General features: G+C 46.7%; 1 protein-coding gene across 1 annotated transcript; it reads left to right on the top strand.

Annotated features, from left to right (window-relative positions):
* Window positions 1–28914: 28914 nt before the first annotated feature.
* Window positions 28915–62915, top strand: LOC144097295 (uncharacterized). The gene is made up of 5 exons (XM_077630041.1): window positions 28915–29034; window positions 51962–52101; window positions 52775–52842; window positions 60747–60833; window positions 62659–62915. Exons 1-5 carry the CDS (start codon window positions 28915–28917, stop codon window positions 62793–62795), a joined length of 552 nt encoding a protein of 183 aa, XP_077486167.1. The 3' UTR covers window positions 62796–62915.
* Window positions 62916–72089: the final 9174 nt, after the last annotated feature.

The following is a 72089-nucleotide window of genomic DNA, read 5'->3' as shown; positions in this document are numbered from 1 at the left end:
GCCAATTATTTCACACTAAAAAGGAACCATGAAGCCTTGCGAATCTTTGAACATACGAAAAAGAAGTGTTCATGCCATGATTAACAGCTGTCGAAGACCACACGCAGATATCTGTACGAGTTTACATATTCCACCGGTTAGCAGTGACAGGGAACATGCTCATGCAAAAATAACAGTTTATCTATATGTGATGTTTCAAAAAGATTTCTGAAACACATGATCTTTGTTTCCTTCGTGTTCACTGAAATTGCGTTCTCAGCAAACCATTTCATCACATTATTTATGACGCGGGTTCGACCCCGGCCGCAGCGGTCGAATTTCGATGGGGGCGAAATTCTAGAGGCCCGTGTACTGTGCGATGTCAGTGCACGTTAAAGAACCCCAGGTGGTGGAAATTTCCGGAGCCCTTCACTGCGGCGTCTCTCATAGCCTGAGTTGCTTTGGGACGTTAAACAATCATAAACCAAACCAAACATTATTTGTTTTCCTGCAACAAATTCACCGCGGTCTCATAATTAATGGGCTTTGTAACAAAACTGTGCCATCCGTGCATTAAAAAATTGCGCACTTGGATACCATCGAACTTAAGGCATTTGTATATCAATTAAAGAGCGATGGAGATAAAATGAACTCCTGGGGTATACCTGCCCTCAGTGACAGCCTCCCGCTGTGTGCTTTTTGACCGTCTAATCCGACAACTTGTGCATGTTCATACAGAAATCTCTTGAGAATTATCTTGAAAGGGGCCTCAGAAGCCCAACAAATGAAATTTCTGCAACAAAATATTATGGTATACAGTATCAAAAGCTTTCTGAACGTCGATAAAGAAGGCACAACTGAACAGGTTTTCATCAAATCCATTGTACAGTTCTTCAACGAATTCCTCCAGAAGTGCTGTAGTGCCCCTCTCTGTAACAAACCCAAACTGACGATTCGAAACGAAACATAATTTTTTCAAAAAAGACTTCAAGCATTCAAAAAGAGATTTTTCCAGTATTTGTGACCAAATTCGCAGCATGGAAATAGGTCGGTAGTTTTCACAAGAATCTCTTTTCCCCCCTTGAAAAGCGGTTCGATGATAGCTGCTTTCAAGCCCTTCGGAATAACCGCGCTCTATAACAACGCGTTCAACAAAAAAAGTAGGACGTTCGAAAAAGCAGAAAAATTCTGTTGTAACAATGAGGCGGATATGCCATCTATTCTTGCAGGCTTGTTTCGTCTAAAGCGGAATACTATCCTCTCAAGATCGTCCTTTGAGAGTCTTGGAAGATATGCTGAAGCTGATAAACGTTTTTTAGTGTGCACTTAACGTCTTGTCGAGCTGATGCTTTTTCCGACGCGAGCGAAAAGTGGTTATTGAAGTTGTTAGCTTTTGATGCAGAATCATTTTTTAAAGCGTCCGAGCAAAGAGATTCCCCTTTTTTTTCACGAAGATGGTTAATCAACGACCACATCTTTGCGGGATCTCAGACAGATCGTTCTAACTGCTCTTGAAAATGCCTGCGCCGTGCAGATCTAACAAGTGCTACCACTCTATCTCTAGCACGCTGTATTCCGAACGAAGGTCTGCATTTCTGGGATTATGCTTACAACGTTTCCACAGCCAGTCTCTGTTCGCGATCGCTCGCGTAATTTAAGAGCTTAGTCCCTTGTGATTCTGCCTGACTTTGCGAGTAACCAATCGCGTAGAATTGTTTTTGAACTCAGCTAGCTTATCGCAGATCTTTACGTAAATTTTTTCCGCTGGTTCGTCCTTTATTAAAGATGCCCAGTTGAACGCTGCTACTAAATTATCAAGTTTCCTTTCATCAAACATTGACACTAATATCCTCTTGGCATCACCGCAACTTCCTAGTGTAGCTCTCTGAACCTTCGATTGAGCAGAAAAACGACAAGCAGCATATTAATGGTCAGCCAGCCGTTGTGTGATAATGCATAAGGTCAAGTTGTGAATCGTTACACGTACAGTAATGTGGTCCAGACAAGACAAGCCCTCATTCACATGAAAACTACTGCTGCTGCTGGCAAACCTCACGTCACCAGTAAGACGCTTCGAAATCTGGATGCCCAATATATAGAGGTCCTAGCCCCGCTCTTTAATTCCTACTGCCTTCGGCGTCTATACTTGACTTTTGGAAACACTCCAGTCATCTTCATCCTCAAACCGGGCAAACCACTCGAGTTCAGTAACCTGTACCCCCTCTTCCTTAACTCCTGCCTAGGTAAAGTCATGGAAAATGTTATTCTCCACAGACTACATGTCTTCAAAGACAAGAAGAGTCTTCGCCCTCCCTCTATGAGAGGCTTCCGCGTAGGCCTCTCGTCCCAGGACATCATGTGGCAAATCCAACATGACATCCTTAATCTGGCCCCAATCGTACCACGCGAGCAATACTCGGTCTTGATGAGTGCAAAACCATTTACAGCGCCCAAGTGGACGCGCTTTCGCCTTTCCTTATTAACATCACCATGCGGGGCCTACCCCCCTCTTTAACAACATCCCATATATCAATCAGTTCATTTATGCTGTTCACACCCTTATATAGACTTCCAGTGTTTCTGATGGAGAAATACAGGAGTTCGTTCAACAAGCAATCCACAATGTCCGTGACTTTGTCGAAGTCAACGGATTCTCCTGCTTCCCTTCTAAATCAGACCTCTTAGTCATTCGCGAAAGTCGTACTCGCAAATCGCACACAAATACCTCGTGTCCTATTCGCCGCCAGATTTACACGCATACCATTGACCCATTCCTTGCCATCCGAGTACCGGTATGTGGTTTAAAATAAAACACACAAACCTGAAACCAGAAAGCGCGTCCGTATCATTGCGACAAACCACTGGTCACATTCGAACGATCTCCACACGACACAGAGGCATGCACGACGCTGACATCTCACCTCACCCAAGCCTTCCTCATTAGCTGCATCATCTCCCCCTACCCCTACTATAACCTTCGAAAGAAGGGCACAGAAGCGGTAGACAGTGTATTACGTGCAACCCGCAAGAGAGCCCTAGGACTGCCCTCCTATGCCGGCACACAACGCCTCCTTCAACTTGGCCTTCACAACTCTCCCACAGAGTTGATCGAGGACCACAAGACAGCTCAAATCCGCCTCCTCTCACGTAGCGCTCGTGGTCGCTGTATTCTCAACAAGCCAATCAACCCTATGGGCAAGTTAAGTCCCCTACACCCCTTCCCAGATGTATCTACCGTCACCTGGTGGTCAAACATCTGCCAAAGAATATGTTTCTTGGATGACATTGAACACGCTGGCACCTTAAGGCGCAAACCATAGACGCCACGTATATGGATGACACCCACGGTGTCTATTCAGACGCCGCCAAATACAATATCAATAACTGTATAGAATGTGCTGCCATTCCTCCTGCTGTCCTACGCAGCGCAGCCACGACGCGGGTTTCGTCTCCCATCGTCTCCCGTCGCTCACTCAGCCACTCTTACAGTTGACGACTCCAAAAACGCCATCCGCAATTACTTCAACATCTCCGTTTGCCCTGCCACAGCATTCATCCTCAGTGACTTCGTCCTTTCGCGATAGGTCAGCCTAGTCTGGGTTCATGATCATGCTGGGAACTCCGCGAACGTTGGAGTCGACCAGTTAGCCAGATGTTTTACGAACCGGGGGGCCGACGCGTACACCTCCCCGGACGCCCTGGCGGAGACTGCCCAGACCTACGCTTCAATTAGCAACCTATACAGAGAAAAACGCCGAATATACTCTATCCATCCACCCTGACCTCGAGAGAGCAAAAGCCACCCTGCTCCGTCGATAACAAACTCATTCCTTCCTTAGTCACTCCCGCTTGGCGCATATCACCAACGATTAATTCGACCCTTCGAAAAGTGTAACAATGGTACTCCCACAAAACACTTACATCTGATGGGGATTTGCAAAACAACCACTCCCATACGCCCTACAACCAGCTCCCACTCAAGAGAGTTGGAATGCATTGCTAAAAACCAAAGAAAAATCGCAGCAATTGGATCTCACTTCGTGGGCCCAGGCAGTCGCCAACACTTTGGGACCACGTCGCCGCACTATGCCTCACTACTTCCCAATATGGATATTAAATTTATGCACTCACTCATTCACTCGAAATCTGTCATAGTTACTGTTCCATTTTCTTTATTCAAGAGCCAATTTTCTTATTGAAATTTGAAGCAATGTTCCTCGAATGTTCGAATAACGCTACGAGTGGTGCCATACGCGCGCGTTTGTATGCGGATGCGGGCCAAGGCACCCATGGACAGTAATGCATTTATTTGCATTGCCGTAGGCACGCAACCTTACCGTAGGCACGCAGTCTCTGCCAATTTTTTTCTATCCTGCACTCCACCCGATCATTACGGAACCAGTGCAGTCCGCGGGTTATCTGCACGTGCCTGTCGTATAGCCGATGCTTGATGGCCACGAAAATAACTAAGTTCTGCATGAGACGGAATGTTTAACATCAAGCGCTGCCATAAACCCTACCTACGGAAAGGCGTACGGAAACCCTTGCCACAAAGAGTTGCTTTTTGGGGAAAGGAAATGCCGCTGAAAAATGTCACTTGTCGGTGGACACCTCAACTGCGCTCTAATGTAAGGGAACAAGCTGGGAGTAAAAAAAGAAAGAAAGGCATAGCGAAGTGCTCTAGAATATTTTCAGCCAACTCGGGATCTGAACTTTACTAACATCCTACACCACACGCCTGCAAACAACTGCCACCCCAGCAGGGTCCGGCACACCACGAGAGGCGAAGGAGAAGATTCAAGCGCCTTTTTTCAACTACGAGGGGCCGGAACCACACCGCTGAGGAACTGCACCATGTTCTAAGAAATATAACACCAGAATTCGGGGGAACCTAGTTTACCTGTTTGTCAACATTCCACAGATATTGTTTTCCATCCCTGCTTACTTCATCGATAAAAACACGCTTTTTCGAATTGCTTAAGTTCGGTTAACAACCATGAAGTAATAGTTTTGCTCCGTATGAACACGAACAATACCTTTTTGTCTAGCGTGCAAAAAGCTTGGGAAGGTCAAGTGGCTCATTTAAGAGGAATCCGCTATTCTTACAGGCACATGGTGTCAGCAGAGGATGGCGATCATTAAACTACTTCAACAAATGGAGAAGTTTCACTGTTTGTAAGCTTACAGAATTGCGAATAAAGAAGTCAACATAGGCTCAAGGCTGCCTTAGTGACATTTACCGCCCAGCTCAGAACACTCATCGAAGTGTGAATGCTCTTATAATCATTCTTACCGTATCTTCAGGAGCCACCAAGAACTGAAACTCAACTTCCGGGCGTGTTTATAATTTGAGCGACGTCAACGCTCCCAAAATGAGGTTTCGTGGGAGGGCGAGTGATGTGGCCCAAATTGGGATTGTTTACACAACCGAATGTAGACAGGAAGGAGGAAAATCTGCGCGGGGACAAAACGGCAGAAAGTTTTTAGGGTCAGCATGTGCAAGACTGCTCTAGGTGAGGAGAGATAATTATTTTCAGCAAAGTGAAAAACACTCTTCGAAAGTAAAGAGCACACTAATAAAGAAAACCTTAAGCTGCAAATAACCTACCAGATCTGGGATAAAAAAGCAGAACAAAGAATTTGAGATGCTAAAAATTTCCATTCCTAACTGGTTTAGCGAGGAAGCTTAATTTGAAGCTATTCATTCCAGAAAAAAATGGGACAATAGAATTCATTTATAAAAATGGTCTACATACTTTTTAGGATATAAAGCCATCCTTTAGACTTTATATTTTGTCTATAGAGTATCGATTGAGAAGTCTATAAAACAATTCATTGCCCATTGTCTGGAGACAATCTATAGACTACCTATAAGTAAATTCCTTTAGACCTTTAACTTCCATCTTACTATAGAGTATCTATAGGCTAATATCTATTACAACCTTAATTTCTTGGCCTATGTATGGTCTATAGACTATCTATAGACTAATGATTGTACTGCCTTTATTTCCTTTTGTCGATAAACAGTGTATCTATGAGCTCTTTGCCTATATATGGTCTATAGACTATCTATAGACTTATGACTTTAATGCCTTTATTTCCTTTTGTCAATAGACAAACTATCTATAAGCTATAGTCTATAACAACCTTCATTTATTTGTCTACCGACAATATGTAGACTATCTATAGGCTATAGTCTATAACAGCCGTAATTTTATTTTGCCTCTAGACAGTTTATTAACTATACATACAGTAAAGCCTTTAAGAGCGTTGATTTCCTTTTGTCCATAGACGGTATATAAACTATATATAGACTGAATTCTATAACAGCCTTTTTTTTTCTTTTCACTATGAACGGTCTATAGGCTATGTGTAACCTAAATTAATAGCATTATTTTTCTTTTGTGTACAGACAGTCTATACACTATCTATAGATCGAAGTCTAACAACTTCATTTTCGCTTTGTCTATTGATGATTTATACACCATCTAAAAGCTAAATCTCTAAGAGCCTTCATTTCTTTTTCTCTATTGATGGCCTGTAGACTGTCTATACATTTAAATCTATAAAAGCCTTAATTTCTTTCTGTCTCTAGACAATCTGCAGCCTGCCTTTCGACGAAGGCAACAATTATTTCTGTTTCCTTTTATATTCGACGTCTATAAACTGTGAATACTGAAGACAACTTGATGAGACCAGGTGGCGGGATCACTTCTGATATCTCATCAAGCTGCCTTAGGTATAATGCGCTAAAGCTGCATAGGGTGATCATAGCACATTCACCTGAGACAAAGGCTTCACATTCCTAGAACAACAACATTCACTGGCATCTATGCAAGTAGGAGGATAAGTGACTTGATCCCTTGTATAATCTGAGCATCTCCATGGCCCATGGTTGAAGACGTAAAAAAACAATTTTTCTATCACATGTAATAAAGAAATCTACCATATGTTAGCATAATTAGCTTATTCGTTCAGCTTGGTTATGCTTATTGACTTGTGTCGGTGCAATTTTTTAACCACGCCCTAAACGTGAGTAGCATCTTTACAACCGTTTACAGGGGTACGACACCGCAGTCTCTCTCCTACTTGTGAACGTGCTCCATTCTTTAATGTTCACTTGTTGAATAAGATGAGCATTCAGCACTGCATGCAAATGAGAACTCTATATCGGGTGACCACTCATATAGCTAGAGTCCTCCAACTCCTTCGCTAATTCGGAAATTGAAACAAATATTGGATGAGGACAATGCAATGCCCGCCGCTATAATGTTTTTTTATTAGCATTGAAAAGCTTTTTTCGTATGGCATTGCATATATCGTAAACACAAATAAACAATATGGACTGCTAACAGGTAAAGCGAACAAAAGCAGCCATTCCTGAAGTAAAGTTGATCTCAAAGGGTACTGCATGAAATAAACCCACCACTTCTAGATAGAATCGCTCGAGTCAATTTAATTCCATCTTTCGACGAATACTGTTCAATCCGCTTAACTCAGCACGCTTTATCAGCGATTGCACTTGTCTCTTAAAACTTCCTGAAAATAAAGCGAAGAAAACGGGGGTGAGAATTCAAAGTTGTGCAGATCTCTTAAAAACACCGTTAGAACAGTCTCAAACAGAATTGCCCTGTGCGTGATTAAAATCTAGCATTTATAGCTCCGCCCTTTACATTCTCGTGTAAAAGTGCTGCGACACAACAGTCACGAAGCCAGTATTTTTTAGTTCCTCCACACTGAACTGCTGCTTCGGGCCCGATGACACAGTGACGTGGATAATACCAGTTTTCTGAACACAAAGAGATAAAAACTTTTATGCTATGCAACGTTTGAATTATTAATTTACCACTGATGTCTTGAGTACCAGGCCAAGCTACACACCGCTATCGCGGGAATAGTGAAAATACGACTGTGAAACGAGTTTTTGTTTCACGTTTTACGGCGAGACGCCGGGAAATTATTCGAGCTTCAGCCAACTGTGTGCGCGCATCTGTCGATGTTGTCGGCGTGTTGTCTAGTGGATTACGTTTCCAACGAAAATCAACTTAACCTTCCATTCACGGTGAGCCGACACGATGATCTTTTATTGATTTGTTCTCCTATACCAATGTAAGGAGAGCTGTGGCTGTATAACAGATTAATTTCGCCGCCACAATGTCCTTACCCTTCGGCGTTGTATGAATCCAGTAGCCGCCGTCCAGGCGTTCGACGTGCTTGGGATGGCGTCGCTGGCAGCGTCGCTGGCTGCGTCGTATAAGCTCCCGGTCCAAGTGCTCGTGGAGGTGATGCCGGTGTTGTTGGCGTTGGGGGCACCACCCGGATGGGTGGCAACAGCGCTAGACACTCCCCTGGCCGTTGAAGGCGGTAGCATCCTCCGTTGACTCCCCGGAGCGGGCTCAGGCACGGCAGGCAGTCCACGATGCGAAGCCGTAAAACAAGAGCTCACCGGAGCAGTAGCCGGCGTCGCTCTCTTCCAGCCGAAGCTTCCCTGACCCGCCGGAGCCTCCGCTTTTCTTTTCCTCCCCCCCCCCCGTGCCTCATTCTCCCTCGCCCTTTTATAGCCTTCGCGTCAGTCCACCACGTAAGCCTTGTCGTCGTCATCTTCTTTTCTTCTCCACTAATCATCTCTCTCCAGCTCACCGAATGCTTCTTCCTCATCTTTATTCTTCGGTTAATCCTCGTCGTCTTCGTCACACCTCTTTCCTTTATAATTTTATTTTAGACTCCTTATTATATGTGACACAATCATAATATTTCAATGCCTGTAGATACGAGTTATTTGCATTCAGTGTGGGTCATTTAACAAAATGTTCTGCGTTGGTCCTCTCCTTCTAGCGTGGTTTTTGAAGATCATACTTCCTTACAGAAGGCGTCAGATGCAAACCAGAACAAGAGTAAGCTGCTGAAGCAAGTTAATACGGCAGCTAGCAGCGGCACATTGTGGTTATTTGCAGAAGTTGGGCAGCAAAAATTTTTAGGAAGGGCAACAAATGGTAACACGAACGCAACGCAACGAATGAACCTTAATGGGGAGCACATGAGCATACCGACGGGATCTGTTCGCTCACAACATGGACATACGAAATCCAATTAGGCTTTATCTGCAGGGTGAAGGAAAATTTTCACCTCGAAAGATGATTTCTCTTCTTTTCTCCATTCTGGCTTTTCAAATATAAGGTTTGCATTGCTGAAAACTCAAAATACCTTTTAAACAGTTTATTTAGGTCTGCCGAAAACGGGATAGAAAACAATTTAACGTCTAGTAATTGAAACGCATTGAAATAATCCTTATATTGCAAAGTTTCCATGCGTTGAGCGCTCCCTGAAAAGACAGCAGCCTAATTACAACGACATATAGCAACTGCCAGCGACACTCAGGAAGCTTGCTCTAAGCATAAAAGCTGCGGATATCTATTAAGCGAAACACTATTAATAATGTATAAAAACGCGCAATCTTCTACTGATTTTCAAGTCACTAACACCATGCGTTGACGTGTAATGTTTATCTGTCCATTTCTATGTAGTAGTAGCGGAAGTCCGGCGTGCAGGAAGAGAACGAAAAGGGTTTCCAAACGGGGTTTTAACGGAGTTTCAACGGGGCAAGCGTGCTCGGCTGTCATCTAAAAGAATGCTCGCCACTCTCGGCCGTACTCGATTTAAAACTGATAGCAAACTTTCTATTTAAAAATGCAATGCCACAACAACATTCTGGAACCACGCAGAATCGGCTCCGCCTGGCTGCGATTGATCGAGACAAACCTGGTCCCGTCTGGCATTGCAAACAAAGCGGTGAAGCAGCGCGCAGCCAGCTTTGTAGAATGAACAAACACTACAAAAAATTCACGAAATGTCTCACCTCTCAAATAAGCATCGACTCGATGCTTTAAAACACCAGAGGACTAGAAACATAACGGATTGTGTAAAATAAACACCGAATGTGAAAACACAGCGTCCTTAACTGTTAGCGAGCATAATAGGGCTTTAGAAGGGACGACATGAACAACATCTTCTGGTCGTACACGGCGTCGCTGGGATGCAGTAATTTTGTCAGGGACGAATTCGTAGTCCAGTTCACATAGCCGACGAAGAACCTTGTACGGGACGAAACAGCGGTGCCAAAGCTTTTCACTCCATCCGGGGCGGCGAATGGGCGCCTAAATACAGACTTGGTCTCCGGGCTTCTATTCCGCGTTGCGTCTTCGCAGGTTGTAGCGTCGGGGGTCGGTCTGCTGCTGGTATTTTATCTGTAATCGGACAAGTCTTAGGGCTGCTTCTGCGCGTTGAAGGTTGTTGTCGACAACGACGTTCTCTTCTTCGGTAACGTTGGGTAGCAGAGCGTCTAGTGCGGTCATGACTTCAATGCTATTGACGAGCGTAAAAGGCGTCATGGGGGGGGGGGGGGAGGGGGGTCTCCTGAACTGCGGTGTTGTAGGCGAAGACGACAAAAGGCAGGCTGACGTCCCAGGTCTTGTGCTCGGCATGGACATGCATGACAAGCATACTGGCAATGATTTTCTTCAGGTGCGCGGTCAGTCCGTTGGGGTGTGGATGGTATGCAGTTGTCCTCCGGTGGCTAGTTTGTCTATAACGCAGGATGGCTTGTTCTACTTCAGCCATGAATGCTGTTCCTCTGTCCGTGATGAGAATATCACGGGCGGCGTGTCGCAGAAGATTGCACTCGACGAAAAACTTGGCGACTTCTGCTGCTGTTTCTTTCGGTAGGACTTTTGCCTCAGCGTAGCGGGTCAGGAACTCGGTCGCTATGATGATCCACTTATTTCTAGGTGTTGACGTTAAAAAGGGCCAAGCAAGTTCATTCCAATCTGCTGAAAGAGCCTTGAGGGAAGTTAAATGGGGTTCAGAAATCCTGCTGGTCGTGTGGGAGGGGTCTTTCGTCGCTGACAATCACCGGAGGGTTTCACATAATGAACGACTCCGGAGCAGTCGGGACCAGTAATACTTGTCTTGCATTCGGCAGAGGTTGCGAGAAAACCCGAGATTGCCAGATGTCGGGTAGTCATGTAAAGCCTGAAAAACTTCTTTGCGTAGAATAATAGGCTTGAGTAGAAGAAGACCCCAAAACAGCACACAGAGAAAGAATAACACGAGACAGGTGCTTTCTCTGGTATTCTTTCTCTGTGTGCTGTCTTTTGTGCGCTTAATCTACTCAAGCTATGCACCAACCTGCCCCAGAACGGGTTCTTCTGGAATTATAGGCACAACAAGAAGGTACGCTGTAGTGTTATCTACGACGTTCTTCGCGAGGACATGAAGACAACCCTCCCTCGCCTGAAGGTATCAGCGCGCGGATGCCCATGGGGGCAAGGCAGGACAAGAGTCCCTAAATGGAGAGATAAGTCAGACCGTAGGTAAGGCGACGACGCCGCACGCTGACGTCCAAGTCGAAGCATGAAAGGAAATCCGAGCCGATGATCAGGTGAACCACGTCTGCGAGGACGAAGACCCATCGAAAAGTGCAGCGAAGACCAAAGTCGAGGGTCAGAGATCGTAGTCCGTACGTGGGTATAGACGAGGCGTTGGCAGCACGGAACGGCTGCCCTGATGACTTGGAACGATCATTCTTAGTCGGTGGAACCATGCTGCATTTCGGGCCCGTGCCTATAAGGATGCGGGTGCCGGAGAATTTGTCAGTTACCATAAACAGGTGACTCGGACGACTGGCGGGACCACACGCCGCCGTTAGTGATCCCGGCGGGCGTTTCCCGGCCACTAAAAGGGCGGTGTACACTTCGTGGCCCCGTGGCGACGACGGCGGTGGTACCAGCAGAGAGACGGAGGGCTGGGACTCCGAGCTTGACGTGCGCGCGAAAGAGCACGATGATCAAGACGAGGCGACCGGGCCTCGTGGGGTGGGCTGCAGAGTGCGGCGACTGAGGCCGCAAGCTCACCGATACGGGCCTCAAGGCGCGAAATAGCTAGGTCTGTAGGCGGCAAAACAGCAGTGATGGACGGGGAGGTTGCCTTAGAAACGTTATCGGCAAGCTCAGCTAGGCGGTCGAGGGTGCCGTCACTGGCCGCCACGAGGACGAGGCGGATGGGCTGGGGAAGGCGTCGGAGGAAAACCTCTCGAAGCAACGCCGACTGCTTGGGGATATCCCGCTCCCCGAGAAGCTGTCGCATCTGGCGCAGAAGCTGGGAATGCCGCCAGTCCCCAAGGTCCTCCTCGGTAAGGAGCTGCTGGAGGCGGGTGCCTTCCGAAGGCATAACTTCCTCCAGTACCTTGTTTTTCACGTGCTGATAAGGTGTAGCACCCATGGGGGCAGAGAGAACGTCGGAGAGCTCATCGGCAACGTAAGGAGGAAAGCTCGAGGCGACATGGTAGTAACGCGTCGTCTACGAGCTGACGCGGGAAAGCCAAAATTGCGCCTCGATCTGGTGGAACCAAACTTGCGGGTTCTGGGGGCAGAAAGGTGGGAGGCGAACCTGCAGTTACGAGACGTCCTGCGGACGTGAGTCCTGTTAAGTGAATGCTGCGAAAACGGTCATTGCTCGTCCTAGGTCACCAATGCAGGGTTAACGCCTCAGGAGCGAAGGAACAATTCCACTGCTGCGAACCGACACCAGACAGAGCTGCTTTGCAACAAAGCTGTAGATGATGGGTCCAAGGAACGTGTCCTCATCGTAGTCTGGCGGTGGTGCACCTGCAGGGGGTCGGGATAGGCAGTCGGCGACAGAGTGCTTGCGCCCGGATTTGTACACGACGGTTACGTCAAGCTCCTGGAGGCGCAGGTTCCATCAAGCGAGGCGGCCGGAAAGGTGCTTGAAAATGGCAAGCCAGCTCAGTGCGTGCTGATCACTGGCCACCTTGAACGGTCGTCCGTACAAGTAGGGGCGCAATTTCGACGTAGGCCAGATGATCGCAAGGCGCTCGTTCTCAGTTGTCAAATAGTTAGCCTCGGCCTTGGACAGGGAACAGCTAGTGTATGTGATTACTCCAGTCCGCCAGTTTTCTGAACGAGGACGGTGCCTGGGCCTACGCTGCTTGCGTCAGTGTGAGTTTCAGCCTTGGCGTTTTCATCAAAGTACGCGAGGATCGGTGGGGACTGTAACCGACGCTTAAATTCTTTGAAGGCTTCCAGTTGCATTAAATGGTACGTCTCCCTTTATGAGGTGTGCCATAGTTTCACAAAAGTGATTTCACAAATTGTCGGCATTACGCGCATAGTACGAGGAACATGCGCACAGCTTTATTATCGGCCAGCGGTGGAAAGTGTGCAATACCAGCTGTTTTCTGCGATTCTGCGAACACTCCCTACTTGCTAACGGTGAGGCCTAGAAACAGCAGCTTTTCATAGGCAAAGTGACACTTCTCTGCTTTGAAGGTTGCTCCGGCTGACGTGATTGCGTCTAGCACTGTTCGAAGCCTTTATAGGTGTTCTTCAAAGCTTCAGGCGAAAAAGACGACGTCATCTAAATATACCAGGCAGATTTGCCACTTCAGGCCTGCCAGCACTATATCCATTATTTGCTGAAACGTAGCTAGTGCAGGACAGAGACCATATGGCATCACCTGGAACTCCAAGTGGCCATCCAGAGTGTTGAATGCGGTCTTTCGCGATGTTTTTCATTGAAATCAATTTTCCAGTACCCACTCTTTAAGTCCGTCGGTGAGAAATACTTGGCATTGCAGACCCGGTCCGGTGTGTCATCGATGCGGGGAAGGGGGTAGGCGCCTTTCTTCGTTGTGCTTTTCAAGCGGCGGTAAAAAATGCAGAATCGAAGGCCGGCGTCATTTTTTATCACTATAACAACTGCTTCCGCCCAAGGGCTTTTGAAGGCTGGATGACGTCGTCGCGAGGCATTTCTTCCACTTGGTCCCGGATGGTTTGTCGTTCTCGTGGCGACACACGGTAGGGGCGTTGACGGAGAGGTCGGGCGGGCTTGTCGGTTATAAAGCGGTGCTTGGAAATTGGCTTTTGTCGGACCTTCGGCGATGACGAAAAATACTCGCTGTAGCTTTGAAGCAGACTGCCGGTCTGGTCTTGTTCGTTCCGGGGCAGGGCTGGGTTGATGTTGAAAGTGGGCGAGTTGTCTTAGGCAAATCTTCAGCGGATGGTTCGGCGAGGGTGTAGGACTCTCGTATGTCGCATTTTTCATTCAAGAACGTAATCGTCGTTCATCTGTTAATCTGCTGGTATTATTCGCTGAAGTTATTCAGTCGTACTTCGGTTTCGCCGTTGCGGAAATGTGCGACGCCGCTTGCGATGTTGATTCCTCGGTCTAGAAGAAATTGCGTGTTCCCCTCGATGAGGGCTTCAAGGATATCGGCTTGCAAGGCGCCTTCAATGACGATGACGTTTGAACGGGGTGGGATGATCACTTCTCATACAGGAAACTCAGGGCAACAGGATTTTCCACAGTTCACATCGAAGGGATAGCCTCGTAATTCAAAACCGTGAACAGCTGGATCGCTGATCGATGATCGCCTGATGCTCATTTAAAAAATTCATGCCCAAGATCACTTCGAGAGAACATTGCCGTAGCACAACGAAGGTCGCAGGATAGGTATTTTCCTTGACAGTGACTCGCGCTGTGCATCAACCTGTGCGAAATTGCGGACCATGCCGAGCGGTCGTGACTTTCCTCAGCTGCGCAGCCGATTTTACATTCATCTCCGAGCAATCGGCTCCTGTGTCGACTGGAGCGGTAACTTTCCGGCCATCGATTACCATTTCTAAGTCGGATGTCCTGGTTCTAGTGTTGCACTTCATCCTGGACTTCATGTCACTGCTTTGTCGAACATGTGATTCGTGGGTAGGGCGTGTCCTCAAATCTCGTTTTGAATGCGGTTCACGTTGTGGTCGAGGTCGTCATGGTATGTGGCGTCGGCGTGTCGGGGGCGCCGTTTTCATGCAGCATGGTCGTTAGAGGATCTTCGGCGTTTCTCTCGTGAACAACCTCACCTCCAGAGCTTGCTGTCTTTAGTTTCCCCTACGGGGGCTGGGAGACCTTCGTTGCACGCGACTGCGGAGCTCCTGCGTGGCGACAGCGTTGGTTTCCCGACGCAGGTATTCGTCGATTTCTTGCGGACGTTGGTCGAAGCCTGGTCGTATTGCGTCAGCATAAATTCACGAAGACCGCTGCGTCGATGCGGGCAGTGATGAAGAATATTGCCACCCTCACCACAACGGCTGCATGGCGACCGGTTGTCGGAAATCCACTAGGTGGAGCATTTCCTGGGGTTTGAGTGTCGCTCCTAGGCTGGGCGGGCGTGGGCAGGGAGGCGGCGTTCTAGAACAAGTGGTCATCTCGAAGAGGACGTAGGGCGTCGATGGGGCTGAGAAGTGCGTACTGCTGCGGCGTAGGCTATGGCCTGAGGTTCAGTGGCCGCCAGGGGTGCCAAGTGCCTGTGGAAGTTTTTCCCGCACCACATTCATGAGATTCGCTTCTTTCGGTTGTAGGGAAGATGAAAAAGAAGCGTGAATTGTTGAACGAGTTGGTACATGTTGACGTGAAAAAAAACCAGCGAGAAAACACGCAAGACCAGAGGAAGACACACACAGACTATCGCCGGACTTTCAACTGCATTTCTTAAGGTTCCACCACATATTTATAGCCACTACTTGCGCAGGGGCATACATCCAGCAAACGTGTTCGTCAGACTTAGAACTCAAGTTTTTAGCTGACGAACACGTTTGCTGGAAGTATGCCTCACGGTCTAAAAAGGCGCTTTTGCCTTATGCTTCCGGTCACTCGAAGTTGGTAAAACGTGGCATTGCCAACCTGTGTTTCTCAAATGCACTGAGAAAGAGTTGCCCGCATGCCATGCAGCAGAGTCTTGCCGAGCAGGTGGTTCGACTAGAGGCCTCTGGGTTTCCTTCCTCTTTGCTGTTGGCGGTCGCTGAAATCTTGGCCAAGAAAATGAAGAAGCCTGCTGCCAATACCGAGCACCCAACAGAGAGGACAAGGAACTTTGAGGTGATTCCCTACTACCATAGAATTTCGCATGGACTGAAAAAGGTTTCCCAGAAATTTTGAGTGAATTTGATGTTTTCGGCCCCCCGAAAGCTTTCCAGCCTTTTCGTCCGTATCTCCGGCTCCTAGCGAGAACCTGCCTGCAAAACTAAGCACCAAACAAAGTTCACGAAGTGTGCTGTGGGGGTAGTATATTCTATGCCTACTTCTTGTGGGAAAATTTACATTGGGCAGACGGGGCAATGTTTGAACGAGCGACTCAGGGAGCATGGCAGAAAGCTGCGCTTAGGTACAGGGAGCAACCTGGCCACACATCTCAAGGAGTGCCAAAATTGCTAGGCTTTGCTGAATAATGCTACCTTTATCGGCCGCGGGTAGTCCAGGCACGAGCGCGAGCTGTTAGAAGCGTTTTTAATAAAAAATAACGAGCGTGTTTGTATCAGCGACTCATCTGTTATTCTCACTGACAAAGAATTGAATTTTTTATCCGGCTAGTAATGACGTCCAGACTTTGTTGAATGTGGCATGTATGTGCGCCTGCGCAAGTAGTGGCTATAAATATGTGGTGGAACCTTAATAAATTCAGTAGGGAAGATGGCACCAGTCGTCGTAGCTTCTAGTGGACAATTTCGAGGTTAACGTTCCTAAAGCTGTCGCTGGCGGTGGTCATCGTGTCCGCAAGAATTGCAGAGACATAAGCAGGACGGTTGTACTACCTAGTTAGAACCTCGTGGGTCTTCTCCATCGTACAGTATTTATGTATGAATTCCTAGACGGTTTTCGCTGCTTGCAGACGAGGCTGGCAAACAGTTGTTCTTTGACGCCGCGGATCAAAATCTGACCTTTCTTTCCCTCAGTCATATCGGGATCAGCGCGGTGAAAGTGGTGCTCATTTCTTCCACCCAACAGCGTAGGGGCTCGTTCAGAAGTGGGATTCTAGGCTCGAGGAGTCGTTCGGCTCTTTCTTTCCTCACGACACTGGTGAATGTCTTCAAATGGGTTCTTGAAGAGCCCCTATGTCGTTAAGGAAGACTCGTAGTTTTCACACCACGTGCGTTCTGAGCCCTCCAGTGAGAAAAAGACGTGCGCTATCTTATTCGCGTAATTTCAACTGTTGAAAGATGCAAAGCCCTCAAATTCGCCCAACCATTCCTCGGGGTCTTCGCCTGGGGAGCCATTCTATGCTGCGGCATCCGCGGCTGCTTCAGGACGATCGGGATCGACGTCTGTGACGAGGGTATGGTTGACGTTCCGGCGTCTGTCGTTGTCGGGTTTGGTACGGCAGGTCCCCAATCTTAGGCGGCTCTCCCTGGAGACGTAGGCTTGTACGGTGAACTGTTGGGTCGTCCTCCTGTGCGAAGCGCATAGGGTTGTCGTCACGACTTGAAGGGGGCGTCCGGTGCATGGGCGTACCCAGCACCTCCACGAGATGTCAGTAGTAGTGACGGCAGTCCGGCGTGCAGGAAGAGAGCAAAAAGGGTTTCGAAACGAAACTCTTTATTCGGCTTATTTGCACACAGAAAGAACTGAACGACTTTGCGGCAGCGTAGCAACAAGCGTAGGCGGCGCTCGTCCAACAAAATATCCGCCACTCTCGGCCGTGCTCAATTCATTGCTGAGCCCGAACTTTATAGATAAAGCGGGCAAAGTTACTACAACATTCTGGAACAACGTAGAATCGGCTCCTTATGGATGCGATCAATCCTGATAAATCTGGCCGCTTCTTGCATCGCGAACAAAGCGATAAAGCGGCGTACCGGCAGCTTCAAAGATCGAGAAAACAAAACAAAGATTCACGGCAAAATTGTTTTACAATACTGCACATGCCTGTGAAAAAATACGGGCCGCTTTGTTGGCGCTATATAATTTATGATTTAGCGACTACGCTATTCCTATTCCATTTCCCGTAGTTTTGGTTGGTTATATTACTATTGATGGCTGCATATACCGCAGAGCCCGTTCACGCGTACTTTGAATTTAATTTTTAGCTTCAATCTTAGCGAGTTTCTTTGACTTTCAGGTTTAAAATTTCGTCTTTTCCCCTCAGTATTTGGCAAATTACTGTCGTCATTTGTCAGGGCTGAGTTTTTTTATATCACCAAGGAATATATATGCACAAGACTGTCCAGAACATCTTTTGGAACCAATCCCAAGGGTAACATCTTCGCTAGCTTCCAAGCTCTACACATATAAATGGTACAAGTCTCTTCTGTAAATAGCCAGTTTTTTTCTCTTGCTACTTTCTGGAATGTACTTGGACACCGGCTACATAACGGCTATTATTATTACCACAATGCCTTCTTTGATGCAGTCCACAAAGTAGAGGGCCATGCCAAAGAAATCCAAAAAGTGCTCGCGTGTCTCACCAAAGAAAAAGGTTAATGAATACGGAGAGTGTCGCACCAGTAAAAACGAGAAACTTAAATATCAACATCACGCTGAAGCGAACGTTTAAAAACCAGGCACATTATGTGGCTACTGCGTGGTTCGTGACGGAGACACTCGAGTTTACTGTTATGCATCAATGTAGACATCTGAAATATGTGGGGAAAATTCTTCACATTGAAGAGAAGTTCTTGTATAAGCTCTGTCGCATATATGTCTCGAGATCATTTTAACGAATCTGCCACGTCTTATAAATGCGCCTTTAACTGCTTTATATTACAGCACGAAAGGTTTGAGCTGAATATATCTTTAATTGGGAGACGGTCGCAGGCCTTCCTACGGTAACTGGTATGGCGTTTGTAAGATTCTGTAGAATATTGTAACACTACAGTAAGCCGATGAATACAGAGGGACAAGAAGGATGGCGATGACATAATCTAATGGCTATCGGCCTGACGCAAGCTCCGTTCCTCCCCACGTTACTCTTCCTCTTTTTATAGTCCGCGACATGGCCCGCGGTCGCCGAGCACTCGACCCGATCCTGACCTAAAAAACGCGTTCGACGATTGGCAGGAAGACACGATGATGGACGTGAAAGCATAGCTACGTGAAGATAAAATGAAGCTGAAGGGCTTTTTGCCACGTTGGATTAGACTACTCTTTCATTTACTAAGTCTTTCATTTACGAACACATTCAAGACATTCCACTCGAATTTGATTGATGGCCCCCGAAAAAAAAGAAATCAATCTGAGAGTTATTGTTTTAGGCGAAGTGCATACTTATGATTTACAACGCTTTGTGTATATATATTGACTGTGGGATATGTACTCATGACTGCGACCACCTTCGTTTTTTAAGTCAAGGCATATAATAATGTTTATCGACACCTCAGCGACATGAATGATCGGTACTCAATAAAAGTAGGGGAGAGGAGGGTGTGCACAAGCCAGTCAAATCTTCCACAGCGTGACAAAACCTCTGGGGCAGGTTGTACACAAGAATTTCACCATGAGCGGGCTTTGGGGGGATTAATAGCGGCATGTTCGGAGCAGATTTTTCTTCAGACCAGCAAAAAATACCTCGAAGACTACCAAACCTGTAGCGAGCTGAAGTCGAAAACGAGTTTTTTGAGCAATATGTTTAATTTTTTATGCGGTTTTTCAACTTTGGCCGTTTTCAATTGTTTAAACAATACTTACCGAGATCTGGGTATAATTGGACCAGAGGTGCTATATCCGGCTGAGTTTTTTTTTTCGTTTCAAAAAGGAGATTTCAGACACCCTGGTGGTATTTATCCATTAAAGATCAAACTTTCGCTATCCCACTCTCTGTTTACTCTGTATACTACGCTGTTATGAGGCCGATTTTAGAGTTTGCATCAGTGGCTTCGAAAAGCATTGATTCTAGCTACAGAAATAAATAAAGCACGTTCAGGAAAAATGTAGGCGCATACATTTTACCGAACTTATTGCTCGCCGCTGTTTTCATGAACACAATTCTATGCTGGAGGGCTGGGTGTGTCTACCGTTACAGGCAAAATGAGAGGCTGTCCACATGCTGGCTAGCTACAGTCTATGCTACTGACAGACTACTCGACAGCGCCGAACAAATTATTTTGAAAATTTTACGCGGTTGCTCGAGGGAACGCTGTACCGGCGTCCAAAAATGCTGAGCACTTCGTTTAACCTTAGCGTTCTATAAACAAAAGACCTCTGCTTTCCTTCGTTGATGGCAATGCAGTCTGCTAGGTTGACTGTACTATGCCATCAATAGACCCTATGCAAAAATATTCAATCTGTGGCTGCTACCGGAACCATAGAGCGCCGGAGCCACGTTGGGGGAAGACCGCAAAGACGCCCGATTCGGTCACCGAAAACATTAACCGCAGTACGCCGTACTAGTCTGCGTAAAACACTGGCACTACTAATTCTGGCGTCATCTAAAGCACTTCCGGATGGTCAGCTCCTGCTGTTTCACAATTCCACCAACACGGCTATCGCGCCGCGATTGGCAGAAAGGTGTGTAAGTACGCATTGTATAAGTCCGTGTTTGCTCTGGCTCGTATACCGCAGTGGATGCAAGTTCTCTGGTACGCACTTCGTCGCGGACCACGAATTAAACTTTGGCTGTTTTTTTTTATCGACTGCACTTTTTTCTTTAGTTGTATGCATTTAGAAAGGTACGCGCAGCTTATCGCATGTAGACGAAATGCTCCGTCTAATGCGCCTGCTTTGCGAAGGCGCCGAAACACGGGCTGACCCGACTACGCAGGAACGCTATTTCTTAAAAAGAAACTTTGTTGTGTCTACTGACAGCCTTCCAGCTTGATAGAGCGTTGCGGTTTTGTGAAAATTGCGCCAACGAAACGCGCCGCTTATTTGTTCGCTCGTGCTTGTGCAGCCGAGTGAACGACGGTGTTGGCGGAGGCGGTTGAATCGAAGCTGCGGGTACACACATACCCGTCTATGTGGTGTCTACTGACAGCCTTCCAGCTTGATAGAGCGTTGCGGTTTTGTGAAAAATGCGCCGACGAAACGCGCCGCTTATTTGTTCACTCGTGCTTGTGCAGCCGAGTGAACGACGGTTTTGGCGTAGGCGGTCGAATCGAAGCTGCGGGTACACACATACCCGTGCACTTTGCATTCATTGGCGGCACGAGTATGCGCTATGGTAGGCTGCGAGCTTTCGTATTGCCTATGATTTAGTGCCCTGGAGCTGCATTAGAGAAACAAGAGATTACCTATCTTTGCGATACATTCTGACCACAGCTTAGAATACCATTTCTCACTAGCCACACACAACCCGCTTATTTGCGCCTTTCTCATTTACAAATTCATTCGCCGCAGCAAGTATAATACAGGCTACCTCGCCATCAGCAGCAGTGTGTTTTGACCATAACACCGCTACGACACACGTGCTCGCGCGAGAGATTTCATTAGGTGTGTTTACACTGGCGCGAGCTATCGATTTCGCTTGCTGTAACCCAGCGAACCATTTTAAAACCAAATCACAAGAGAATATAGCACAGAAAACTATTTTTTAAGGAAGCAAGCACTGACTAAAAAAAAAGAGCACAGGGAGTGAGTTCATGCAAAATTTTATTGGTGGGGTTAATGAACTCAACTTGTAGAGTAGCCATTTTTACATGAAAGATAGTCTACTAGATAGTAGGAAAAAAGCAGTCACATCATGCTCTCAGTGCCGTATACATCTTTTGGTCAAATGTTTAGGGGAATCCCCTAATGTGGAGTAGATTTGTAGTAAAGGAATAATTACTCATTGACATTCACCCGTGCACTGTCATACAGCTACAAATGATAGCTATACAGCTTTCTCAGAAAATTCGTAGTAACAGAAAAATTCGTCCTGGTCCGAAGTTTGAACCCGGAACCACCGCTTCACTAGAGCAGTCGCTCTACCAACGGAGCTAACCGCAGACCACAGCTGACCGCAGGCAGACCGCTGTCGTGGCCTAGTGGTCTGGGCGTCCACTTCGGCTGTGGGAGGTGGATTGTTCGAAACACACCAACGGACACCGAACGGTAAAAATAGGTACAAGCCACCCCCGGCCAGGCGCCCGGATTTTTCAGGGGTGCGTGATTGGAGGAGGCTCCGCAAACCCCGCTGCGCCCCATCGGGGTCAAACCCAGTCTCGAACAACTCAGCCAGCAAACGTGGGTGGTGTTTCACTTCCAAGTGAAGAGTTCGACTGAAGGCTCGCACGCTCTAACCAGCGTCAAGTTCAACACTAAGTTCCTTCGACAGAAGCGACTCAGAGTATCACTGCTGTCCTGGGCAAGTCTGGATTTTCCGGCTCTCCAATCTTGTTGGGCGCCCGTCTCGGCTGCGTGAGGTGGTTGGTTCGAAACCCCACCGCCGGACACTCACCAGTAAAAATGGGTACAAGCTGCCCCGGCCTGGCGCCCGGCTGTCTTTAGGGGTGCTCGCTTGGGAAAGGCTCCGTAAACCGCGCTGCGCCCCTCGCGGGCTAAGCCCAGTTTTGAACGACTTCGAAGCCTGCTAAAGGTGGTACCCCTTCGGCCAACGTGGTTCGAACGCGAGCAAAGCCTTGATGCGCTGTCAATAGGCGTGAGAACGCCCTAGCGCAACGGTCTCTCGTCCTCCGTGAGGACAAAGCAGTCCTTCCGCAGAGAAGGCAAATCCCTTAGCGCCACGATGTCTCCGCGACGACGCCTCCCCTCTCGCGAGACGCACACACCGTCGCCTGCAGTTCTCTCGAAAGAACCTTGATGCGCTGGCATGCATCAGCAGCAACAGTCATAAAAAAGGGCCAAAAATGGGCTTTTACCGCATGAGGCGGATTTAACTTTGTTGACGACAGAACTAATCGCTGATCCGTCAGAGCAACTGTGGTCAAGACCCTTTTCCCAAGCATCTCACCCAGAAGAGTCGAGCACCAGGCGGAGGGAAATCTTGTACACATTAAAAACCGGTGGGTATCCGGCGGCACTTGGGATAGAACCCAGCACCTCCCGAAGGCGAGGCAGATGCTTTACCACAAGGCCACGCTTCGGTCAATAAGTTTTCGGTCTGCCAAAGAAGTCCCCTCTCTCCGCCCCCCCCCCATAAGTTCGATCAAGCTCGACAACTGGTGGAACCCCACACCAGAGGGAGCTCTTGTACCAATTTAGGTTTGGTCATCCTCGGGCTCGAAGGCCCTCCCATCGAGCGCAGCGGGCTGATCCACTACTGCCACATCGTTGCTCGTGTCTGGGTCCAACCCAGGGGCATCGGATAGGCGGGGTCGCTACTCCACGAGGTGCGCTTCAGTGTTGCGCACCCCTGCCAGGCGCCGATGCGCTCTTCACTTCGGGTAATATCTTCGTACCGCGCTCCAAGCGAGAGCCCGATTGTACCAAGTTTTATTAAGCGTCTTGGATTTGACACCGGCCCTGGTGTACTAAGTCAGGACCTACCGCCTACGTACCGGGAAGCGCGAGTGTGGGCTTCATCCCACACCCCTATGATCTCACTGCGGTCCTACTCACAGACTCGCAAAGGACGCCAGCGCCAGTTCTGCTTTCGCTTTGCCCTCGTTCTCTTAGGCTACTGAGACGCCCGTAGGCCTCATCGTTTCCCAGAGATGGCCCTGGTTTCCCGGAGGGGGACCCAGGGCAGACCCATGCAGCGCTCCCGAGCGATGGTAGGGCTCGGGTTGCGCATGGACGACCCTACCCCTGATTACTTTAGTCAGCGGGGATTACCGTGCAGCGTCTCTGCTTGTGACTTAGCCACAGCAGCCTATCCCTAAACTTCCATTGCGTATGAACTCTCTCGCTTCAGCTGAAAAGAAGAGGGTCGCGAAAGCCCTTAACAAGTTCAAAAATGACAGTCGCCCAACAGTTCACTGGGTTACAGGAGCACGCAACTACTCCCGGCGTTACGCCTAGGGCCATCATCACCGAAGCCCGCCACCCGCTAGGTTAAAGGAGGACGCTACCCTCCCAGCGTTACCCGGTCTGGGAGCAAACCTAGTACTCCACAGCCCCGGTCACAGTCTTAGATTGCGACCAGGTAGCCGAACCATTCGGTTCGGCTGCCGAGCACCGACGACTCACTCATTCGAGCCCATCATCAGCGAAACTGCCAATGTTCTGGTTGGGGCCGCGGTCCACCACCACCAAACAACGTCAGCCGCGAGTTGCCGTACCCCCTTTAGGGAGCACAGATTAGTTCTATTTTCAATAGGGTCGCCTCGGGTGAGAGAACACCCATGTTGCTGAGAACCCAACCTCAGCCAGCCTTTGGCTTGCTTTACAGGCTCGCACCCACCGATCTCGGAGGATGAGACAGAGTTCTCCTTCTCAAAGGTGTCTGTGCTTGGCTGCCGAACAGTAGGGTTTAGCTACCTGGTCGCAATCTAAGATTGCGACCGGGGCTGTGGAGTAGTAGGTTTGCTCCCAGGCCGGGTAACGCTGAGAGGGGTAGCGTCCTGCTGCAACCTAGAAGGGGGCGAGCTTCGGCGATGAAGGCCCTAGGCGTAACGCCGAGAGCAATTGCGCGCTCCTGTAACCCAGTGAAGTGGAGGCGACTGTCATTGGTGAACCTCGGAAGGGCTGTGGCGGCCCTCTCCCTATGACTTGAAGCGAGAGAGTTCATACGCCATGGCAGCTTAGGGATACGCTGCTGTGGCTAAGTCTCAAGCAGAGATGCTGCAGGGAAACCTGCAATGACTAAAGTGATCAGGGGTAGGGGCGTCCCTATATAACACGAGCCCTACCATCACTCGGGAGCACTGCTTGGGTCTACCCTCGGTCCCCGTCCAGGAAACCAGGGCCATCTCTGGGAAACGCTGAGGACTACGGGCGTCTCAGTAATGGTGTCGCCAGCTACTCCGTAGCTTGACTACCACATGTAAGCTATACCTAACGGGGAAAAAACTACAGAGGATGTTTACACATTCTATTCGGTACGAAGGCACAGATTTGTGCTACAGTAGAAGGCGACGATGAGCGGGCAATGCTGCGGGATGGAGTGCTCGCTCTAGGAGAGCTGCGGAGACGCAAGAGACTATTTTCTCGGGTCGGAACCACTGGATAGTACTCACCAGTGCGACACCATTCAGAACTATGTACGCCAATTGATAAAGTGCTTATGCATTAATACGACACCTCCCGGAGCGGTCTCCGACAAACAGTTGTCGAACAATTTTGGTACGAATGTAGCCGCTGAAATTTCTGCAAGCTATAATTACCGATTTACCGGTGAACACAGCTTACAAGTGCTAACCAACTTGGAGGCTTGCTTTCGACGTGGATTTAAACCGACGTGTTCATCTTCAATTCCATGCCTTCCCATACCCGCGCCTACGCAGGCGCGATTGAGGTGTCCATCACAATGCGAGACAGTTACTGCCCTGTATCCTTTACTCAAAAACCAACTTTTCGCGTCCACAGTGCGACACAACCATGCGTTCTGCAACGTTCCGCGTGGCGTTATACGTGTTCTCATTTCATATTCTCATTTGGGCTAGCTCGCGACAGGTATTCTAGCCCAGTGTACTAGTGTTTCATTCGGACCTCTTTTAATTCAGCGTTTGTACAATGATAGTTTAGAGGCGCGTCTTGGTTTCATTTTTAAGGCGAAAGCAGTTAATGGCTCATGCTGGCGGCCACGATCGTGTCCGTGCGCCCGTCCGTTACGCTTAGTTTAGAGGGAACTGATAAGAGATAAAGGATGATAGCTGCAGATAGAGGAGGAAAAATGACCCAAGAAGCAAAGTTTGATGACAGTAGAGTAATTAGTTAATTATGCAATGAAAAAATTGACAGTCACGTGTAAATAGCAAGGGCGTCGATATAGCCATGGGAACGATGGGACGTCACATCCACCGGAAGTCGTCACAGCATAGAGAAATAACTCGGGATTTAGAAGAGATTGAAGAAAAATGATTGCATCAGATAGAGAAGGCAAAATCGATCGAAAAAGTCAAGTTCCATGACTGTAAAATAATTAGTTAAATAATTATAGTAAAAAAAATCAAAAATTGTGTCGAAAAACGGTGTGACGTCCCATTCACCAGGAGTCGTCACAGCACGCTGAAACAAAAACAGAATGGACGTAAAAAGCGCCGGGTTTAGTAATTAGTAAATAATAAGTGGTAGTAAATATTAAGTAGTCATTAACCAGTAACGAATAATTATTAATTAATAACTTTTAACACAGGCAGCAGCAGTAGTAGCCAAAGTCGAGCGGAAAGGCTTCGGCCTCACGTAGTTTAGATCGTCAAATTGCCTCCCCTCCAATTTTTCAGTGCGCAACCTGCGTCCAGGTCGAACCCTCACGATTACACGCTAATGCTTTCGCACTCACAGCACGTAAATAGACTTAAGTGAAAAGCGAAAGGAGAGACTAAAAGAAGAAAGATAGAAAGAGGTGTCGTAGTAAAGTAATCTGGAATAATTTCGACCACATGGGGATCTTTAACGTGCACTGACATCGCACAGCACAGGGGCGCCTTTTAAGTTCCTCCTCCATCGAAACGTGGCCGCCGGGGTCGGGTTCCAAGCCTCTGGGTTCCAAGGGTCGGGTACTCAGGCTCTGAACTTTTTATAGAAGCAAAGAGAACGCAAGCAATAAAGATTTTCTGCACTCCCACTAATACCACAAATTCAGAATTCTCGAGCACGAGAAAAGCTTCACAACCAACTTAAAGAAAATGGCTAGGGGTTAACGTTGCTTGTACTGAGTTATGTAAGCGATAGTTATAAAAGCAATAACGTGAGTCCACAGCTTTACAGCGAAGCTGTATACCTCTACCGTCCAAAGAAATTTTCGTGGCGTCATAAACAAGAAACGCAAGGGTAAAGAAAAACAGGCTCGAAAATGCAATCTTTTTGCAGAAAACGAAGCATAAATTTACTGATGTCTAGTGAGCGCTTTATTATATAGCATACTGAAAATTTCTGCTTCTCAGGCGCTGCGTAAAATTTCTAGTTATTTTTTTATATACAATGGAAACACCGTCCAACGCTTTCCGGTAAACATTACGTTTGCAGCTACTTCGAAAGGGGTTGACATCATTGGTAGCTCTCGTGTGAAGTTCAAAACCGCATAATGGGTGATAACGGCACGGGCAGAGTTGGCTACAAATAACAAAAAGTGAAAAAAGTATAAACTGGAGGACGTTTAACTTTCACCTTTAAGAGCGGGACGTGACAGCGTGTGCGCAGCGTTTACAAGGAGTCCACGGAACGCCATTGTCCGTTCGGTGCGACGCCTTTCCCGTCAGACAATGTAATGTAAGTAATTGACGCGTGTCGCACACATCTCGGTGGATACCCAAACCGCGCCTAAGGGAAAGAATATTTCTGAGGCGCGGCGTGCCAACAATTGCGACTACGCATTCCGGTAAACATTAGGTCTGCAGCTGCTTCGAAAGGGATTGAAGTCATTTGAAGCCCTCGTGCTTATTGCAAACCGCATAATGTATGATAACGGCACCTGCTAACACTGCAATGCACGTTCCTTCTCCCCGCGCGTGTTTCCCGCTAAACATTACGGTTGCGTTTCCGTGTCGTTGTCGTAAGCAAAAAACGCCAGGCTAAAACTGAGCACAAAACAGCATATCTCCATTGAAATCAGGCATACAGCAAACAGTTCAAGTACATTTCACTTGTCTCTGGCTTCCCTCTTTGTAGAGTCACGTCTGTGAATTTTCAAGTGACGTCGCAATAGACAACTCAGTGTCGTTTTACAGCTTCGCTCTCCAACCACCTTCACAACATAGATTGGAGGCACAATTTTTTTTTCAGATGTTAAAAAATGATGAATACCAGAAATGGTGAATGTACAATGGTTCAGAAATGTTACTATGAGATATTCACAAAGATTTAAGTTTAACAACACCAAGTCCTAGTAGCAGTAGCTCCGGGAAGATGGAGTGGCGGGTTTAACTTTAACATTTTCTGCGTTGTCTTAAATCGGTTACATTGCCGGTAATTTTCTCTAATATCCAGTTTTAGCAATCAAAGGAGTTTGGTTTATTGTGTGGTATTTGATAATGTTATGTATTTTTTTGCAAATTAATCCTTTATATTACAGAGAGATCAGATCTTCGGCTCAGGAAAGCGGTGTTTGCGTTGTTATTATTGTATTAAAATTACATTCGCATAATAATACTTTACAAGCTATAAAAACATACGTGGTTTCGTTTTGCGAAACAAAGGGATCGCCAATAACCAAGCTATTCTGCTTCAAACTTGTTCTCGTACAAATAATTTTCCGTCATTTCATGGTAGACAGAGCGAACGTCTACCATGAAATTTCTACCACGTTTTCAGCATTAGGGTGCTAGCCATGCATTCAAACCCTCAGGGGTCCACCTGCCCCCTTCATTTCGGGCTTTGCTCATCTCACTTCAGTAACCTATCTCAAGCGATCCTGCTGTTTATAACAATTTTTGACAAGATACTAGACGTCACGCTAAATTTAAGCGGATAACAAAAAAAAAAATTGGACTTGGTGGAAAGCCATCACCAATACGCCCAGATGCACTTCGAGCTCTTGGCGTGATTCGAACCTCACCCCTTCTTTATACGAGTTATCATCTGACAAGGCCTGCGGAGTTCTGTCAAATAGCGGTTTCTCAAGCGGCTAATGCAAAAGCCAATCCTGAAACGCATCTACCACAACAGCGATGAGCACTGGTAGCGGTCGTGCTCTACTGCTTTTTACACATATTTGCGTTTTGCGTGAACAAAGCACCACTATCATTGGGGTACGGGGTTGAAGGGGACGTGCAAATAACTGATTTGATCTCTCTGCTGTGTACAGACGATACCTTGCCAGCTGCAAAAAAAAAATGAAAATCACTCGCAACTGCACCATGCCCACTACTGATAGGTGGCACGAAGGTTCGTCCTCTGTATTTATTTTATTTGCTGTCTTCCCGCAGGGGAGACACATTCTACTAAAGCGAGCTGTCATTTTTGGGCACTGACTGGCCCCGGAATGGAAGAGACGGAAAGTGACAATGTTGACTGTCACAGAGTAAATTGGTTTCACTCCCACAAAGCGCAGCGACATTCTCTTAAAGAATAAATAGGCGGCTTTGGAGTTCTGTGCTCAGTGCGTCCTCTTCAGAGACGGCAATGGCAGAGCTACGGGCAGTTGCTTTGATCCTGATAAGTCTGGCTGGGGTAACCATCAGCAAGCTGGGACCACCGGGCGGTCCATTGAAGTTGCTTCGCGAGCCAGTGGACAGCTTCAAGGTATGATCTCCGATTGATTATTGGAATTTCGAAATATATCATTTTCTTCTCTAGCTGCTCTAGACAGCAGGCATAGTACCTAAGGGTAAAACCAGTAAAGGAAAGGTGGTGTCTCTGACACCGTGTCACTAAACCAACAGAACCTGTAAATGCCTTTCAATAAACACGAGAGAGCATTTTATCCATCGTTTGAATTTGAACGACCTGTCACGCCTTGCTGCTGTTATCATATCGGTATGCAGCTGCGACGCGCAGATGAGCTTTGATGTCGCCGCTTAACATCACAGGCGCAAATAGCTCGATCCACATACTGTGACGACAGAACTAGGTAACGAGCCGTGCTTCGTTCCTGTCTGTGTCCACAACTGGTTGCCTACATAAGAACGTTGCATATAAGACAGCCATACAATGTGTTCTTCGTACGTCGTAGAGCATCTATCTGCGGCACACGAAACACCAATTAGGAGATGTTATGAACTCCTACCGTTAGTTTTTCTTAAGAAAATAACTTCCTTCCCTGTGTTTCAAACAATTTCTTGAAGTGGTGTTAGCGATGAGCGATATCCTTATTTTAGTGATAATAATGCTTGATGTGCATGGTGGGCAGGCCTAAGGCATTATTGCTACGGCTGTGAATAAAAACGCACGTTGTTTTCGACACAATTACTCGTTTCACTCCTTATTATAGAAGCAAATAAAGCATACCTGCCTATAGTCACTCTGACGCATTTATCTCACGGTGTTTTCAGGATAGAATCATTCAGCAGATTTTCCTTTCTCAGGTAGTCGGATATCTGACCTATACAGCAATGCAAATGTGTACGGTACCTTTCACTGCATTTGGGAAGTGCAGAAGTGAAAGCGACCTTGAGAGCCTCAACGCCAATGGGCGAACCATGCAAAAGTCATATGCGGTTGCCTAATGAAACAGAAGCGTTACATTTTGTCGCCGATGTATGTTTCAAGGAGGGCATAAATATCTCAGCAATGACTCAGAAGAAGAGATGCAAACGCTTTGTCTTTGTGAGATTCATTGTATAAATATGCGACAGGCACCCTATACGAAAAGCCTCGATATTCTAAAATTCGAGGTATTCAAAGATACATAGATTCTGAAGAAAACCCCACAACACCGCCTCAATTGGCACTTTGGTGTTGGTGTGTGGCTACACAGCGGACACTAAGCGACGCATGTGCGTTTCTGATCTGGGCTTTGCACAGCACCCCTAAGAATGACTGTTCACAACAGGAGGGCTCTGATATTCGCGGTACTGTGAGGGCCTGCACCAGGGTAGAGGGTATTCGAAGAATATGCTAGCAATCGCGAAAGAAATATGTTCGGCTAGCGACGCATTATAATATGGAACATCGACCGAGGAGATGGAACAACACCGTGTTTATTCCACTAATTTTCCAGCATGGCTCTACTTCCTCCGAGGCGTATACGGGAAAGCTCTGTAATGAAGTGTGTATGATTCCATTTTTAACGCTATAGCTTTAGCGCCCCGTTCACCGGAAAATCCGGTGGCGGCGTTGAGCGTTAAAGACCGCAGGCATGCCTCTGGCAGGTGGTCCTCAAAGAGCGAACTAGGATGCAGTTGTGCCACCTAGGTAACGTGTCTTTCCGGCGTGATCAGTACCTCGCACGCGATGGTGTGCAAACTGCGCACCGTAGCAGACAGCAGTTCAATTAGTAATTCGTCGCTCGTGAAGAGAAACCTCTTGCAGCACAAAAGCCCCCGCTGTGAGTACCTGCCTTCTCAGCGCAGTGGTGCATCGCGTAAGCACTGCCGCACTGCACCAGGAGGGGTATGAAGACTCCCAGGGATCTATGAATGCAATGTAGAGACTGACGTTCTGTATACATGGGAATTAATCGATTACCCTATCAAGTCACACCCTTAAAGTTAAGCTTAAGTCCCCCCCCCCCATTTTTTTTAGAACTCCAAGTGGAATATGCCAGCAGAGATAAAAAAACAACGAAGTTCAGCTGTTTGTCTTCCGCTTTATTCATAAAAACTCAAATATGGATTCGGCGGCGGTAAGCTGAGTCAGAGCAACGCGCTCGTTTATGCGCATCTTATTTCTATATGGCCGTAAATAAGCGCGCAATCTTGAATAGAACACTCAAGCAGCTTCCAGGTGGAAAAAAAAAAACTGGCTGTTTCTCTTCTCGGCTGAACCAGGTTAAATGGATCGGAAAGCAACCGAACAGGTGGCCGATGTCGACGCGGAGACGTTCGCAGCATCCAGCAACTCTTGTTGCCTGTGCCGCTACTTCTCCAGCCGTATCACCCGTTCTCCATCGGTTTCATCAACTCGACGAGCCCGCTTTCGTGACTTATCCCTAGCCAACGCGGCTTCGTGACGCTCTCCGTCCTAGGGATCGCAGAAGAAGCCCGGTGCCTCCGATGCTCAGTCTAAGAACTCATCCCGCTGATCGGTTCTGGCTCTGTTGTCGGAGCGGCGGTCAGCGCAGCGGCGAAGCGGCAGTAACAGCCGCGACAATTCACGTAGTATGACCTCACAACCACGCCTGCGGCGTGCCTCCGGTTGCATGTCAATTCCAAGTGGCATTTGACCTCGAGCTTTGCATGCGAGAAGTGGAGCTTTTCGCTCCAAACAATGAATTTTTTAGGCAAGTACTGCAATTGAGAGACAGTGTTTCTTCTGAAAGGCACATGCATACATATGCGGGCTCTAAAAAGCCCAAGCGTCGTGCCTAAAGAGAGCCGCTCCAATAATATTCCCCTTCACTTGTAACGGAGCGCGCCGCTCTATCGGTCTAACCAAGCCAAATCTTGAATTCACTGTGAAGGCTCTGCAGATAGTATTACCATCCGAACTTTTTTTTTCAGCAGTATTGTGGGGCTATGCACGTCTGGGCACGCCAAAGCAATGTCGAGCGTGCCCCCTATTTGACTCTTGCTTAGGTCATATTGAATGCTGAAGATAAAGTACGTCAAACACGTTCTGGATGTCGTAGTGAACTGGGGAATGGAATCCAGTTTGGTATTTCCTATCAGTGTAGCGAATTACATATGACCCTAGTGCTTTGCGACCCTAGTGAAGGTAGCTTTCTACACACTCCGCTACCCACGTCGAAACCAACGCCGTCTATTCTCTTTGCGCGCAGCGCGTCTCCGTGCATGTTAAGGCCATGTGGAGAATACTAGAGCCATTCTGTGACTGTCAGGCAGGAGCTGTAAGATGAATGCATCTCATTCGTGCGGTGACGCATCTAGTGACGAAATCGTCAGATGTCGGTGGTGAGATTTGGTCAAATTGCTTTCCAATGTTGCAGATCTCTTCAGGCACTCGAGATCATTTTATAAGCAGCTGTACAAATTTAAACACGGTTGCATCGCAGCGGTGGACTCAGCATCCAGAGCGGGAATGAACCGTGGTCAATGATTGGCCTGACAATGAACCCTTCGTGCATCATATTCCTTTTTCGGGGTATTTGATGTTTGCGTTTGTCTGAATGCCAGGACGAAGGAATACTAAAGAGAGGCCCTTTCTACACTCTAGGTATTGGCGAAAGTTGGGTGGAAGGGACGTCATAGTTTAGTCCTTAAAATGTGGGATATTAGCAACGTTGTATTTGTCGAATATGAAACCTCGGGCCGCTAGCAACCGCATACGGCGTCATTGTTGCTGAAGGCCCAGGAGCAGGGGTCCCTAGTCACACGTGTTTCTGTCGGTGGCGGTCAGTGGGCTTTCGAGATGGTGTGTTCGGCCTGGTATTTCGAGTAAATTCGTACGCGTTTGCTCTGTCCAAGCAACGTGCGAATTGAGGACCACTTTCAAATGTGTGTAATCACCGTTTAAAGGAAGTTTTTGCCGTCATAGCTTGTATGTTGACGCGGAATGATCGAGGCGTCCTCGGCCTAGTCAGAACGTTTTCTTCAGCAGCCAGCTTCATTCTGTGAAATAAACAGATGAGAAGAGGCTTGCAGCGTTGCTCTGTTGTCCATCGAAAGGAGCACCGTTTCGGAGGCGTATGAAATTACCGAGTGGCAGGCATTTTCGGCAGAACATTTCTCGGAATCGGAAAAGATTGAGCGTGAATATGCCCTGTAGGAGAGGGAAAGAATGTTGCGGGCAGCGCAATTTTCAGTTTTCTACTTTTTCAAAGCCCTTTGAATCGAAGTCGTCTGGCATGCACTGGTAGCGGCGGTTCGCAACGGTTCAGCGGTTTTCATTTGAGCTCATCGCTGGACCTTCTCTGCATCTATCGCTGAAAGAGATATCGCCACATGTGCTAAAATATCATGCACCACTGGCATATACAAAAATTATAAGAGAACAATCACAAAGGAATGCGCATGCATGCTGTGCTCGTACTCTATACAAGACATTCGATATGACGAAAAAATGAACTTTAATTCATTAACGCTAATAACAGTAGGAAACAGGCTATAACAATTTTGTTTTAAACACCAGACATTTGCGGGCGATTCTGCGAAGAGAGTGGATGAGGAGACTAGCGAGAGCTTGTGTACATGCGCTGGACCATATGAATCCTGTAAATGCGTGCACATGCAAGTCACCGCCAGCCGCATGGGTAACCGCTGAGCTGCGGGGTTGAGCAAACTTTTAGATCATGCAAGATTTTTCTTTTACATCAGAACATCAAAAAACAACTTTTTAATATTGTCGAGGTTACGAGATGAGTCTGAACTTGCCTAGAGCTTATGTTCACAATGAATGTGAATACAGATACGTATATTAAAATTTTGTAGCACACTACATTTCAAAACCATTTACAGTCTGCGTCACCTATGTGTAGAGCGCTCGGGTAGTGCACTTCTCTGCAAACACTTCCAGATCATGGCACAGCCTCAAGGGTTCAGAAGCAGCACTTGTACGGAAGCAGTGCCAGATACACATGCAAAGTGGACACGGGCACTTTGTCCAAACGTCAGTGGCTGCTGCCCATTTGAGTTTTTATCATGTGCTCACTGCTTATTGGCTCTACACAAGACTGACGCTCACTGTACAACCACACCGCAGGCTACTACTGCTGGAACTAAGATGGAACTACCTCCTTTTTCTTCATTTTATGCAAGACATAAATTTCTGCTAGCTTTCCACCTCTTATTAAACTGTTGTCATCACTCGGTGCTGGCTTGCATGGCTAGTTTTAAAAAATATGTTTGCATGACCTTGTTTTTTATATGAAATTTGCTTCTCAAACTGTATTTTAATAAACGTAATACATTAGCGCCTTGATTCGTGGACAGAAACATTTATTATGGCTCTGAACACAAGAAGCCAATGAACACAAGGAGCAATATTTATATTATAAGCATGTTATTAAGTCCCGCAATACTTAGTGGACGGCATCGACAGAAAGAAAAGTTTCAAGCAACCAATACTGATAAGCTCGCGCTTAAGGAAGCTTTTTAAAGAGTTGAATATTGAAAAATCAGAGCAAAGATGAAGCATGCACCCATAAATACGTCGGCATTCATTCTGTGATATGACAGAACTGAACATGGCTAAAACTCAGATTCGGCCGAGTTGGTAAGCATTCAGATGAAGCATGCACCCATAAATACGTCGGCATTCATTCTGTGATATGACAGAACTGAACATGGCTAAAACTCAGATTCGGCCGAGTTGGTAAGCATTCATGGCAGATGAACAGCGCAACAAAAATGGGATAAAGGCAAAACAAGTACTCGTCTTGTCTTTGTCCCGCCTTTTTGCAAAAAGGAGCGCGCAGCTCGTGCAGCCCAACGTGAGGCTCAACGCGAGCATGAAAAGGCGCTAGCAGAGGCTGAAGAGCGTAAAGCAAAAAACCGAACGCGAGCATGGAAATTCACTAGCAGAAGCTGAAGAGCCTAGATTGCAGCTTAAATTAAGAATCGCAGAAGCTGGTGGGGGTAATCGAGACCCCCCACCCCCGGCGCCCTCAGCGGCAGTTAGCCCACACAAGTTAATCCCTTCTTTCGACGATCGCAGGGATGACTTAGATGCATACCTCAAACGTTTTGAGCGTGTCGCAGAAAGGCACAGCTGGCCCAAGGAAAAATGGGCTACAGCTCTCAGTATGTCTTTGACTGGGAGGCTCTCCGTGTGTTCGGTCGACTGCCTCCAGCAGATTCAATGAATTATGATAAGGCAAAACTAGCCCTGCTCCAAAATTTTCGATCCACCGCAGAGGGTTATCGAGAAAGGTTTCGTAGAAGTAAGCCGCTTGATACAGAAACAGGCAAGCAATTCGCAGCACGCTTGCTCAGTCTATTGGATCGATGGATCGAGATGTCGGGAACGGCCACAACGTACAATGATTTACGAGACCTGGTGGTGGCCAAGCAGTTCATGAGGAACTGTCAAAGTCGCCTGACAATTTTCGTTCGAGAAAAAGAGTGCAAGACGCTGGACAAAATGGCTGAGGCGGCAGTCGATCGGCTGCCACCTCCACGCTTCCAAGGATTGCAGTAGGCCTGCGTCGGTGATCCAAGCGAGGTCACGGCAGCACGGACCCAACTTCCGACGGCTGCCTCCTCCACGCTTGAATGACTCAACCTCCACTGCGCTGTCTTCCTTTACACCTCGATTTTCTGACATGTCACCTCTTCGCTCCTCGTGCTCGCTACGCTCTTTGTCGCCCTCGCCTCGCACACACCCTTCACACGCGCACACGCGCAACGATGGGCTGGCAGGCACAGCGCTCCGCTGTCCGACGCACCACTGTCGACGCACCGCGTTCAGAAATCCTCCAAATATCTTTAGTGCACCTCTCATATGCCCCCCCTTCCAAAAAGTTTTTCCATCTAGAAAAAAACTTCTGTTGGTGCACACACCACTAATGTTCACGTGGTAAACGGACAAGTTAGACCCCGTTGAAGTCACGGAAGGCACTTTACACCGTGACACACGCAGGCATATAGTGACGGACCCAGAGAGAACACGGGGCCCAACATTATACATCTGGCACAAGAGAAAATATAAAAACCTTACAAATCATTGGGCAAACATTTTGCACACGTCTGTACAATAAAGGTTAAAATTCACACACTGAACAACTCATAACCGGAAACAACTCTTAGACACTACTAGACTACATTTTCACAGGTAACCATTGCCAACACACGGAATAGTATCACCGTACATTGGGCATCACCCTCCGGTAATTTACAAATGACTCATGCAATCGACGCCTACGTTTTCCTTTGTTAAATATTGCAAGGGTTGATGGTCATTCTGAATGATGAAGAACGTCCCGTACAAGACGTGGAATTCCTCAAAAGCCCAGACTATCGCCAAACACTCACGTTCAATCGCTCAGTAGCGAGATTCGCGACGTAACAACTGTCGGCTCGCATATGATACCGGGTCGAGGATTCCATCATGCTCCTGCAGGAGAACGGCGCCTATGCTGACTTCGCAAACATCTGCACGAAGCACGAACTGCTTACTGATAATTGAGCTCTTAATACGGGCCTGGAGGTTATTGCGTTCTTCAGCTCGTCAAAAGCGGCTTGCCGCTGCGGTGTCCAGGAGACAAGGTTGTGTTCATTTTTGCGTATCATCTCCCCTAGTGGTTGGACTTTGTCGGCATAGCCAGGGATGAAATCGCGGGCGGTAGTATCCAGAAAGCCCTAAAAGGAACGAAATTGCTTCCTCGTCTTTGGCAGCGGTAAGTTTAAAAGATTTTACATCACCGTTTCCAACGGTCGTATGGTCCCTTCTTCAGGGTGGTGTCCAAGTAAAGAGATTTTACCGGCTTAGATTTCACTCTTCTGAGGCTTGATCGTGAGGCCGGCCTCGCGCACCCTGCTATGTAGCCGGTGTTAAGTCCAAAGATGTTCTTCCCAGCTAGAGGGCACTACGAGAACATCGTCGATGTAATGAATGATATTTTCCATGCCTTGTAATAGAATGCGCAACAGGTGCTTAAAGATAGCTGATGCTGCCTTAAAGCCGAAGGGCATATAGACGAACTGATAGTGACCAGATTGGGTAGAGAGCGCTGTTTTTGGCTTTGAAGCTTCCTCGAATGGTATTTGCAAGTAGCCTTTCACAATGTCAAATTTTAAAAAGAACACCTTGGTTCCAACCGTGGTAAATATTACATCTGTCCTTGGAATGGGCTCTGCATCCGACACAAGAACATCACTGATGCGTCGAAAATCAATGTAAATTCATTGGGTGCTTTGTTTCTTTTTAATTATAACAAGAGGGGAGTTGTATGGAGATTTCGGAGGTTCAGTGACCCCTAATTTGATCATCTCGTCTATCTCTTTTTTCGACCACGTCCTTCATGGCAAAAGACAACGGGTATTGCGGGGTATTCATATGTTCAGAAGTTGAGAGCCTGAGTTGACACCCCACTAGATTAGTTTTCCCGGGAATCTCGGAAAAGCTGTGTGCATACGTGTCATATAAGCTCTGAATCTCCTGCTGTTCGTCGTCATCGAGCTTGGTGGATATTTGCAGAGCTTCAATCCCTTTACCGTGGTCCGTGATAAGGTAGACAGTTGTTCTTCTGAGTCACCTTCTTCGATCACGACAAACAATGACGCCTGCACGGTCTCTTTGGACGCACGCTCTAAGTAACATTTGAGCATATTGATGTCGAATAGCTTCTTAGTGTGGCCCAAGTCAATCCAATAATCCACGTCGTTCTTTTTGCCAGAAACTACAAATTGACCTTTCCACTGCATGAGGAGTTAATTGTGGCTACTCGGGAAAAGAATCAGGGCACGATCTTCAACCCTTAAATGCGCCTTGTTACTGTTCCTGTCATAGTATCTCTTCTGAGACTGTTGGGCACGCAACAAATTTTGATGTGCCGCTCTCACAGTTTGATAGAGACATTTTCTTAGATCGAGAACGTAGCCATATGTCGTCTTCGTGTCTTCTCTCAGCTTTTTCTTTGTCCAGAGCTCTCTGAGGACTGCGAGGGGTCCTCGCACATGTCGTCCAAATATCAACTCGAACGGAGAAAACCCCGGACTCGCTTGCGGCACATCTCTGTATGCGAACAGAAGCGGAGCGATATAATGATCCCATGATTTGGGCTGTTCCTGACTGAGCTTCCGCAGGATCTGCTTGAGTGTTGCGTTAAATTTCCCCATCATCCCGTTGCAAATTGAATGGTAAGAGGTATGCTGAGGAGTCTCAACGCCAAGACAACATTCAGCTCCCTCATCATTTCGGAAGTGAAACAGAAGCCCTGTTTACACAGGATGTCTCCCGGAAAACCTATTCGTGAAAACATCTCCACCAAACCTTCTGCCACCATTGCTGAATCTATATTTGGCAGAGCCACGGCGTCGGGATACCGCGTGGCAGAATCGATGAGAGTGAGAATATATGTATTCCATTTCACCGATGTGGGCGACAGTGGACCGACAATATCGACTGCGACCCGATCAAATGGAGTGTCCATAAAAGGCATGTGTCCCAACGGAGCTTTCCCTACATTGCCTTTCGGGCACGTCCTTTGGCACAAGCCGCACGACCTGACGTACCTCTTAACCTCCTCCTGCACTCCCGGCCAGTAGAATTCTTCCAGAACTCGATCTGTAGTCTTCTTAATGCCCTGATGCCCCGCCAACGGGCTATCGTGGGCAAGGCTTAACACCTGTGATCTACAAGACTTTGGATGTACTACCTGTCCACCCTCTCTGCCAGAGGCGAGATGATAGAGGCGACACAGCAACCCGTTTTCAACCGAATACGAGAGCGAAGTGCCGTGCTTGCCATGGAACACCTTTCCTACTTGCACCCAACACGCCTTCATTGACTCATCGTCTCTTCGTTCTGTTTCTAGCATTTCCTTGGTGAACCACAGTGGACTAACACTTAAAGCAGTATTTTCCCTCGTTCGTATAGAAACTACCTTCACAGCGAAGACTACTTTTAGACCCTCGCCCTCACCATTATCACTGGCAACCTCGTCGTCGGCTATGCGAGGACATAATTTATCCCCGCCCTCCGATTTCTTTCAATTAATATCTGGATTTGACGGCTCATGGGCCTCCAGCTTATTTCAAATTATTACATAGTACAATGGTGTCTCCACGCATTTCACAAGGGCCGTGCCAGTGAAATAGGGGAAGCGATATATACTTCTGCCTCTGGAACTTCGAGACTATATATTTTTATCCTTCATTATTAAATCCACTAGTGACATTTGTGTTTTTATTACTTAAAGGAGTGTTAGTGTTCAAGTGTTCTTTAGCACTCTGTAGTGCATCAACACAAGAAATCTGAGTCATTAAAGGGTGTCAGCTTAAGAAAAAAAAGAATTTGTTCTAAAAAAACTGACACAACAGAAAGCTTATAAATTTATGATCACTGCAAGTGGAATCCACTGGTCAAAATACATAGGCCGAGCAGTTCTGAAAGGTAATGCTACTACAATAGTTATGCTGCCATGAAGTGTTAACTGATGAATAGTGCCAGTATTAAAATATAGGCACACTTATTCTAAACGCCTCTCCCTAGCTGCAGTTTTAAACTACGCTGCCTAAAAATTTTCCTCAGCTCCAAAATTCCCAGATCCTCTGGATGTACACTATCGGCGAGCTGGCATTTTTGGCACAGTTTTATATTTGTGCATGCGACGCCATAGCTTATAACTAGGAATATTTATTCACCAACTCATTTCTAAGAGGTGTCTAGGAGTGCAGTAATGTTTTCTTTTCGTAAACGCATGCTTCGCACTTAAGGACAGTTTACTAGCACCAGATATGTGCATCCATGCATGACCATTATTACAAATCCGACATCACTTTCTTTCGTGCCAACACCGTAAGTATTGCATCATTATTTTCAAGTATAACGAGATGCGGCGATGCGCAGCAAAAGAAATGCGGCATAAAATACCTTGAAGAAAGACATGCTCACTGCGGAAGCTCCCAATTCGTCCAAGAGAATCGCAGGCGTCGGCCCATTCATCTGAAGGTTGATTAACAAAATGCGCACATTAATCACATTGTTAGCGACATTAAAATGCAACCGGACAACAAAACATAACACAACAATGCTAGAGGTACCAAGGTTACACTATCCTAGTATACTAAACATAAAAATCTGGTAGCATTTAAACGTAGTTAGGCAGACAAGACGAGGAACAGAATGTTTGAAGCCTGGCTGGCTTGTGGTTTTATTTTGCTGGGTCGTCGGGACGTCTTGCGTCAATATTAACGCAGGTTAATATCTGATCGGCGTTAAGTATATTCCATCTATTCGCGCCGCAGATGGTCGTTGATGAACTCGACGATGTGCACTGCACGGGCCGAGAGTATAGGTATGTTGTATTGTATCACGGACATGAGCTTCGAGGCAGTGGCCAAGGAAGCTGATCTGTTCGCGTCGCCGCGGGTTGGAAACCTAGTAGCGGGAATCATTACTTTATTTCTCCACCCACAAGTTCAGGAACGCCGTAAAATGCTTGGTTCGGTTCGAACCTGTCAAGCAGTTTCTTAGCACTAAAATATAAATAATGTCAAGAAGCCGTAACGGCGGTCCTGCAAGCAGAAAGATAGTGAAGCGGCTTTCACACAAATGTTTTATTAGGCTAACTCGCGCCCTCAATGAACAAAATGACTTGGCGAATGCGTGTTGACACGTGTGCACTGCTGTCGTCGAGAATTTCTTTCGCTCTCGGCCGCGCTCAATTTAAACCTGGCAAGTAACCGTGGAGATAAGGCGCAAGACAACTACAACAAGCTGGAGCCGTTCCACGTGGTTTCGATCATTCGAGATAAGTGTGGTCGATTCTTGCGTCACACACAAAAAGATATAGCCGAGTTCCGGCAGCTTTGACTGCGGACAAAGAAAGACTAGTAAGATTCGCGGCAGTATTAATTTGGTGCTTACATGGCGACTTTGGCGATGTTGATACCACAGGCTAAAGGAAACCAGAGTTTGATGAAAAGAAATCCAACATTTCGAATGCCAAATTTGGCACGAGCTTTGGGCAGTAAAACGTTTCTATTATGTGAAAAGCGTGCAGCATTAGTGTTAGTAATGGCTTTCATAGGAACAAATCACGATGATTAGTGGTGTGATATTGAATATTGAAATATTGAACTAAACTAGATCATGAATGCGAACCATACAAAGATTATGGTTGAACGGGGATATAGAAAATTGTTTATTATTCCAAGCTATTTTTCTGCTGGCGTGATCCTGAACATGCTGAAGACATGAAAAGTGAAAATTGCACGTAAGACCCTATGAAGGAATCCAATCTTTTTAATGACCACGAAATAATGCGTAGTAGAGCTTAACTAATATGCGCAGATAAAAAAATACGACGAGTCCTAATCAATATCCTAATACAATATGATATTCTTTGTAACTCCTGAATATCTATGTTAACTGCCGAGTAGAACACTAAGGAAAAGCAGTGATCGGAAGGATGTATGCGATGCAATGGGGATATATTTGGCAGATTTAGAGCCTGGGAAACAACTATGATGAGCTTAGAATAAAAAGTGTTTATCACAGGTCTTTTTAGAACAAAACATTTGCGATGTTATTGCAGTCTTGGTTCAGTGCCAGGGTAAGTGTGTTCAAGCATATATCCCATGACATGAGAGTAGTATCATCTGCTTGCAAAATGCGGTCAGAAGCCAACGTTCGACAGTTATGTAGATCGTCGATATATAATAATAATAACCGACAGTCAAGTATCAACCCCGGTGAAATACTAATGTTAATAACATTCTTCCAAGAAAGGACACCAGAGATACTAACATTTATTTAAAGATTGGATAAATAAGTACGGAGAAGTTTGAAACGGTTCCCTATTTAACCGTAATACACAAGTAAACAAAAAAGGACTGTCTTGGTTAAACGTGTCATACGCTGTACAAAAATCATGGAATACCTATCCAGTTCATATCAAGCACAGCGCGCCAAACTATTAGTTTCTTTAGGTATTTTATACCTTTCATTTATTAGTGATCAAATTAAGAGCCACTTAAGTAATTTGCCGCTCTAAATTCGAACTGTTTTGGTTGCAAGAAAAAAAAAACACTTTACAAAATGACTTCGATGTTCAGCGATGAACTGCTTTTCACTTGATTTACTAAAAAAAGAAGTATTGAAATTGAACGATAATTTGTTAGCACAGACAATTATATCACCTTACTTGAATACTGGAAAAATTTTACTTTCCTTCGATTCTTAGAGGAAGACACCACCTTGGAAAAGGAAATTTATCGAATATGTTTGTATGCCTGTACTAATATTGATAAATATTTTAATTTGGCTACCAAGGATGTCAAGACCGGCACAAAGCAGTCAGAGGTTAGAAATGACGCTTTTTATTTTCGTATGGTGCCGTGGGAAGTAGGAGAAATCAGGTAGGGAATTTTACGTAGTTAAACCGAGTAGACAGTAGTAGAAAAGGATAGAAAGCACACCGGCTAAAAGATGCAAAAGCACAGTATACTAAATGTGCTAAGGTCACCCTCCAGGTTATGTGCCTATCCACTACAGCTGAGGCAGCGGTCCTCCAAACTTAGCCGATATTCTTCGCATTCGCTGCAGCTTGTTGAACGCTCCTCCGAAATAACCCGAGCTTACCCGAGGCGCTTCGAGGCTTAACGCAAGAAATATGGTTGGAACTATGTTAAGTATTAGTTCACGCACTAAACTGATTGTGAGCAATGACCGCACAAATCAGGAGGTGCTGATTGATGAGGTGGGTGGAAAGGCGGCAAAAAACGTCCTGGATGTGTAAGCGATAATAAGGGTACAGACAAGGTGGTTACATCATGGGCTGTATCGAAAAAAGTAATACTTTTAGTCTCATTGTTGAAATATTGAATTTATATATTTGCTTTTTTCATTTATAGATTATGGAGACAATTTCATTTTCGTAACCTTCTTTCTGGCAATTTTTAACAGCGCATTCAGGAGGAGGAGAGGGAAAGGCAAGAATTTAACCCGTATATGAAACCAGTTTGTTACCCTGCAGGAGGGAAAGGGCTGAAGAGATATAAAGGTGAGGAAAGAAATGGCATAAAAAAACATCTCCAAAAGTCTACGACAAAGTCAAAGCCAGTCGTGCAGGATTGACACTCCTAAGAACCGCAGGAGGTCCTAGCTGTCCCTCACCGCCGATGATCGCCGCGGCCAATATCCAGGAATCTTGGCCTCCAAGAATCTTGAATCAATATATTCCTGTGCACGACTGTCTTTCATAGGCTGTTAAGTAAGGCCAGCGTAAGTCAGTTCTTGCGACATGCTATAAGAGTAATGGAAGACAGTAAACAGTTTGTAACAATATCTCATAACTATCTGCAAGCCACCTAAGCGTCATTTAAAGAAGTTACACTTCACCAGTCTATATCAAACATTGACCCAGTGAACTTTATGGCATCAAAAACATGTTGAATTAAAGAACGCTTGGTAATGCGTCGACAGCTTTGAAAACGAAGAGCTCTCGGGAAGCCATCAGTAACACCAGCATGAAGAGGAAAAGCTAACGGTGGAGAGACAAGATTAGTTCAAACCACATCAATAAGCGTTGTTTAATTATTAGCAGCGCAGCTGGTGGTCAGGATAACTAAAAACTGCAGGCTATGTATTATTGGTAGCAGACAATGTATTGGTTTTTGCAGTGTTGGTGTAGTGTCTGTATATTACCAATAATGTGATTCAAGACAACAAATTTTTGTTCAATAATAGTAATGTCGTAAATAACTAGATTATCACAGATCGCAGAAACTGGGGTGTGTGGGTATCGTTAAATGCAGCCGAAAACTACATTTTTTTTACTACCGAATGTAGATTGGCGAACTCCAGTCCATGCTGCCTCAGAATCAAGAGCAATCAAATTGAAATTGAAGTTGAAAATTTATTTCTCTAACATTCATTACAGTGAGAGGAGGAGACAATAGGAAAAAGCTGCCTAAGACAGCATCACGTGGCACCCACTGCCCATGGTCGACAGCAGTATGTTCGCGTAAAACAGGCTTGGTTAAAACATATACCCATGAAAAAAACGAAAAAAAACGAGAAAACAGTGTAACGCTCACTGCACAGAAAACAAAAGAGAGTGGACCTCGAAAGAAAAAAAACAACATAAAATACAGAATACCACACTTATCTATAAGGCGACAACAGAAGATTCGAAAATGCACATGACGGACAATACCTGATTGCGTTAGATTTTTTCTACAAATATGTTACTTTCTGCAAGAATCCATGACCTATCCTTGTTTTGTAGTTTTATTTATTTATTTATTTATTTATTTATGAAATACTGCGGACACTAAGTCCAAGCAGGGTGGGCGTGCAAGTGAGCGAAATAAGAACACTGGAAAATAGACAGAAATAGCACTAATTGGTTAGACCTCATGGGGCAATGGTTGGTTTATTTGATTCCAATCTATTATAGTTCGTGGGAAAAATGAAAACTTGTAAGTGTCTGATTTGGCGAATATAGGGGTTAGAAAACTAGGGTGGTAATGTCGAGTTTGTCCGGCAGATAACGGCTTTAAGTATAATGAGGGGTCCAGACCAAATTTGTTCTCTAATAAAAGCGCAAGAAACTCTAACCTGAACTTGTTCTTCGGAGTTCAAGTCGTTCAATTTAGTTAATTTCCATAAAAGTGGTGGGGGAGTCAGTCTTTGCATATTTATTAAAGATGAATCTAACAGCCTTTCTCTGTATTCGTTCCAAATTGGCTATGTTAGATTTAGTATACGGGTCCCACACTACGCATGCGTATTCGAGTTTTGGTCTGATTATAGAAGAATAACAAAGTAGCTTGATGTTAGGAGGCGCGTTCTTCAGTTTATGTCTTAAGCAGCACAATTTGCGAAATGCGGAAGGGCAAATGTTATTGTTATGCAAGTTCCACGTTAATTTCCTAGTTGTAGTTATGCCTAAGTATTTGTAGTTAGATACGTGTTCAAGAGGGGACGAAATTAATTTGTATGTGTAACTATGTGGTATGTTTTTTCTTGTTATCGGAAGATACACACTTTTGTCAGCATTGAGAACCATGCCCCATTGGTCGCACCATTTCAAAACATTGTTCACAGCATTGTTCAAAACATTCTGGTCATCCCTATTAGTAATTTCTTTGAATAATATACAATCGTCTGCGAACAATCTAATATGCACTGATGGGCTAATTACTTGAACAATGTCATTAATATATAAAAGAAAAAGCAGAGGGCCCAAGACACTTCCCTGTGGTACACCGGATGAAACTGGAAGAGAGCCGGAACATTGTCCACCAACTTCAACAAACTGCCTGCGGTCCTTTAAGTATGCGGTTATCCAAGTTATGAAAATCTCAGGAATGCCAATATGTTTCATTTTTAGAATTAATTTATCATGAGGAACTTCGTCGAACGCCTTGCTGAAATCTAAAAAAATTGCATCAATTTGGCCCTTACTATCTATACAGGATGCGAATGAGTTAATTACCGTAATCAGTTGTGTTACTGTAGAGAAAGCCCTTCTGAACCCGTGTTGGAATTCGTTTATGACCAAATTTTTTTCTAGAAATTCATTCACACAGTGTGCAACTATATGCTCTCGTAGCTTACAGCACGATGAAGTCAATGATATGGGACGATAGTTTTGCAACAAGAGACGATTTCCTTTTTTGTAAACGGGGACAATTCGGGCTGTCCTCCAGTCATCAGGTAATTTGCTTGTCAGTAAAGAAGCACGAAATATGATGACGAGGAATTTCGCCAGGGTTTCAGCATAACGACGAAGGAATACATTTGGAATATTATCAGGACCGCATGACGTTTTCGTTTTTAAGTTTAATAACATAGAAAAGACACCTGAATAAGATATGAAGTTCACTTCAGAAAGATGATACACCCGGCTATTCACGGTACACGCGCTCGGAGCGGAAAATACGTTTTGAAAGTACTCATTAAAATGCTGGGCAATAGCCATCTGATCACATACCATAGCGTTGTTCACCGAAACTTATGACACGGTTTTCTTTTTCTTACTGATGTAATTCCAAAATTTACTTGGCTCGTTTTTTATGAAATTTTGAAGTGATGTTTTAAAAAAATAATCTTTAGAATCCCTATGGCGCATGCTAGATTGTCGAGCAAATGTTTAATCTGTTTAGGGTCTGTGTGCTTCTTATTGTGCCGTTTTACCTTTCGCCGGAGTTGAATTATGCTACGTGTCATCCATGGGGTTTCCTTACGTTCTTTTTTATAGTTGCTGGCACAAAAGTTTCGATGCAATACAAACAAATTTTTTTGAACCGGTCCCAGAGTGCGCAGACATCAGTATCATCGAAACCTAGAAAGCAGGTTTCTAGATGATCAGTTACAGATGCGTCGTTAGCACGTGAATAATCTTTAAAACAACGTAGTGATGATTGTTTGTTTTTAGTGTGTTGTTCCAAAGGCAAGGAAGCACTAACTAGGCAGTGATCAGAAAGCCCCTGCTCCACAGTGACAGTAAACCTTACAAGATTGCGAGGCAGGAACAACAGATCTAATAATGATTTCGTGGAACCAACTTGACGGGTTGATTCGTGAACTACTTGCATCAAGTTGTGAGTTAGCATTATATTAAACATTTTATTTGCATGCTTACTGTTAGCACCAAAACACTCAAGGCGTTCCCAATCCACACCAGGCAAGTTGAAATCTCCCATCAACAAAATTTTGCTATTTTCGTGCTGTGACATATGATTTTGTAGTTTATTTAAGCAGTCAGGTCCAGAATGTGGAGGTCTATACAGAGCGTATAAAACGAAGTTATGACCCCAACAAGACCATTTTACGCATAGGTATTCAATTTCTGGTACCTGGTCCTGCAAGACGGCCGCAATTTGTTTCTTAATGAGGATAGCTATGCCACCACCTCTAGATTCTCTATCTTTTCGAAATACCATGTAGGCGGGAGGAAATACATCATCATCATTCACTTCGCTGTGAAGCCACGTCTTCGTAATCACTGTAGTGTGTGGATCATGCTGAAATAAGGTTATTTCAAGATTGCCTGTTTTATTAACTAAACTACGTGCATTAAGGTTCACTACGCGCAGCTGCTTGCATTGTTCCGAGTGACGTCATGCCTCGTCCTCTTGAGGTGTTCTAGGCTTTGAGGAGGCTATCTTTACGCACTTATTTTGGGATTCATCCCAGACGAACATATCTTTATCCACTTTTAGCTTATCGTGAAAAAGGGCGACCTTTTTTTTGATCCCTGTCTTCTTTCGAGCTATCCCAGAGTAGTTGACGCTTCTTCAGTGTAGACTGCGAGTAGTCATTCTGAATCGACATACCTGAGCCTTTTAGTTTTCTAACGTTGTCCATTATTGTCTTTTTTTCTACAAAATTCTGCAGGTAAATAACTATAGGCCTTTTCCCGCTGTTACGTCCCATCCTATGTATACGCCCTATAGACTGGCAACTAACTTGCAGTTTATCTTCAAATACTTCCTTGATTACTCCATCATTCAGCGTAGTTTCAGTCTCTTCAGGGTCTTCGGCGATTCCATGTATAATTAGGTTCGAACGTCTGCTTCGATCTTCGAGATCGGTTATTTTTTTTGGCTTGAAATCCAATCACATTTTCTATTGATTTCAATGTTGTGTGGATTTGCTGAGGCGGATCGGTGAGGGTTGACGGTTCATTAAGCTTTTTTTCCATCAGTAATAGTACACGCTGCAGGTCAGTCACTATATTTACAGTTTTAACGAGCTCTGTTTTAATTTCAGTGATTTAGGCTTGAAGCGACTCTTGACCATCCAATAATTGTTCCAGAATTTCCTTCTGAGACGGGCCAGGATTCATTTCGACGTCGCCGCAGAGGAGCAATTTACAAGAAACAAAACAATCGTATGCCAAAGAAAGACAACAATGGGGGCACGGCAGGACAATACCGCGGCAGTCACTACGAAATGTACTAGTATGACTACCAACCTGCAGTACGAAGAAAGGTGTTCCCGTTAGCAACATGGTCGATCCAAGTCCGCCGTGCCCACTGAAGCTGTATTTCTGCGTCGCTTCTTTTATAGCTGTTGGCTCCAATGACGTCACAGTGCGATGCATGAACGTTGACGCTGGAAGAACACGCATGTCCAGAAAAGTGTCATCAAGTGACGACAGCAAGGTGTGTGCGTTTTCGATGAGGGTCCGATTTCCATCACAGCAGCAAGCGCGATGGGGCCACATGAATCCAGTTGTTCGTAATGCAGCGGAACCCAGGATAACCTGCAGTACGAAGAACGGTGTTCCCGTTAGCAACATGGTCGATCCGAGTCCGCCGTGCCCACCGTGCCAGTTCATACCTTGCATAGTGAAAGCGCCTGATTCACCATGTTGAGATATTCTGGACTGCGCGAAGAGAAGCAGTAACGATTTTTATTTGTATTACTATTCTATGTTTCCGAGGTACAGATGATATATAAAGGATATATACGGTATTTACTCGAACGTAAGTCGGCTATGACTATGAGCCGACATCGAGAGTGGCCGGCCAAGTAAAAAAAAAAACTTTCTCCGAACGTAAGCCGGCCGAAAAAAAAAATAATTGAGAGCGACTGTAGGGGCAAAATACAAGGGGCATTCACATCCACGAACATGCTCACACTTACTCGGCCTCGTCACCGCTGACTTCCTTGTCATAGTGATCTTCCTACTTTCCACAATCTGTGCTATCTGTGCCATCAGTGTCACCTGTGCAATCAAGCTTTCCGTTATGATACGCCAGACTGCAGCGATCCACCCATACTCGGGGAGAGCTTTCTGTAGCTACGCAATGGAAGCTACGAGGGCGAAACACGAGGCTGCACAAGTGCGCTCTTATAACGAGGTCACGAGGGACACAGGTAGGTGTGTAGACCGGCGGCGCGCGCTCGTAGCGTCCCCTGTGTGGCTACACAAAGTTATCTCCGAGTGCAGCTACAACTCCTCGAGACGCGTGCTCTTGATGCGGCCTGTTTGCAGTTCACTCTCGCGTTTGAATGGTCCCGTTGAATTATATCATCCTCTTGCCAGCTTCTCTGGATTTTGCATCTAGCACTTCTGTGGTCACCGGTCACTGCAAGTGCTGTTGACCTCCACGATTTCACGGACTCTGCTGGTCCTGAGAGGATGGCATTTCTTTGGGCCCGTGAAGGCCCTCCCTTGCGGTGCAAGCATAAAGTTCTTGCTTCCCCCTTCCCCTCCCGCAAAGGCGAATATTCTTTTCGTGAACGCCGAAGTCCTGTCTGGCTGGCAGGTTTGAAGATAGCTCTGCAACGAACACAACTGTTCGCTTTAAGGCAGTGCTGTAACAACACCGTATACTTGGTGTCTAAATGTCGGTGGAAAAATTTCCCTGCCGCGGAACGCGGCCAGGCTACCACACATAGTAGAAACGATTTGAAAAGACAGGCAATGCTCGTGTGTGCATGATCGCCATCGGCTACGGATAGTAACAGCTACAGTGCCGTCTTTTGGTGATGACGATACAGTAGTGGGGTCGTCGCTTCCGTAGGCATGCCGTCAGCTCTTTTTAGGAAATCTTTCAAGAGAACGAAAACATATTCTTGCCCCACAGCATGGTTTGCTTCAGCATATAGCAGGAAAGCAAACGCAAATACTCACTCCTACAGAGTTTTCCGAATCCCAAGGTCGCGCGCACGACTTGCAGCCCGGAACACAGAAGTTGAGCACGATAAAGGTAGAGTACCTAGTCGCGGCTGTTGAACAATGGTATGAGCACTACTATTGCGTTCATGTAAATTAAGTTCCGGTTTCTCGTGCCGCGGTGTAATATGAGCAAAAAGAATTGGGTTTTGAAGAAATGAAAGGAACAGAGAATGTTTCGCTTCTCGGAGAACATCTCAGCCGTGCCGACACGGAAGGGAGATAGATGGCGGAAATTCTTCAAGCGCCGACCAATCGTTTAAAAAATTGTGTTTCGGCCCCGGCAGACGGGGGCCTTGTTCACAATTTGAACACAAGGTAAACAAGGTCCTCTTAAGCCAGGGCCGAAACGCCATTTTTTAAACGACTCATCGGTGCATTGAGAATTTCTGCAATGAACATACCCGACCAGACGGGTTTCTGTCGAAACCTGGATTTCAAGGAAGATGGGAGCGAAAGAAGAGAGAAACGGTTGTCGTAGTGAAGGGCTCAGGAATTATTTAGATTACTCCGGCGTCTTTAATAAGCGCAGCACACAGGCGTCTTTGCGCTTCACCTCCATCGAAATGCGTATGGAGAAGGCCGGGCTTGGACTCGTGTAATACGGCTCAGCAGTCGAATTCCCTAATCACTGAGCCACAGCAGCAGGTTGAGCTGAGCCATCAACGTGCGTGACCCAAGCGCACCTCGAAGGAATGTGGAGGCACGGATAGTGGAAAGGCGAAGGACAAAGCGAGGGAGGACAAGCGCTGCAACTTCCGGCTGCCCGGCTCCGTCACAAAAATGACATCATGACCTCTCCTTAGTTGCTCTTTGCTCCATGGGAAGGTGTGAGCCATTTCTTCTCTTGTTAGCTACCATCACTGCGGAGCAAAATGGAGAAGGCATGTATAAACTAGCGCAAATTTTCGGGTTCTCTTTGGTCTTAGAAGAATCTTTCTCCATGGTTGCCATGCATTCGACGGCTGGCGCGGCACTCTTCTGCTCGCACCGTGCCGAGATCATAAATGTGCTCCTAACCTTAGGGCACCACCTCAGATTTGCATTTATGCGAAGAGCACTTCGAAAGGGGTTTCCGATATGGCCAGCTCGTGTATGCGGCTTGCTATTAGACTCGACGAATTAAAGGGTTGTTCGTTGGAAAGCCGGCAGCGTAGCCTCTTCGCTGTGAATAGTATGCAACACGTTTCTTCTATCGCTGACAACGATAAAAGGTCATGTGAGCGCTGAACAGTTTGAGGACGAGCTGGTTAGATAACTTAGATTTTTTAGAGCAAGACCTCTGGGTCATAACCAAACCTGCAAAAGCGGATTGATCGCTGAAGCCTTGACCTTGAAGAACAAAAATAATATATACTATCGTGATCATGATTCGAGTTCGCTGCGGCGCGAACAGATCGGCTCAGCTGGCAACTGCACGATAGCGGAGTGCCATCACCGCAGCCAATAACAACTTGTAATGAACTGCAACACACATTCGCGCTGTGCATTGCACATCCTCACCTTCGTCAACTTCCATGGGCGGCGTGAACACACCAGATCAACTTAAACTCGATCGGAGCTTAACCTTAGTCTAATGTCGTCGCCAGACGTGCCGTTCCCCAGCAAATCAATACCATGAGCCAATCAGGCGGAACACATCCCTTTGCACGTCTACTCTGTTTCGCTACGATCAAACACTACCAATTTTCCCTGGTAACTGCCTCTTTCAGGGGGCTTTCCTAGATCTACAGCGAATTTTCGCTCTTTTACGATAGCCTGTATCATTTTGCACGGTTTGCCAAGAACGCTAGCTTTCGTAGATTTAAACAGATGTATAATGAACAAAAGAGCTTTCGGCTGCAAGCATTCTCCCCGAGATGCACATGAAACACGCTGGCCAGTTTAGTTCTCCCGGATGCGTCACATTCAGTTAGTGATAATCGCAGGAAATTCGTTGGTCTCTATTGTAAAAATGGTGATCTTTTAGCCTCAGTAGGGCCATTCCTATTAACATTCATAACGCACAGGTTTGTGCACAGCATACTCTATAAAATCTAAAAAACAGCGCTTTTTAACCGCACCTGCGGAGCCTCAAACTGCGGTCTACTGCAAGTGTCGCCGCGCAGACTTGCTATGAAGTACACACGTAATCTGCTGTTTTATGTGATTTTAAATTTGGATATGAATTGGTTCTTTCGAATGTCATTATATAGTTGTTTGTGTGCTAAAATATTCAAATGCAGCAAGAATTTTCTCTACAACAATCTTCAGTGGTCAATAATATGCAACACAGAGGATGTTGAAATAACTGGCATTTGTTGTGCATTGCAGATATGGTACACGTTCGACAGCGCAGTTGCCATATCGGATTCAGACAACGACACCATCTTCGAGTGCCTGACAGCGAAGAAGACGGATATCAACCTTGAGTCGAAGACAGCGAACTTCACGTTCTTTATGCCGACAGCAGGGTAGTGAATTTTTCTATGATTAGGCAGCCAGGATAGTGAATTTTTCTATGATTAAGAAGCCAGTAAATTATTAGCATGGACGTAATAAGTCGAGCACATCCCATGAACATGTTGCTTAGAAACAGAAAAGACGTGCTGGGATATGTATATGGACAGTTCGCATATAGACTAGGCAAACGTTTCAAGTGACACCTTTTTTTATCGAAAAAAGGTCATTCCTGGGGATAGCAAATTGAACCAGTGTAAAAAAAAGGAGCCAAAGTTTACCTTTTATGAGTAAAAGTAAGTAGACGTTCCTTATGCGCATACAGCCATTTGCAACACACAGATAAATTTAGAGCGCAATAACCGGCTTACAGTTTGCAGATGACAGCCATATATACAAACTCAGAAGCAGCTTTTACCTTAAAAGAAAAAGCTCTGCAAATGTTAAGAACATTAAGCTCAACGCAATGCAGTTTTTTCCGTGATATAACGCAATTGACACCAGGGACTAGTATAATTCTGTTTTTTTTATTTTCTTGTAGCAGACATAGACAGCTTTTCTTTGACTACAGACCAGTCGAACGTTTCTTCTGAATATTGAATACGTGGCATGCTCCGGCATATTTATGAATGTTTGACGATAACGCCAATGTTCCTGCACAAGAAAACATTGCTCATGTTTGTGCAGGAAAGAGATTTCGATCCATGTCAAGCCTGGAGATGAACCTAGCCACTTGATTCTTACATCTGATGATGGTGAGTGTCGCACTGAGAAGAAAGAAAACCTCTAGCGCCCCTTTATCGCCGTGATCATCCAGGTTACTTTGCCTCCAGGGTAGTGGCCTACTCGAATGGCTTCTGTTGAGCAGAGCCATGCAGCAGCCGGGCTCCATCAATCCCATTAAATCTCCCTCTCTGAAATATACTATTACGAGGTTAGTTCAGTAGCAGGAAAGATAGGCAGTACGCAGAAGACACACCAGAAAACCAGGTCACTCAAGCACTAGCTGCAGCATCCTTGTCATTGTCGACTGCCCAGCGACAAAACAACGTCTTGTTTACCGTAACACAACGACTGCGTACCGTAACACAACTCCCCCCCTCCGTCCCGTGGGAGAAGGCACACTCCCGGGAAGGCCTGGGGGGTGGGTGCGAGTGGTACGGTCTAAGACGGGCGGCGTGCACAAGCTGCGTGGAGAGGGCCACGAAAGTAGTGTGGGCGTGCAGCGGCGTGAGTACTTAGGTCACATCGGTCAGTTACCTCAAGACGCGCTAAGGACCGATGTAACGAGGCAGGAGCTTCTCACACAGTCCCACACGGCGTGCAGGGAGCCAGAGGAGTACCAGGGATCCGGGAGGGTAGTGGGCGTCACGATTATGAAGGTCGTAACCACGTTATTGAGTGGTCTGAGAAGCGTGGAGATGATCCCTAGCGATTTGGCGGGCGGCGTCAGCACGGGCGATGGCGTTACAAGCATAACTGCTCCTGAAAGAGTTAGAAGGCAGCAATGGGTCGCGGCCAAAGAGCAGGTAAAAGGGGGAGTATCCGGCGGTATCATGGCGTGAGGAATTGTAGGCGAACGTCACGAAGGGTAAACTGACGTCCCAGTCACAATGGTGGTTGGAGACATAAATGGACAGCATGCCCGTCAGGGTGCGGTTAAGGCGCTCAGTAAGGCAGTTAGTTTGGGGATAGTAGGCTGTGGTGAACTTGTGACGGGTGGAGCAGGAGCGGAGGAGCTCGTGGACCACTTTAGAAAGAAAACAGAGGCCTCGATCTGTAAGCACGTGACGAGGAGCGCCATGAAACAAGACGGCGTCATGAAGAAGAAAGTCGGCGACATCTGAGGCACAGCTGGTCGGGATAGCGCGCGTGATAGCGTACCGGGTAGTGTAATCGGTCGCAACGGCAATCCACTTGTTCCCGGAAGTTGATGTGGGAAAAGGTCCGAGCAGGTCGAGACCAAAACAGAAACATGGGTCAGTCGGAATGTCGATGGGCTCAAGCGGACCACTAGGCGGGAGTGGGTGCCTTTTCCGGCGCTGAAATTGATCACAGGCAGCAACGTAACCGCGGACAAAGCGGTAAAGGACAGGCCAGAAGAACCGCCGGCGCACGCTGTCGTACGCGCGGAACACGCCATGGTGTCCTGCAGTAGAAGCGTCATGAAGTTCGGCAAGACTGTGGAGCAGAGATGCGTAGGGACTACGAGCAAGAGGTGGCCGCCATCAGGGTGCATATTGCGACGTTACAGAATATCGTGATGCAGCACGAACAGGCTCAGATCAGGATCTGAAGTGCCGCTTCAGAGGCGGTCGATTATAGGACGCAGAGATGGATCACGGTGCTGCTCGTCGTCGATGTGTAGAAAGTCCGAGATACACAAAACACAGTCATCGGTATCATGGTTGTGGTAATCAGGAGGATCGACAGAATGGCGGGACAGCCAGCGTCTTGGAGCAACTGGCCGGACTTGTAAACAACAGTAAATATGTATTGCTGCAAGCGCAGGGCCCAGAGACCCAGTCGGCCTGTGGGGTCTTTAAAAGGGAGCCAGCACAAGGCATGGTGGTCCGTAACTACGCAGAAGGGCCGCATAAACAAATACGGGTTGAATGTTGTTAATGCCCCAACAAGTGCGAGGCACTCGCGCTCAGTGATGGAATAGTTATGTTCAGATAGAGATAGCAGGCGGCTGGCGTAGGCAATGGCACGATAGTGATCGTGCTGGCGCTGCGCAAGGATGGCCCCAATGCCATGGCCACTGGCGTCGGTGCGAATTTTCGTAGGCGCAGAAGGGTTTAAATTTGCCAGCACCGGTGGAGCAGTCAGGGCCGTAACAAGTGGGGTGAAGGCACGAGCTTCGTCAAGGCTCCAGGAGAAAGGCACATCTTTCTTCAGGAGGGTGGTAAGGGGACGGGCCGTGTCGGCGAAGTTCGGAATAAACCGGCGGAAATATGGCCAGAGCCCGAGGAAACTGCGCACATCGCTCGAGGAACGGAGGATGGGGATCTCGCGAATGGCACGAACTTTGTAAAGTCGCGCGTGACTCCAGAAGAATCGATCAAGTGGCGGAGGACCTTAATTTGGCGCTGACCGAAGCTGCACTTCTTGAAGTTGAGTTGGAGACCGGTGCGGCGGAAGATGGCACGGAAACTTGAAAGGCGGTGTAGGTGGCTTTCGAAAGCAGGGGAGAAAACGACAGCGTCATCTGGGTAGCACAAGCACGTCGTCCATTTAAAACCACGCCGGAGCGAGTCCATCATACGCTCAAAGGTGGCAGGAGCTTTGCAGGGGACGAAATTCATGGCTTTGAATTGGTACAGGCCGTCGGGGGTGACAAAGGCTGTCTTCTCATGATCCCTTTCGTCGAGAGCAATTTACCAGGAGCCTCAACGGAGAACAATAGAAGAAAAATAGTTGGCACCGTGTAGGCAGCCGAGGGCGTCACCATTTCTCGGAATAGAATAGACGTCTTTCTTTGTTATTTGATAAAGATGACGAAAGTCGACACAGAAGCGCCAACTCTCATCTTTGTTCTTGACCAACACCACAGAGGACGCCCATGGACTGCTAGAAGGCTCGATACTCTTGTTCGCCATCATCTTGTTCACCTCCTCTTGGATGACATGGCGCTCAGTAACGGAGACACGGAAGGACCTTCGGAGTATGGGGCTGGCATCGCCCGTATTTATGTGATTGGTCACGACAGTAGTTTGGCCGAGAGGACGATTTCTAAAATCGAAGACGTCACTGTAGGAAACTAACAAGGTGGAGAGCATGCTGGCGAGGTCAGGTGGCAAGTCCGCCACGATCATTGCAGAAATTAAGTCCGGACGTGAAGCGGCCGAGCGGGGATTACGGAGACCAGACTGAGACTCAGCTGCGAGAGCAGAACTGTGCGTTCGGCTAAAAGAAATTGTTCAGCGAGTGTGATTCTGCAGGGTAAAACTTGTGTAGAGAGGCTGAAGTTGAGAATCGGAAGGTAGGTGCGGTTACCGATGACGGTCAGGAAAGTGTGTGGTAGGATGACGTTTCGCTGAAGGACAACGTCTTTGATTCGGTAACTAACGTAGACACCATCAGGAGCGGGGGGAGGGGGGGGGGGACCGGGAACATTGGAACATAGACTGCAGCACCGCGTGGCAGGCGAGTAAATTCACAGAAATTAAGCGGGGCGGCTTGAAATCGGCGCGTTCAGAGCAGAGCGGCAGGTCGAAACGAAGAAGGCTAGTGGAGGAATCAATTAGCGCCGCGTGGGTTGTTAAAAAGTCGACGCCGAAGATCAGAGGGTCCAGCACAGTGAACAGGACGGCTGTAGTGGGACACGCAGTGCACTTTCCAACAACGGCAGCGGCACTGCCGTCGGCGACACGAACAGCTGAGGAAACGACGGGTGTCACAAGCTTTTTCAGACGACGGCGAAAGGAGGAGCTCAGGGGAGAAAATTTAGCGCCAGTGTCAATCAGAGCTGTAACTGGTGCACCGTCCACGCAGATATCGAGAAGGTTGCGGCGAAGAGCGGGGGTAAGGGGAGGATTTTTGGGCCGGGTCATAAATTCAGCGTTACTTCCGGAGGCTGCATTGGTTAGTTTTCCGAATGAGAGCCAGGTAAGGGCGGAGTGGACGGGTGTTGAAGTTGTGGCGAACGGGAGCGACGGACCTGAGGTGAAGAAGATCGGCTGTACCTGCGCGGGGTCGGAGTGTCGATGGCGTGTGAGAATTCAGGACAGAAAGACATCTGGCGTGGTCCGTAGTCGGCACGGCGATCGCAATCAGAACGAAGTCTGTTGACGGCACGACGATCATAGTCAGAGCTAGGTCCGTAGTCCATACGACGATCATAATTATAGCTATAGGGTGAGTTGGGAAAACCGCTGTGGCAGTGGCGGGAAATGTGGCCGGCAGGCGAGCAGGTGATGCATATAGGCCGGTCGTCTGAGGTGCGCCAATCCGCAGGATTCCGCTAGCGGTAATGCGGCGGGATAGCTGCAATCGGTGAAGCAGCAGAAACCAACGGAGCGATGGTTGGTGCACAGGGCAACACAGATGGCAGGCCAGAACTGAGACCCACGTTCGCGAACTCCTGGCGAACAACGGCCTGGATCAGGCCAATCGTAGCATCAGGCGGCTGAGGAGCGAAGGTGACGGGAGACATAGACTCCAGTTCTCCGCGTACAATTTGTTTTAAATTGACGGGATGGGACGGCTGTTGCAGTGTTGGCAGGTCTTCGCAGGAAGATGTCGCCGCCGTGTTCGGAAGGCGGTCAAAACGGGAAGAAATGCCTCGGTGTTTCCCTTGCTCAAACTGCCGACATACCTGGAGGACAGAGTACACCGTTGCGCAGTCTTTACAGAGGAGCAGGTTAAAAGCGTCGTCAGCGATTCCCTTCAGCATGTGACCCACCTTGTCGGTCTCTGACATGGCGCTGTCTACTTTACGGCAAAGAGCAAGGATGTCGTAGAGGTAAGAGATGTACGACTCGGTGCACGACTGAGCTCGAGAAGCAAGTTATTTTTTAGCGCCGAGCTTGAGTCCAGTTGGCTTGAAAAATAAGTCGCGCAGCTTCTGCTTGTAGGTGTCCCAAGAGGTAAGGTCTTCCTCATGCGTCTCAAACCAGACGCGCGCCGTGCCCGCCAAGTAGAAGATCACGTTAGCAAGAGTGAACGTCGCGTCCAGCGGTTGTGCTTACTCACACGCTATTACATGGATTCAATGTGACGACCGCTGCAGAGGTCCAGGGCGTGGTGTAGTACGCAGCCCAACGTCCACCAAATATTACGAAGTTAGTTCAACAGCAGGAACGATTTGCCGCACACAGAAGACACACCAGAAAACCAGGTCACTCAAGCACTAGCTGCAGCGTCCTTGTCGTCGCCGACTTCCCAGCGACAGAACAACGCCTTCTTCGCTTCGCGACTGTGTACCTCATCAATACCATGTTTGAATTTTCTACAAATTATTAATTCGTACCTCTAGTAGCCGGGCATTGGCTATCGGGTCTCCGAATTACGTACCATGCCTTCTCCAACTTCCTCCTTGCGTTTCACTGTGTGCTATGAAACGCTAGATCTACACTGAAACCTAAGTACCCGTTTTATGTTATCTAAAGCTTTGGAAACATTTTTTCCTACGACGGTGAGTCAAATGAAAGTGAGCCAATGCGAATATATTACAGACGGGATACCTTATGTAAAAGTAGTCTCCATGAGAAGTTACACAATCCTGCTACTGACTAACGAGTCGCGTGATTTTTTTCTCTTCACATGAACAGTAAATGAGAAGTTGGTGCTGCATAGCGGCTCCAGCTACTCTGTTTCAAGAACGGAAGAATACAAGAACGGGGGATAAGCGTTGATGAACTGGCAGAGAGTGTGAGCATCTGTTAAGGTTGGGTTCACACCATAATTCATGACCATCTTGGTTATCGCTTGCGACTTCTACATTTTCGGGAAATTGAAAAAAAAACAGCTCAAGTGAACCAGGTATCATGCCGGATGATCAGATACAGAGTTTTTTGTTCAGCAACCCAGACAGTTTCATCAGACAGGAGTCACGTTAGACTACTGCACGTTTTTTTAAGCCGAGCCAAAGCGAATATATGTTTAAAGTATATATTGAATATATTCTTTATGTAATGCAATCCTCTTTTTTTGGTATTATGGGGGTTTAACGTCCCAAGGCGACTCAGGCTATGAGGGGCGCCGTAGTGAAGGTCTCCGGAAATTTCGACCACCTGGGGTTCTTTAACGTGCACTGACATCGCAACAGTACAGGGGTCTCTAGAATTTCGCCTCCATCAAAATTCAACCGCCACGGCCGGGATAGAATCCTCAAACTTAGGGCCAGCAGCCGAGCGCCGTTACCACTCAGTCACCGCGGTGACTATGATGCAATGCATTTAATGTATATCTTTAGTTAACTTTTAATGTATTTATTGTATATTTTTAAAGTATCAATTGTATATTTTAGTATATTTTTACTGCGTAATAAATAAGCATAGCGCGCAGAAATGCAGTTGTGATACATTGGTGAGGATATTCAAAATATTACTCCTAGCATACTTAAAAAGCATACGTGTTGCAATTTACACATAGGGACAAAAATGCGAAATTAATATAAAATAATACAACGTGTCAGAAATGCATTTTCAGCCCTTCTTTTTTCGCTAATAGACCGCATTCAACAGGATTAAAATAAAATCAAAACTCCTTTATTTTTTATACTCGTTGACTTGTTGACAGTAGTAAAAATTACAAAAAACGTGATGTCTTACTTTTATGTCAATATTTACTTCATTCGCTAATAAAAATAAGTTTAAACACAATGGCCACCATTTATATTCGCATTCCGGCTAATTTGTGTTCATAATGCACTGTTTCTGCTGTAGCAACACTGGCTAGGTGGGTGACGATTGCGTTAGCGGAAGCAACAAATCGTGCACTGGTTAACTACAAGGAGTTGCAAACAAGATGGGGCAATATTGTCACGCAGTGGTGTCGGCAGTCCAGACAGTGAAGAAGACAGAGGTTATTCTGAACGAAAACTGTCTACTGGGCTGACCTGCACCCACAATGAACTGAATGGCTCGGGGGCGGCGAAAGCAGTAAGCGCGCTCAGCGGTCGTCGAAAAGAATCCATTTTGAAACGTTCTTGGCCGCACTCAATGGTCAATTTAAAACTTGCAAGGATCCTTCGAGATAAGGAACCAAAAGCAACTACAACAACCTGGAGAAATGTGGGAGCAGTTTTCGTAGCCACAATCAGTCGGGATAACTCTGATTGCATCTCGCGTCGCAAACAAAATGATAAAGCCGCCTACCGGAGAGTGAACGCACAAATTACAAAGTTGCGTGGCCGTATTGTACGCGTCGCGGCATTTCGTCAAAATTCTTACTACTGAACTTTTGCGAACACGTGCAGAAATCTTCTGCCCCCTCGCGGTTGCCCTGTTGGCGAAACTTGTGGCGTGCAACTTCGCGAATCCAATGGAGAACATTTTTTTTAATTCCTGAGTAGACCGTGGACGTGCGGTGTTCATCATGAATGCATCGGCTGAATGCTCATGCTTTTAAATGGCCTCATTTTAAGTGGCCTAGCTAAACTGCTAAGCCGGTTCCTCCAAAATTGTCCTTCTCCTAAGATGCTTTGTATGACAGCGATCATGTAATTTATGACAAAATAAAGACCAGAAGACAGGTGCAAGTTCTAGCTGCTAAATGATAACGCAGAACAAAAACAGAAGCTGCCGACCTAAACTTCAACGTAGCTTTAATGTAGCTTGAGCCTAGTTATACGAGCGAAAGCTCCATTAAACAAAGTCTTCACCGTCTTAAATCAAATGGCGGAAATTTCAAATGTCCGCCACGACGGCTGATAGCTTGGTCATAAATAAAGCGCATCTAGTGAATGCCCTCTTACGATCAAGATAACGCCGCGCTTTCGCTACGTATATCCTGGCCTAACAGAACTAGGCCACAAGCAATTTTGTTTTGCTATGAAGAAAAGGTTTATTGTAAAGTTTTTCTCTCTAAGTCATGGATTAACCACTCCGGAGATAGAAAAGAAAAGGTTTATTGTAATGTTTTTCTCTGTAAGTTATGGATTAACCACTCCGGAGATAGAATCTAAACTGTGTACCACTTTGTAATCTTTCAGATCCCACTCCGAGGGAGGGTGTTAACTACTACACCGATTACCACGACTGCGTCGTGGCTAACTTGGAGCTGGAAAAGGACAAAAATCGTAAGATGCCTTTACTGTAAAAAAATGCCCTTTTAAGAAGAGTGGCCCACAACATTTACTTCATCAGTTTTTTAGAGGAAATGATAAAGGGTTTTAAATTTCCATTGTGAAAGCCTACGAGCTTATGTGGAGTCTGTCACGCAAAGATACGGAGTTGAAATTGTGAGGAAAGATCAATGCACAGAACGATACCATGCGACAGCTATGGGTTATCGCTAGTGGCTTTACATTTCGCATTAAAATTTTCACTTTCTCAGTGATCACTCTATCATTGCGTCTAGAATTTGATTTTGCCGCCACTGCCACTATTGCGTCTGGTGTGGGGAGGCGTCTAAGGGGGCGCTCGGGGGAGTTTGGTGAGTGAGTGCTGGTAAGATGCCTTCAGATGGCTGGAGTTAGGCTAAAGTGTGGGTGGAAGCTACGGACGCATAGAAACCGGTTTTTTCGCCTTATTACGTCTATAATGAACGCAGTATTAACTTCGCACGGCGTGCTGAGCTTGAATTTGAGAGTATAAATATACGATGCCACTTCATTATGCACTCCCAGTTGTTCTCGACGCTTCTGTGAGCAGCTAAAAAGAAACAGGGCTAGTTTCCTCTTTTTTCTTCATATGACTACGAAGTACAGATTTTGTTACCAGAATTTGTAAAAAAAATACTCACACACAATGAAACTCTACATCATTAATTAACGCTTTTGGTCTGCGCAGCTGGTTTGTAGGCCCAGTACTAAGAACATAAATTTTTTACTCGCTACTATGCACCCTCTCAAAAGTATACATTTTAATCGAGTTCCGAACGTATTCAGGATGACCTCTGCTCTCATTGTTATTTTCAAAATATACGTACATAAAATAAGGTTTACTACTGTCACGCACTGTCTATTGCGTGAAACTGTGCTCGAAGGACTTCGAAAACAGGAACACAAAAACGCAGATCTCTACACACTAGATTCGTTGGCGCCTTCACGTAGCCGTCATCCCGACATCGGTGTGGAGATGCAGTGTACTTGTGTTCGTTATCCTTCGAATTAAGTCTTCCCGTTTTGCACTTTGTTTCAGTAGTCTTGCAACGTTTCACTTTTCATTTGACAGCAAATATTGTTTGCACAAACATAACATCGAGAAGGTGGCACTTAAAAATTAGGGCTCATACTGAACTAAACATGCAGTAGTTGCAATCGGATGTAAGGTGAAACAGCCATATAGAAAAAATGCTCGAACTAATATGCGTCAAATATGTTTTAGTAAAAACACGTCTCGTGAAGAAGCACGCCATACGTTTGAGCTACTGCCCTTGTTTTGTGGGATAGAACTACTTCAGGAGATCAAATCCAAACAAGAATCTTGTGGCGTCCCGGAACATGAAGATGCAGAAATAAAATTAATTTTGCCACGAATGAGTTTCGAAGCCATGATGGAACCAAAACATCAGCTTTGCTGACCACTGCATGCGAGCGCTATGCTTTCGACGCAAGCATCTAAAGAATTCAACAACAACAGAGCAATAGAGCTAACGCTGTGGTGCTCTATGCTATCGGCACAGCCGATCAGGCCTCCTGTTAAACTGGAACGCACCCTTTTGTTGTGATGATAATGATGATGATGTCCTCAGGCTGTGCATTGCAGTTCGTCGTCTTCAACATCCATCTGAGGCGCGAACAAATCAGACCTGGGTAACATCTATCGGAGCCTAACCTGACTCTCATATTTTTGCCAGACGTGCTGATGACGCAGAAAAGCAAAAGTATGAGCCAACCAAGCTAAACACATGCTTTCGGAAGTAATCTTTAACTGTATTAAAACCCTGCCACTTTTTTACAGAGTGCATTCTGTGGGCTCGACGCGAAGTGAAGGATAATGTACCGCAAGACTGCATCGATCACTTCGTCGACATTTGCGGTGTCATTGTTCCTGCCCATAGCAGAGATCTATGTCCTGACGGGGAAGGCGACTATTAGCGGCGGTGGTATTGCAACATATCATTCCTGGGAGCTTCAAAGTTTCAAGACTGCTGCTATCTTTTTTGTATTTTAGGAGTTACAGCTCCATTCTTTATTATTCGTAAGCAATAAACTAGCAAGGCAATAAATATCTGGGTCACCTCTTTTAGTGCGAAAGCATTCCTATCCCTGCTCCCCAGGTTCCATCAGTCTGTGTCTGCTTGCACGAAGCCTCTCAGTAGCAAGTGCAATTGGCTCGCTGGGTGTATGGGCTTCTAAATTGCCCTTTCAGATACGTGGCGGTGGTGTTCCCCAACAACAGTCATGCTTTCGCACAATATTTCGTGCTTAGCCATGCTAAACCGCCGGTCATTTATTTTTCTTTCCACTGCCATCAATTGTATTTAAATCATCACGAAAAAAAAGAGAGCCAATTTGATGTATTTATCTCTTTTCCTAGTCAACAATTCCAACGCTTGCTTGCAGGCCATTCAGAGGGGTCTTCATCAACACCTGTGCATCGGGTAACTAGTGAATGCTTGTTTAAAGTGGCTTACGGTGAGCTTGCAAGAAGTGTGCTTAGCAGTGACTGCTTTCTAGGTGACAGGAGAAAGAGAGGGCCAGGCTCTAATTGTTGCTTGTTTGTTTTGCACCGTGTGCAAAAGAAGGCAGCTTTATATTTCTTTAAAGGTTTTAATTTTAAAGGTAATTTATTATGCATCTTAGTTACGTGAAACGCACAGTAAAGTAGACAGATGAGAGACTGACACCCAAAAATTAAGCAGTAACAAAGAAAGGAAACACGACACGGAGCGTACGAAGAAGTTGTTTTTATTTGAACACGTAACAAAATATACAAGGAGGATGAGATACGTTCGTAACAATTGTATGGTACAACGCGGTCCCAAGAACGCAGCTCCCGTTAAGAGGCACGCTGAAAGGACAGGGGCTTCTTAAAAGCGAGGAAAAGAAAAACCAGGGCGGAAACTGAAAAACATAAAAATGAAGGTAAAACTTAAGTACACACTGCCCAGATGCGACCATAAAAACTCGAAACACGCGAAAATTGACATTACATCTTCAGCTGAGGAAGAAGAATCTCTGAATACGGCATTTTTTCAGGAATGCGACGGCTGTGCTCGTGAAACGATAGAACTGAACGAGTTTTTTGTGTTCATACTGGCTTAGATGCATGAACGCTGTCATCATACGTGTAAGCACCCATTCACGTGCGCTGTTCTGCATGCATATGTTTAACTTCTTTTTCACTGTTTTAATTTTGCTTCAATCTTGGCTTTTCTCTCTTTCTGTACTAGGCTGTGTTCATCTCTCTACCGTTCTACACATCTATATCTGGCTTATCTTGACTACGCAGTATCACTTCCTGGTTCCCCTCACTCCCTCTTTCATTTGATCGATCATACTTGCTCTTGTTCACTCGAACAAACCTTAGTTGACCGCTCGATCTCGTTTCCTTCTAAGCTTTAACGCTCGTTTTGAAGTGCACCTATGGCTCAGGCCACGATTCTTCTGCTTGAAAGGTGAAGAAATCAGCATTCTTTTATTGCAGTTTCCGTGATAGATTTCGTTGGAGTATCAATGCGAATTAAGGTAACAGCATGCACCGAATACCTGCGCAGTGGTTTCTTTAGTATACGTAAATTTCTTTGAATTTTTTTTTCACAACTGTAATATTCTGGTGCCTTTAATCTTCCTACAAAGTATGGAACGCTCCGAGTGCTTGTATTGAAAAGCGGTATAATTACATCTCTAAGGAAGACGGATGTGGCTATACATAATTAACGTTTTTTTCTTTTTAATCCTGAAATATCTTTTTAATCCTGACTTTTGCTAATTATCCCCTTTCTACATAAATAAGAAAAATAAATTGCCGTAAATTAAGAGACAGAAATAGACGTGCCGGTTACGAAACGTTGCTTCGAAAGCATCAGAAATAAAAAGCAAGCCGTGCTAGGCGTTGAGGCTGGCCTGGTGCTTACCGTTCGTTGGTTTATTTCTATTACACTTTTCGTATTGTAAATGCATTCCCTTTTTCGCAACTTCGAGGACGTGCGAGATAAGCGGAATCCTACGGAGCACTCAAATTCTACGGAGCCTATGATCGACAGTTCCTCCCCCTTGAACCAACAAACACGGTGAGCTAAGACCGACACGGCAAGCCTCAGCGGATGTCCAGGCACGTCAGTAACTAAACATATACACTATAACTGATATTTCCAGCCCATTCTGAGCCTTTTTCATGAATATCAAAGACCTTTCGTTTATTTCAAAACTGTAGAGAACAGTTCCAGGTGATAACTTTTCCCTGTTACCATTCAGCATACGCTATCGCGGAAATACTGCAGAGAACTCCTATAAAGAAATTCCTGCTTATGGTCACGATATTTCATGCATGATTACTTACAGTGACTATGAAATTCTGGGGCGAATATATTGCAAATTGTCTCCGTTCCATGCTAATAGACGTAATTGTATACGGGGTGTCCTGTGTATAAATTACAAACATTCACATTAGGTGTATCCGGTAAACAATATAATAATTGGTTTAAATCATAGGTTCACGCATTTTTTCTCTCCTTGTCATAAAATTTGGGGGCTCTTTACCTCCGCTTTTAAGGGAAGGACAAAACAGCTTTAATAGTTCTCGTCAGCTGTTCCGTTCATACCCGTCACCATCTGTTCATTCTGGTGCATTTAAGCAGGTTAACGCAAAAGTTCGCGGCGCTTTCCACTAGCGCCGGTGTCACATTTGAAGGCATTTCATTTTGATGGCATCATTTGGTAACAACAGTGCCGTTGTCTCGGTATAGTGACTAGCATTGCTATTGTCCTTAACGTGCTAACTCTCTTGCCGAGGACAGGTGTCATGACTCACGAGAGCTTCCTAACTTCATCCTTACCGGATGTGCGTGTTTTGCGACATCGGTTCCGAATTTACGGCGCCTCTTCATACGTACTTACCGAGTTACGCCGGCTCGCTTGTTTATTGTATCTGAGATGCAGTACCATTGACCTAATGCATATTTTGGCTGCAGCTCAGCCACCTTTCGCAATAAGCGAGCGTTGGTTAAAACTGCGGCTTTTATAAGTGGGCTTTACTGTATACGGATTCCGCATGTTTCGTTTGTACGCACGTTTAGAAATACGAACTCCATATGATATGTAAACACATGGATATTACGCTCGATACGGAAACCATAAGGATTTCCGCAAGATACTACATGCGGTAGCCCGCAGCTTATCTTCACGCAGATCCCTAATGAATGATGTTAAACACGTTAATCTATGGTGAAGATTTAGGCCTACACCTCTAATTGGCAGCGTAGCAGTTTTCAAAATGCAGAACGTGATAAGTTTGACATCATGCAGGACATCAGTGACTAATGTAAGTTCTGGACAGCGTAATTTCATCATCGGTTTCAGCAGAAAAGAAAAGTGGCTTTGCCTCAACTAACCTAATCCAGGATATGCAGAACAAAAGCTGCGTTAAGCATGGTTTGGCATCTTTAAGCTTCGATTCAGCTGTATTTTTCAAGGACTACAGCGTGAGAAAATCACGTGATGCATCACGTGCCACAAGTGCAAGAGCGAGCGTGCAGAGCAGCGGTCGCCGCAGTGGCGGGCGTGATCGCCAAGCGCGCAGCTATGGCATCGATGAAGATCAAGGCTCCTGTCAGGCACAATTATGCACTTTCCGCGCGCCTCCCGTTGGAGGTCAAATCTAAGAGCGAGATAACCTTCAGGCTTAGCATGGGAGGAGTAAAGCTCTTCGCTCTTACAACACATACCACAGGAATCCAGTGTGTGCTAAGGCCACGTAGAATGCGCATTGAGAGTGCTGAATGGAGGCTATAAACTTTGTATAGAAGAAGAATTCATCTAAATATTCAAATAAAAACTTCATAGCGCATCTCTGCTGCCTCTCCTTCTGGCACCCCGGTCGCCACCACCCTTCCACGGCGACCGGTTCGAGGGAGGATGTAGAATATTGGTAGGCCAGCTTTGACCTTTTGGCCGCATTCAACCAATGGGACGATGTGCGGAAGTTGATTACTGTGTATTTCGCACGCCAAGGTTTGGGAACCACAGAGCGTCTTTTACCAATTGGGCAGCTTCCTGCCGTGAGTTGCTCGCCACATTCAGCTCGAGCGAGCTAAAGGAAAATGCTCAAAAGACGCTCCGTGAGTTTATGCGGAGCATTGCCCGCGAAGAACTGCGACACCTCCACTTGCACAGCGCGAGAGAGTGTTGCAGTTTACAACGAGGCATGACCGGTTGCGGCGATAGCCTGGTGCTCTCGTGCAGCAGCGAGTGAAGCGGATCTGTTCGTGGTGCTGCGTATTGGAATCCCAGTCGCGGCAATGTATATTTTTATTTATTTTGAAGCGCAGCAGCCATGCTAATTCACTGTTGTGAACTGTGCCGAAAGAGAAGAAGACGCTCCTGATATGTGATCCTCGACCGAACTCTTGGCTGGAGTGTTGTTGCGTGTTGCAGATTTAGCTGTGCCCCAAGCCCCTGTTACATCTGGTGGAGGCTGCTATAACTTTTCCCTTTCATCCTGGAGCTCCGTAGCCATACATTATTAGCGCCGAGGTCCGTTATACCCGAAGTCACCAGCCAGACAGCCCCGATCCCTTCGACTGTCATCCTCTGCTATGATGGGCTCCGGCGGCGCAATCCCAGTGTCTTTAGCAATGCCGACGACCACGATGTCGGCGACTGACTATTGTCGTGGGGGCGCTTCAGCGCCTACAAGAAATGAGACGATGCCAACAAGCTTGGTGACATTTTATTCTATGTCACGTACGCGACTAATTTGTGGTTCTTGAACATACGGCCGACTTCCCTGCCTGGTCTTCCTTCAAAACGAGTTTCGCGGAGATATCCGTCCGCCCAGCTGTGCTCAAACCGCACGCCGAGTAACGCCTCCGCGCTCGCGCTCAGCCACTTAACGAAATTTCTATAAGTTACATAAATGTTTTCGACCTGTACAAGCCCATCAGCTCATCGATGCCCGAGGACTAAAAAAATTAAAGAAGGGTATCTCAGACAACGCGTTCCAAATCTTGCTAGCTCGTTGTTATCCAACTTTGTAAAAGCTCCGACTATCTCAAGAATCAGCGGGCTTCTACTCGCCTTTTTGGTACGCCAGACGAGTCGGTTCTTTCACTAGTGGTCTATATTCCTGCTTCTTACCCGACCTGACTGCTTCCCGATTTCAAGGCTTTTATATGGAAAGAAGTGGTGCGCCAACTGTCACTCCTACCTGTTTCTGGTAAACCTGCGCCATTCCTCGATCCCACGCTTTAACGCCTAACGCACTATCGAAGACCAGGTCGCCGACCCTTGCCGTCCAGCCTGCGGCTTCCGCCAGTGACCACCCCACTGAACTACGCTGCTCTTGCCTTCAGACTACGGTGCACTGGCGTCTGTCTCCCCCGCATCCATCGCGCCGCCGCGACCCCTCCCCCCCCCCCCCCCCCCGGCACCTCCCCGTTGTTACTCGCCACCTCTCCGTGCCGCCATGAACCCATGGCGCAGCTTGGACAACCACTCCGTCGTTTATACCTGTGGCTTGCTGGGCCACGTATTACGGCTTTATCGGCAGCAGGCGCCGATTTTCCGGGAACTGCACTTCAGTTCTGCTACGACAATGCGTCTCCTTGGCCACCAATTTCATCCGGCCGCGCTGCGGACTCCTTCCATCTGAACCGTTCATCATAAGCTTTATCCTCGTCGCCGATCAATCTCCTGCCATACGCCGTTGCTTTCCTTCCTTCTTGGAGGAAAACAGCCGCAGTTCGGGAGGCAGGAACTGCGTTTCTATCGAATTGTCCAAGTCCGCCGTCTTCCCTCGCTAATAATGTCGAAACGTATGCCCATGGCGTAGCCGTTCACGCCCTTGCGGGCAATGGTGCTGCTGTATCTTATTTGCGCCGCCCTCTGACGAACGCTACGTAAAGTCACGACGTGTGTTTCGATCAATTGCCTCCGCACTGCCAGCTCCCAATGCATTTAAGCTGTGGCAACGTGCGGAGTTCGCCTTTTTATCGAGGATGTTTTGTACATCGTCGAGTTTCTCATGCCATCCCGCTGTTCTCACGATGTCATTCTATGATGTGACTTCCTCACCCGTTATCATGTGATCGTCGACTATGCCCGTGCCAGCACTGAACTGTTTCCACTCTAACCCGGCCTCTCGTGCGACACCTCCCCCCGTTCCGATAAAATGCTTGTCGCTGAAGGTACTGGCATCGCTGCCCGATCAATAGCCCGGCCGCAGCTCTCTTGAGCCCACTTTTCTAATTCGATAGTTCTCTTCAATCCTAGTGATGCTACAGCATGTCGCCACTGTTTCCTCCTACCTTTCTCTCACTCGCTCGCGTTCGTAAGTACTCCGGCTCTGACCAGCGTACCTCTCTCGAGATAGATACCTTCGATTCGCCTGCTGCTGTTCCAACCTAAGACTCTGTTTTTGTTTTTTTCCCGTTTTATTGATGCCACCGTTTTGTCAGCCCAACGCGATCAGCTGGTCGCATTGCTTCAGCGCTTCCGCCCATCTTTCGACTCTCCGCACACCTCTCTAGGACGCACACCCGTCGTCACTCGCTGCATCGGCAATCGCACGCGTGCCCCTTTGCGCCCGCGCCCCGATCGCTTACCGGCCACTGAACGGAACGGCCACTGTACTTGGGCTGGCGTCGCTGGTGGCGTCGTACAAGCTCCAGGTCCAAGCGCCCGTGGAGGTGATGCCGGTGTTGTTGGCGTTGGGGGCACCACCCGGATGGGTGCGCACAGCGCTGGAGACACCCCTGGCCGTAGCAGGTGGCAGCAACCTCCTTTGACTCCCCGGAACGGGCTAAGGCACGGCAGGAAGTCCACGATGCGAAGTCGTAGTACGCGAGTTCACCGTAGCAGTAGCCGGCGTCGCTCTCTTCCAGCCGATGCGTCCCTGACCCACCGCAGCCTCCGCTTCTCTGCTGTTTCCCCCTGTGCCTCGCTCTCACTCGCCCTTTTATAGCCTCGGTTTTAGTCCACGTAAGCCTTGTCGTCGTCTTCTTCTCTTCTCCACCACCATCTCTCTCTACCTCACCGAATGCTTCTCCACCAATCAACTCTCTCCACCTCACCGAATGCTTCTTCCTGTTCTTTATTCTTCGGTTAATCCACGTTGTGTTCTTCACATCTCTTTCCTTTAAAATTTAATTTAGGCTCCTTTATATATATGACAAGGGCCCCCTCTCTCAGGAAATTTTCCATGAAATACTGCTCACGTCTTCCTCATCTTCAAGCCATCAAGCCCACCTACTATCTTCTGTGGTGATTCTGGACCCAGCACACAACCCACCGCAGATGTCCAGCACACACCAAACGCACACCACTAACACAGCACACTAAATTCCGTTTTCAGAACACTAACACACCACTGCAGCTGTCCGTACAGAGTCCTTAATAAACACGTTTGTGTCCACAACACACACCTTTGTGTGATCCCATAAAACCAACAACAGCAACAACAACAAGATAAATCCCAGAGATACATTAACACAGCAACAACAAGATACATCCCAGAGATACCTAGAGCTCTTCAGTTGGCTCTACACATGAAGTCTGCTCCAACGTTATCTTCTGTCTTCATTAAAATTGGGGTTTGTTGCAACCTTATCCCACACCCACAATGTCAATAGCCACTCGCTGAAACGGTAGGTCGATGGCTGGCATCTTGCCCAGAGGTATGGGACCAACTGTTCCCTTCGGAACTGTGCGCTGCCACACGTCACTTGAGCGCTTGAGGGACTTCGCTCTTCAACTAAACAAAAAAAGTCGCCATTCACCAGCTCCCTGCAGTTCGCCAGCATGACAAACAGCTTAAACCCCACTCCTCCTCCCCCGAACCTTCCGCATCACAGCTGTCGTGCCTTTGACCACCCCCCCCCCACTCCCCTCTACCCTTAAAAAAACGCTAGCTACTGCCCTCAGTCACCCCTGATGAAGGAGCCGAGCCGGCTTCGAAACGTTGGGTTAAAGTTAAACTTTTGGTTGGAGATGTGCAGTTTATTACAAAGCTTCAAACCGAACCAGAACGGCAAATCTGTCAAAATGTTTAGTTTTCAATCTATCCGTGCAGACTTCGGGCTAGAAGCTATGCAGCTTGCTAAAAAGTACATCAAGACCATGCAAGGCATCTCGGTGTCCGACACACCTGGAATTCACCAAGAAATGCAATGAAACCAAGGTTGTGCCCCAGAGCCTCCGACTAAGACGCCCGGTCCTCACACTGGAAGGACGAAGCATCATCAACAAGGCAGAACAGCACCTAGTGACGGCACGGATACATGAGTGCCGTAGCGTGATTAGGAAGAAAGAAATCGACGCCTTCTTCGCCCGCCGAGAACTAGAGCACAAGATGCCCAACCTATTGACATCTATCGAGGCATCTGCCAAAGAAACCGCTTCATCAGAAGCCGACAAACACCACGCAAAGCAGAGAGAGAAGTTGTCGAAACTTCAACGCCGGCCCAAAACATCCCAACCGGATCATTCTGACCTGGTCGCCAACGTCTCCTAAAGGATGTCCCAACCACTGAAACGTCAATCCTAGACAAGGGACACAAATTCAACCTCCAGGTGAACAGACCCCTCATTCCAGAAATCGTATCTGTGCTTGAAGTCGGTATCCGGCAAATGGAACCTGGTGTACGAAAAGAGGTCAGGCTCAAAACAATAGGTGTACTTAATTCAGTGCAAGCACACCGAAAAGAATCAAACCTACCACCGGATGAAGGGCAAGCCCTGCAAGACCTCAAGACGGGCACCAACATAGTGATCCTCTCAGCGGACAGTCACATATAATAAACAGTCCAAAATAAAATTATGATGAGAAGAGGTGTGAAGAAAATGGCGTGGATTAAGCGAAGAATAAAGATGAAGAAGAAGCCTTCGGTGAGGTGGAGAGAGATGATTGGAAAAGAAGAGAAGAAGGAGTAGACGACGACAAGGCTTGGTTCGTCGAAGCCTGGTGAAGACGAGGATTCTACAAGGGAAGCGTCGGCCGTCGCTTTGGTAGACAGCAGAGTAAGGTACCTTCCTGAGGCCAGGATTCTAGTATCCACGCAATATTATACTGGGCAGGTAGAGAGTGTGCCGCCAACGCCAACAACACCGGCATCACCTCCACGGGCGCTTGGGCCTGGAGCTTGTACGACGCCACCAGCGACGCCAGCCCAAGCACGTCGAACGCCGCCTCGACGCCGCCTACTGGATACATGCAACGCCGCAGCTACACCG

This window comes from Amblyomma americanum, chromosome 7 (genome assembly GCF_052857255.1).
Source record: "Amblyomma americanum isolate KBUSLIRL-KWMA chromosome 7, ASM5285725v1, whole genome shotgun sequence".
NCBI lineage: Eukaryota > Metazoa > Arthropoda > Arachnida > Ixodida > Ixodidae > Amblyomma > Amblyomma americanum.
The sequence above is the reverse complement of the archived record's forward strand: the minus strand, read 5'-3'. Positions and strand labels throughout refer to the sequence as shown.

Coding starts and splice junctions, on each gene's coding strand:
- LOC144097295 (XM_077630041.1), top strand. CDS start 28,915: ATGGCAGAGCTACGGGCAGTTGCTTTGATCCTGATAAGTCTGGCTGGG. Junction 29,035..51,961: donor AGCCAGTGGACAGCTTCAAG/GTATGATCTCCG, acceptor TGTGCATTGCAG/ATATGGTACACGTTCGACAG. Junction 52,843..60,746: donor GATTCTTACATCTGATGATG/GTGAGTGTCGCA, acceptor GTAATCTTTCAG/ATCCCACTCCGAGGGAGGGT.